The sequence below is a fragment of the Manis pentadactyla genome, chromosome 1 (assembly GCF_030020395.1).
Source record: "Manis pentadactyla isolate mManPen7 chromosome 1, mManPen7.hap1, whole genome shotgun sequence".
Lineage (NCBI taxonomy): Eukaryota > Metazoa > Chordata > Mammalia > Pholidota > Manidae > Manis > Manis pentadactyla.
In genome coordinates this window covers 102,037,343-102,109,431 of record NC_080019.1, presented here as the reverse complement: position 1 = coordinate 102,109,431, position 72,089 = coordinate 102,037,343, and the positions used below count along the sequence as shown (strand labels likewise).

General features: G+C 43.1%; 1 protein-coding gene across 1 annotated transcript; it reads left to right on the top strand.

Annotated features, from left to right (window-relative positions):
• The first annotated feature begins 17,614 nt into the window (after positions 1-17,614).
• On the top strand, positions 17,615-65,684 carry SLC7A14 (solute carrier family 7 member 14). The gene is made up of 7 exons (XM_036930900.2): positions 17,615-18,195; positions 38,528-38,764; positions 40,403-40,620; positions 47,465-47,611; positions 50,059-50,267; positions 52,120-52,997; positions 63,325-65,684. Exons 1-7 carry the CDS (start codon positions 17,892-17,894, stop codon positions 63,645-63,647), a joined length of 2,316 nt encoding a protein of 771 aa, XP_036786795.2. The 5' UTR covers positions 17,615-17,891; the 3' UTR covers positions 63,648-65,684.
• The last annotated feature ends 6,405 nt before the right edge of the window (positions 65,685-72,089 follow it).

Genomic DNA, 72,089 nt, shown 5'->3' with positions numbered 1-72,089 from the left:
AATGTCTTCATTTAAAATCAGGAACAAGACAATGAAGCCCATTCTCCCCACATTAATTCAACATAGTACTGGAACAAATTTAAATCAGGCACAAAAAAGAAAAAAGTACACAAATTTTAAAGAAGTAAAACTGTCACTATTTGCAGATGAAATATTATATATAGAAAACCCTACAGACTCTGCCAAAAATCTATTAAAACTAATAAATGAATTCAATAAAACTGCAGGATGCAAAATTAATATACAAAAATCTGTTGTGTTTCTACACACTAATAACAAACTATCAGAAAATCAAGAAAACAAGCCCATTTGCAATGGCATCAAAAAGAATAAAATATCTAGGAGTGAATTTAACCAAGAAGATGAAAGATCTGTACATTGACTACTACAATATGTGAAAGAAATTGAAGAAGGGACAAATAAATAGAAAGATATTCTGTGCTCATGGATCTGAAGAATTAATATTGTTTAAATATCTATCTAAAGCCACACTACCTGAAGCGATCTCCAAATTCAATGCAATCCCTATCAAAATTCCAATGGCATTTTCACAGAACTAGAATAAACAATTCTAAAATGTTTATGGAATCACAAAGTATCCCAAATAGCCAAAACAGTCAAGGAAGAACAAAGGCAGATGTACAGTTTGCCTGGTTTCAAACTATACTACAAAGCTATAGTAATCAAAATAGTATGGTAATGGCATAAAAACAGACATATTGATCAATAGAACAGAAGAAAGAGCCCAGAAATAAACCCTTGCATGTATGTTCAATGAATTTACAACAAAGGAGGCAAGAATATGCAATGAAGAAAGAATAGTTTCTTCCATAAATAGAGTTACAGAGCTGGACAGCTACATGCAAAAGGGTGAAACTGGACCACTGCCTTACACAATATACAAAATCATCAAAATGGATTAAAGGCTTCAATGTAAGACATGAAACCATAAAATTTCTAGAAGAAAACATAGGCAGTAAGTTCCTTGACATTTATTTTAGCCATGTTTTTATGGATCTGAGACCAAAGGCAAAGGAAACAAAAGCAAAAATAAACAATTGGGTCTACCTTAAACTAAAGTGTTTCTGCACAGTGAAGGAAGCCATCAACAAAATGAAAAGGCAACCTATTGAATGGGAGAAGAAATTTGCAAATGACATATGCTATTAGGATTTAATATTCTAAATTCATAAAGAACTCATTCAACTCAACAAAAAACAAACAATCTAATTTTTAAAATGGGCAGAGGACCTGAATAGACATTTTCCAAAGACATACAGATGCCCAAGAGGCAGATTAAAAATACTCATCATTAATCATCAAGGAAATATAAATCAAACCCACAATGAGATACCACCTCACACCAGTCAAAATGTCTAGTACCAAAAAGACAATAAGTAGCAAGTGTTAGTGAGGGTGTGAAGAAAAGGTCACCGATGGTGGGAATGTAAACTGGTACAGCCACTATAGAAAACAGTATGGAGGTTCTGCAAAACATTTTTTATAAGCAACCATATGATCCAGCCATTCTACTACCAGGTATCTACTCCAAAGAAAAAAAAAATGAAAACATTGATTTAAAAAGATATATGCACTCCTATGTTCATTGTAATATTATTTACAATAGCCAAGATATGGACTCAACCTAAGTGTCTATCAATGGATGAATGGATAAAGAAGATGTGGTGTGTGTTATGTGTATATGTATGTATATATACACACACACAGAAGAATACTAGTCAGCCTTAAAAACCGAATGAAATCTTACCATTTGCAACAGCATGGATGGACCTTGAGGGTATTATGCTGGGTGAAGTAAGTCAGATAAAGACAAATACTGCATTATTTCACTTATATGTGGAATCCATAAAACAAAACAAACAAGTAAAACAAAACCCAAATTCATAAATACAGAGAACAGATTGGTGGGGTTTGCCAGAGGGGAGGGGACTGGATGAAGCAGAATAGGTGAAGGGGGTTAAGAAGTACAAACTTCCAGTTGTAAAATAAGTAAGTCATGGAGATGTAAAGTACAGCATAGGGAATATAGTAACATTGTATTAAGTTTGTAAGATGACAGATGGTAACTAGACTTACTGACCATTTCACAGTATACACAAATGTCAAATCACTATGTTATACACTTGAAAAAATATTATTATATTGTATTATATTGTATGTTAATTATAGCTCAATAAAATAAAATTTTTAAAAATTAAAGAGATTCCAGGGATGCAAGGATGGTACAACATTCGAAAATCTATCATCATCCACCACATCAACAAAAAGGACAAAAACCACATGATCATCTCCATAGATGCTGAAAAAGCATTTGACAAAATTCAACATCCATTCATGATAAAAACTCTCAACAAAATGGCTATAGAGGGCAAGCACCTCAACACAATAGAGGCCACATGTGACAAATCCACAGCCAACATTATACTTAACAGTGAGAAGCTAAAAGCTTTTCCTTTAAGATTGGGAACAAGACAAGGATGCCCACTCTCCCCACTTCTATTTAACATGGTACTGGAGGTCCTAGCCATGGCAATAAGACAATACAAAGAAATAAAAGGCATATGGATTGGCAAGAAAGAAGTTAAACTGTCCTTGTTTGCAGATGACATGATATTGTACATAAAAAACCCTACTAAAGAATCCACTCCAAAACCACTAGAACTAATATCTGAATTCAGCAAGTTGCAGGATACAAAATTAATATGCAGAAATCTGTGGCTTTCCTATACACTAACAATGAGCCAACAGAAAGCAAAATCAGGAAAACAATTCCATTTACAGTCGCATCAAAAAGAATAAAATACCTAGGAATAAATGTAACCAAGGAAGTGAAAGACCTATACTCTGAAAACTATAAGACATTCATGAGAGAAATTAAAGAAGATACCAATAAATGGAGATACATCCATGCTCATGGATAGGAAGAATTAATTTTGTCAAAATGGCCATCCTGCCTAAAGCAATCTACAGATTCAATGCAATTCCTATCAAAATACCAACAGCAGTCTTCAATGAACTAGAGAAAATCATTCTAAAATTCATATGGAACCACAAAAGACCCTGAATAGCAAAACCAATCCTGAGAAGGAACAATCAAGCTGGGGGGATTATGCTCCCCAACTTCAAGCTCTACTACAAAGCCACAGTATTCAAGACAATTTGGTACTGGCACAAGAACAGACCCACAGACCAGTGGAACAGACTAGAGAGCCCTGATATAAACCCAACCATATATGGTCAATTATTATATGATAAAGGAGCCATGGACATACAATGGGGAAATGACAGCCTCTTCAACAGCTGGTTTTGGCAAAACTAGACAGCTACATGCAAGACAATGAAACTGTATTATTGTTTAACCCCATACACAAAAGTAAACTCAAAATGGATCAAAGACCTGAATGTAAGTCATGAAACCATAAAACTCTTAGAAGATAACATAGGCAAAAATGTCCTGAATATAAGCATGAGCAACTTCTTCCTGAACGCATCTCCTCGAGCAAGGGAAAGAAAAGCAAAAATGAACTCATAAGACTACATCAAACTAAAAAGTTTCTGTACAGCAAAGGACACCATAAACTGAACAAAAAGGCATCCTACAGTATGGGAGAATATATTTGTAAGTGACATATCCAACAAGGGGTTAACATCTAAAATATATAAAGAACTTACACACCCCAACCCAAAAAACAAATAACCCAATCAACAAATTGGCAGAGGATATGGAGAGACAGTTCTCCAAAAAAGAAATTCAAATGGCCAACAGACACATGAAAAGACGGTCCACATCACTAATCATCAGGGAAATGCAAATTAAAAACCACAGTGAGATATCGCCTCACACCAGTAAGGATGGCCAGCATCGAAAAGACTAAGAACAACAAATGCTGGTGAGGATGCAGAGAAAGGGGAATCCTCCTACACTGCTGGTGGGAATGTAAACTAATTCAACCATTGTGGAAAGCAGTATGGAGGTTCCTCGAAAAACTAAAAATAGAAATACTATTTGACCCAGGAATCCCACTCCTTGGAATTTACCCAAAGAATACAACTTCTCAGATTCAAAAAGACATATGCACCCCTGTGTTTATTGCAGCACTTTTTGCAGTAGCCTAGATATGGAAGCAACCTAAGTGTCCATCAGTAGATGAATGGATAAAGAAGATGTGGTACATACACACAATGGAATACTATTCAGCCATAAGACAGAAACAAATCCTACCATTTGCAACAACATGGATGGAGCTGGAGGATATTATGCTCAGTGAAATAAGCCAGGCAGAGAAAGACAAGTGCCAAATGATTTCCCTCATTTGTGGAGTATAACAATGAAGCAAAACTGAAGGAACAAAATAGCAGCAGACGCAGAGACTCTAAGAAGGAACTAGTGGTTACCAAAGGGAGCGGTGTGGGAGGGAGGGAGAAGGGGATTGAAGGGTATTATGTTTAGTACACATGGTATGGGGTATCATGGGGAAAACAATGTAGCACAGAAAAGGCAAATAGTGAATCTGTGGCATCTTACTAGAGTGATGCACAATGACTGCAATAGGGTATGGGTAGGGACTTGTGATAATATAGGTAAATGTAGTAACCACATTGTTTTTTCATGTGAAACCTTTTTAAGAGTGTATATTAATAAGACTTAATAAAAATTTTTTTTAAATTAAAAAGGGCATGGTGTTTTGCAGATAGAGTGTTTTTACTTGTTTGTTTTGTAAGACAAACCTGTTGAGAATAATTAGAATTCTTACAACAGCCCCTGAAATTATCAGAATTAGTTGCCTTTCCAGGATGTTCAATATGGAGAGAAAGAAAACCAAACTATGAGAAAGCAAGGTCATGGGACTGAGATATTTGCTTTAGGGACAGATTCTCTCTTCTCAGCAGGGATCTTGGCCTGAATTGCTTGGAGCAACTGGGAGAATCCTGCCTGCAGGTTCCTGGTGATTCGAATCTGCTGTGTGTAAGGCTGGTTCTGTAACCAAGTCCAACCTTCCCCTGGGCCTGAAATTCTATCTCCAAAGTGAAAGAATTATAATGGTAGTGTTGGCTAATCTAATTCCAAGGGGTGGGTGAAGATCCTAAAACAGTTTCCCATAATGGAGATGCATAGATGCATAACTACAAAACTTGAGGATATCTCAAAAATAAAAAATAAAAACAAAACAAAAAACCAAAGATCTCTCTTCATGGCCAGGAACAGGAGCATGATCACTGTTCTGGGACCTTCTGTGTTTTATTTTGGTTTTCAAATAGTTCTTTCATGATTTTAAAGGAATATATACTGACCACAGAAAAGATGAAAATAGAAATCATTCTTAATCCCACCACCCATAGCCCATACTTTTAACATTTTAGCACACTGTTTCAGGAAAAAATGAAATTGAATCCTACTCTATGCAGTTCTATATTCCTTATTATTATGGTTGTTTTAATTTAATGTATCTTGAATAATTTTATATCATTAGCATTATTTTAAAATAATATTTCAATGTTTGCTTAGTATTTTATTCTTAGAATGCCTCATAATTCATTTAATTCTGTCCCTATTTTTTATCCTCTGCAAATAATATTGCATTGGATCCCCTTGAAGAAAAATTGTTTTTTTGCACCTGATTATTTCCATATAATAAATTTACTTTCAAAAAATAATTTATGACAGTTCACACTCGTGCCATTAGTATATGGAAGTACTATTTTTTTTATCGCCTTCCATTAGCAATTAGTGTGTTAAATTTTTTAACATTTGCCATGTTATTAAGTGAAAATGTCCCCTGTTATTTGGCATTTCCGCAAATACCTGTGATAATAGACATATTGTCCCATATTATTGGATATTTATATTTGTAGTAACAGTTGCTCCTTACTGTGCTCTTCAGGGAATATATTCAAATCAATCATGAACTTGTAGTCTGAAAAAATTTTAACTCAACAGTTTGGAAGCAAGCACTTTTCAGTTAAACAGCTTGTAGGTTGAAAATTCATTTAAAAGTCTCCAAATGAAACCTGTCATTCCTCTGTGAATCAGCGTTGTTGGCAGTGAAAGGTGCTCCCCCAGCATTCAGATATCCTAATAAACAGATGTGATGATAGCAAGAAAGGAATCTGCCTCCAAAGAGGAATTCTCTGGGCTGTGGATCCAGAGCATACCCCCAGGGCCCGCAGATGAACCAACGCAGCGAAGGCAAGCCAGCCTCAAAGGAGACCCTGATGCTAGAAATGAGCAGGGCACTAATAGGGCAAAGCAGATCTCTATTTTTCAAAAACATCTTAAATTCCTAGGCTACTAAAAGTCTCAACCATTTTCCTCCCAGATTTTTAATATATATGTGTGTGTGTGTATATGTATATACACACCTTTCTGCTATGGTACAAACTGTGATTAACGTTTTTACTGCTCAGATTTGGGCAAAAGATCGAGGTCTACAAGGAACTACATAGAATGTCTACATCAAAAAGTATAGCCCTAACCTGACCTATATTTTAATATTTAAATATTAAAGATTTTAATATACTATTAGGGATTTTTAATTCAGTCTTCATTTGGCTTAATGAATATAAAAGGACCAAAAACATATACAGGTAATTTATTTATAATTAAATACACTTATTTATGGATACTTTGGTTTCCCAAAGGCATTTGTGAAGACATTCCATGGAAAGTTTTCTCATTTGTAAAATCTGAGAGCTGGACCAGATGATTTATTTCTGAGGTTTGTTTCCTGTGATTTTATGCACAAAAAGCAATTCATAAAGAAAGTTGTTTTATACTGCAATAGATCCCTCAAGAAAGCTGGGATTATTACAAACTGCTATTGCAAATGATGTTTTTGGTAAAGAAATGCTTGGTGCCCAACACTCTTTCAAGCAATGATAAGAAATTTTTATTCCACAAGTATTTGTTGATGACCTATATGTGCCGGAAACTTCTGTGCTCAGTAGGGGTTCAGCAAAGAGGCCCTACGTTCACGGAGTTTACAGTATAGAAGGAGAATACAGACTATGGAAACAAACAAATCAATGTCAAATAAATTACCTAAAATAAGTAAATACATTCCTACCTTCAAGGAGTTTACAGTATAGAAGAAGAATACGGACTATGGAAATATAAATAAATGTCAAGTAGAGATAAATTATGTAAAATAAGTAAATAAAAGGTAGATAGAAAAATGGCTGGATAGGTAGATGATGATAGATAGACGGTGGTAGATAGCTAGATAGATAGACAGACAGACATGAAGGAAAGGGTACAAATGACCAGGGTTACCTTTAACTCAGAAGGTCCACAGGGGCCTCCTTCTCGAGAGGTGATATTTCAGCCGAGAAATCATGAGAAGGAGAGAGCCATGCAAAGACCTGGGGCAAGAGATTTCTAGGTACAGGAAACAAGTGCAAGGTCCTGAAATAACAGAGAGTAGTGTGTTTCAAGAGCAGAAAGGTCAGTGTGGCTGAGCTACGGGGAAACAGGCAAGAGATGAACTCGGAGATAAGGTAGACACCAGACTGAATAGGGCCCTGTTGGCCATTGTAAGGAGTTCAGATTTCATTTTCTTTGCAATAAAAAAACATTTGGAGGGTTTTACAGAGATAGTAGCCCTCCAGTGTGTATTGTTCAAGGCAATTGAAGAATGTGTGTTGCGATGGGGGCTCCAAAGAAAATGAGAGAAAAGGAGGCCCAACTGGTTAACACACATTTAATGACAGATGGGGTATAGGCTGAGTCCCCAAAGAATATGCAAATGTGGATAGCATTGAGGGAAAAGGTAAGAAAAGGAGCAAAAAGAAAGGCTAAGGAATAAAGTCACTGTAGCCGGTGGGGAGACACACTGCATCAGCTGGATGGTCACTGCACTGTCATGCCTGACTTCCCAGCCAGCCCGCCAGCTCCTGAGGGCAGGGCCCATCTTCTTCCTCCTTCTGACTCTGCATCTTGTGCAAAGATTCTGAACTATAAGATAATAAATCTGTGTTGTTTCAAGTCCCTGCATTAGGGATCATTTGTTACAGCAGCCATAGGGAACTAATACAGGAAGCGTTTCTGTGTGGTATGGGATAGCATTTTTCTACTTTGTCAGGAAGGCTTCAGTGAAGTCTACTTGTCCTTCAGCATCTTAGCAGTCTAAGTGGGGTGTCTGCCTTGGGAGTGGGGATGTGCTGAGATGGGCATCCAGCCCACCCGGTGCCAGCTGGCTTCTGAAGGCCCAGCATCATTCAGATTAATTACACGTGGAGTAAAGGTGCTGTGCTGGACAATCTCAAGCAGAAACATCCCATTACTTCAGAATGGTCTCTCAAAGCACACATAAGAATTTTTATGTGAAAAGCCACTTCAGGCATTACCTATGAATATACTTCACATCCTGTAGTGTTGCATTAAAAGTAAATCATTATCATCTTTTCCTAAATGAGAAAATGGAATCCTCCACAAGCCGTGGCTTAATCAGGTGTCACCGCTGGCTTGTGAAAGGGCTGAGGACAACTCCTCCAGTCTCCTGATGCACAGTCATGCTCATTGTATGACAGTGCCCTTTCACCTCTCGGTGTTAACCTCAAACATCTGCATGTGCTTTAGAAATGCCTAATGGGCTGACCATATTTCCCAATAACTCTTGCATGCAGTTGAACTCCAGGTAACTCGAATGCTTGGGAAATATATCCTAGTTAACTTTTTTGGCTAACCAAATGTGAATCTGAAAAAAAATTTTGTTATATCAACCTTCCTGTGAAGAGGTTTTCCAAAACCTCAGTGGTTCACTACCCTACCTTGGGGCAGGTAGTATGGAAAACAGCTTTTGGTATATTTGTGTTTTTTCACCCAGTCTCTAACTGTGTCTCCGCCACTGCATGGGGCATTGGTCACCCTTTCAATGCCTACACTGATGAGCTGCTTGTAGTCTCCAAATTGCACCCATGAGCATCATCTCATAAATCCTGATGACAACACTACAAGGTAATTATTATTACTCCCATCCATCAGAGGAGCAATTCATCTCAGAGACTTTGAGACTCACCCAAGGTCACACAGCAGAATCGGAGTCAGACCTGTGTGCTGACTCCAAATCCAGTGTGTCTGTAGACACAGGCAGTGAGGCTGATTGCCCTGAAGGTCTCCCAGCCCAGGAGAGCCTGTGCATCGCTCAGGGTCCCACAGGAAGAAGACAGCACATTCAAATATGGTAGTTTGAGGAAAGTTTAATGAAAATAACATGTACAGTTAATTATATTACATTTACAAATAACTATATACAAAGATCATAAGGCAAAGTGCATTTCTGGGGGCACCACCTTCTGATAGGAAAGAGGAAGTATCAGGGCTGAGAGCAAGGGCTGTGTGGGGAGGGCCACCAGGAGCCATGGTCTTTAGCGAACAAACACTAGTCCAGGGAGGAGCAGCTGGAGACAACACCTAGCCTCCCTCCCCTCCAGCCTCCTGCTGCCCCTGCTGGTGCCTCCCACTGACCAACCCAACCAGAGCGGAGCCTCTGATGGCTGCCTGCTGGCCAGCAACCCAGGGCACAGTCAGCCTGTGAGTAAGAGAGGGTCTGGGAGGATGAACAGAGGCCACCTGCACCCCCTGAAGCTGCCGTATGTCTAAATTCCTGATATTCTGTGTCTTTTAGTAATTTCTTTTGTGGCCATGACAGTAACCATTAAGCTAAACACAGAGTAAGAACCTATTAAATGATTATTACAATGATTGATTTAATACAGTTTCTTAAATCTTTTACAATGGCATGGAAGGATTAACTAATTTTCTTGTGTGATTTGTTCCTTCTAAAAGCAGGGTTCCCAGTGAAATCTCATTAGTGGACAGTTTTTCATTTCACTGGGCTCCGGCTTTGCTCATATTACTGTATGTACAATGAATAACACATGACGCCATGCACAGACCTGAGGCCCTGGACTTGGGATCAGTGGGAGAAAAGAAAGGAAGGTGATGTCAGGCTGTAATACCCTCCCTGACTGGGGTCTCAGTGTATTTCAGTGCTGGATAACCAGATCTCTAAGCAAGCCTTCCTCACTTCCCCTGCTAAGTAGATGCCAAACATTTTCTTAAGAGTGTTTTCACAATAGTTTCTGCCAACTATATACACAGATAATATTCTCAATCCCTGGAGTATTAACAAATAGGAGGACAGAATGAGAAGCTTTTTTCAAAGCAGGAATATTGTCCCAGACCAGGTAATATTCAATTTTCCTCCTAAGGTTAAAAAAAAGATTTGTTTATTTCTAGCAAATAAAATTAAAATGACATATTGTTTTGTTCTGCTTGGTATGAGAAGCAGATGAATTTTGGATTTATACAGGTCATTAAGGGTAACCAATATTTATACTTTTATAGAATTAATTGTGGAAGTACAGAAATGAACACATCAGAGTCTTTTTAAGTTTATACCTCAGATGTATAGCCTTCTGAGCATTCCAGAAAAAAATCAGCCTCAAAAAAATATGTACAATTGCTTTACCTAGTATAGAGTAGGGGCTTAGTGAGATAAATGAAATTATCATCACAGCAACACACATCCTCCTTTGTAAGAAAAGTATACAACCTCACCCTTTGCCGTGTGACTCACCTGACTTCACAGGGAGGGTCATACATCCCATCCCATTGAGTCTGCACTTGGTCATTTGACTTACCTTAGCCAATGAAAAGTGCTTGGAATGCCAGCTCCAACCAGAAGCAGAGAAGACACTGCACATTTCTCGGCCTGGGCCATGGCAGAACAGCATGTGCCAGGAGAGAATGTGCCTGAATCCCAGAATAAGAAGACCCATGGAGACTCACAGTCCAGACTAAGGAAAAGACATGAAGCTAATCCACAGTCCAGAGTAGAGACCCCGCGAGAGATAAATGTCATCGCTATAACATATTGAAACAGGGTGTTTGTTACTGTAGAAAAAGCAGATTAAGGCACTCTAACTTTTTAGATAAAAAAAAGAAACAGCAAGCTTTGAAAAGGAAGATGAATCGGTACCTCCTCTTTTGCTAACTACTCAGTTGTCATTGAGTCAAACTCCCCTTTAAACACCTTGCAAGCAAAACAAAGCCAGCTGTGCCTAAGATTCCACATACAATATAAATGGGCAAGCACCTTGGAAGTAATGATCAAAAAATACTTGAAGTGTGTTTGATCAATCAAATACTTAGCAGGGACATAACTGGGAAGATTAGCAGTCTGAAATTCAGGAATCCTGAGTTTAAAGTCAATGATGCATCTGGGTAAATTCGTCAGGTTCCAGTATTGTATGATTTAGGCGGCACACACACCACACATTCACTCAGTCACACATACATACACACATACACACACACACATGGCCACAGTGATCAAAAAAAAACATCTCCCTTACTGCTCTGTCCTGGTAAAAAAAATGTCAGCCGTGATGAACTGCAGCCTGCCCAAGAAGCACAAATCAAAATGTGTTTGATCTAGAAGCTGTACCATGTGAGATGCTGCTGATCACTGAAGGAACTGAAGATGTTTAGTCTGGGGAAGATAAGACTCCAAGAAATATGTTAGTTGTCTTCAAAAAAATTGAAGACTTTTCCTTTAAACAGATTAGCCCTGATTTGTATAGACAGACAGCAAAGCTGGGGACAACGAAAAGTTCCCAGGACACAGATCTCCATGCTGTTTGCTACAATGTTCTGTTAGGTGGGGCTGACCCTGAGATTCAAACACATCTGCCCTGTCCCCGGCTGCCCAGTATAGAGGCAGAGTGACTGACAGGCCAGCACACCCACCGTCGGGGTGCAAACAGGAACCATATCTGGCAAGCTTGGAAGAAGCAGAAGGACAACAGAAGCATGGGCCTCAGCAAAGAAGCCGCCATCAAAGACTAGCTAAGTGAGCCAAAGGCAAAAGACCAGCAGTGGGTGTGTTCTCGGGGATAGGAAGTGACTGTTTGTGACCCCACCACGTCCCAGCCGCCTGACAGTGTGTATGCAACTTGGGGGGAAAAGTCGGGAGCACAAAAGAATGAGAGGAGGCATAACACACAACGGCCCAAGCAAATCAGCTGAGAAAACCCCTTAGATAACAAAACTCAGGGAAGAAGAAAGCCATTCTCTACAAGCAGGGGAAAGGTGAGCACAAATCTCTTGGGGTGAAAGTTTCAGGACCTACTGGTCTGCAACCAGAAGAAGCCCAAGGGGGTGTCAGTAGAGAGAAACCCTGGTTAAAGACTGAGCAGCAGGCTGAGGGACCTCTGGGAGCCACCTAGGGAGCTGCAGGCGGTGGGAGGGGGTGTCCACAGTAGGAGACAAAAAACCCTGGTCAGGGCCTAGAGCAGGTAATACTAGCTAACACTCCCATGTCACTCAAGGCTATAGCGGGCATTATGCAAAAAGCTTCACATATTAATTCCTTCGCTCCTCATCACAGCCCTATGACCTAGGCACCATTATCATCCCATTTTATAGATGGTAAAACTGAAGTGTAGGAAGGCTTTGCCCAGGGTCACTTAGCTAGTAAGGGCAGAGCCAGAACTTGAACCCAAGGAATTCTTGACTCTTAATTATGTCCTTAAACAGAAGCCAGAAGCTCAGCCCAAAAGATAGAAGCAGTGGGCTGGTGGGAGGAGGATTAGCCCAGGACCCTAGGATGCAGGAGTGGGGTGGGGCCTGAGAGCCTGCATTCACCAGTGGGCGGCTCATCAAACCAGCCACCTTTCTCTCTCCTGCAGCCTCATTCTGCCAGGGACAGGACTGGAAGAGTTCTGTAGCAATCCTCGCTGTGCAACCCTGTGAAGGGGCTACCTCTATTGGCCAGTGTTCCCCTCTGCTCCAGATGTTCCCACAAAGGCTGCACAACTATTCATTGTGCATACAGGGACTTTATAATCCTCAGTGTATTTGTAAAATCAAGCGAGATAATCATGGGCTGTTTACTGCTTTGTTAGCCTGTGTTTCCTTCCTCTTCTCACCTCCAATGGCAGGCTCCAACTAATTCGATAATCCTACCTGTTCAGTGAACTTCTAAACCATAATTATTTTCGTCCTTACACAAACCTGCTTTTGCCATCATTATACTTGGCGCCCACTGAACCCTCAAGCTTGCCAGCAACACCACAATGATGACTGTCTTCCCCAAGGATCCCTGTAAGCCTTCCTTAGTTAGAGCTGTGAAGTATTTTGAGAAGCCTGAATTAGATGCTAGAGAAAGCACAACACACATTTATTGCTCATCTTGGAAAGACAACAGCAGTGAGCTTCCAAAACTCTCTTTGGTTAACATAATGTAAGGGTAATGAATATGGATATTGTCAATAGTCACTTAGAAGCATGCTTTCTTTGTACATTTTGTTCTCTCCAGTAAATTTCCAACCAAGAAAGGAAATGCCCCAAGTCCCTGTTTGCATCAATAAAGCGAATACTCAGAGGAATCACATGGAAGCAACAGAGTCAGGAAAGAATTCTCACCACCATCAACCTTTGTTCTAGTTGGTTCTCTGTGTTTTCACCACGTTTCTATTATCTACCAAACAGAAGCCATCAGCTCCCTAACAAGCCTGGTTCATTTCCCAGTGTTCTACAGACAATTCCTGATGAAGGACTGGTTAGGACAATACCCCAGCGGGTGTCTCCAGCCAGTGCAGTATCATAGTCATTGCATTCACAAGACAGCTGCCAAGAGACCAGTTACCTGCCCAGAAGGAGAAATAGGAAGCACCTGTCAGACTTGTGGCTCCACGTGGAAAATGAAAATGTAGCAGTCAGGATTCTCCAGAAAAACAGAATCAGTCAGCTATATACAGATATATACGAGGGGATTTATTACAGATGTCGGCTCCCTTGCAGTGGAGGCCGAGAAGTCCCACAATCTGCTTCCTTCTCCCTGGAGAACCAGGAAAGCTGGTGGTGTAATTGAGTGTGAGTCCAAAGGCCCAAACATCAGGCTGGAGGGACCACTTGCGTGAATCCTCTGAAAGCTCAAGAGCCAGTGTCCCAGAACAGAAGACGGGTGTCCGTTCCGAGGCAGGGAATCCACTCTTCTCCACCTTTTTGCCCTATTCGGGCCCTCAACAGACTGGCCAATGCGCACCCATGCTGGGAAGGGCCTTCTTCTTCAGTCAGTCTACCAATTCACATGCTAATCTCGTCTGGAGGTTCCCTCACAGACACACCCAGGAATGGCATCTGGGCATCCCTTAGCCCGGTCAAGGTGACACATAAAATTGACCATCAGAGGCAATACCTGTTTTTTATGCTGGTGGTGACACAGGGCAGTGAACCCAACCTGCCTTGCTAGGATCACCTAGGGATTTAAGGAACCCCCCATCTGGGCCACACTTCAGACCAATTAAAGGGAATTTCTGGGGTGGGAGCCAGGCACCAGTATTTCTAGAAGATCTGGGTAATTCCTATGCCCAGCCAAAATGGAGAATCCCTGAAAAGGAGATCTGGAAAGCAGAAAGAAACCTTGTGACCACCCTTCAGAAGGCTGGCGTCCAGGTCACCTGCATTTACCCCTGCCATGCCCTGCCACGGGGCCTCTCTCCGCTCTCCAATACCCGCGGCGCGGGAGGCGCGGCCTGGCCTTGCGGGCAGCCGGTCCCTCTCGGTGCTGCTGAAACAGCGCTGCGTGTAGCTTTCTGCTTGCTCGGCGGCCTCCCGCAGCAGCAGGTCCGCACCTCACTCACCTATTTTCGCCATCTGGGACTAATTTTTTAGCAGGACATGATTCTTCAGTTAACTGCACGGTGGCTACAATGAGCTTTTAAAAATGAAATCATATCACGTTGCCCACCTGAATAAAGCCCAACAGGGGCTTCTCACTGCAGTTAATAAGCTCAGGCCCCTCATCTTGCTTGCGAGACCCTCAGCAGTGTGGCCCGAGCTCCTCTGCCGGGAGAGCGGAGCGTAAGGACATGAACTTGGAGGGCGGACACCCCAGGGCAAAGGGCTGGCCCGCCCTCACGGGCTCCCTGGGATCCGTGCAGTTACAGGACCTCTTCCGAGCCCCGGCTGTTCCACCTAAAGACGGATCTGCTGTGAGGATTATGTTCGCTGGCCCACGTAAAACCCAGCGCTAGAACCCTCCTCCTCGGCCCGTCCCCCCTCTGGACCCACTCTTCAGGAACACTCCCCTGACACCTCATCACTCAGGAGCCAGGGCCAGGGCCACAGAGACCCCCTCGCACCTCCATCACCCTGTTTCATGTCCTTTACAGCCTGTATCAGTTTGCTACGGCTGCTATACAAAGTACCGTAAACTATGTGGCCTAAACAACGAAAATGCGTTGTCTCACAGTTCTGGGGGCTGGAAGTCTGAGACCAAGGTGGGGAGGTTGGCTCCTGCCTGAGGGAGAATCTGTTCCACAGCTCTCTCCTCACTCCTAGCGGTTTGCTGACAATCCTTGGTGTTCTAGGCTTGTAGATGCATCATCCCGGCCTCTGCCTTCATCTCCATATCTCATTCTCTCTGTACCCAAATTTCCTCTTTTTGTAAGGACTCCAGTCATTTGAGTGGGTGCCCTGTCCTACTCCAGTATGGCCTCATCTTAACTAATTCCATCTGTAACAACTCTATTTCCAAATAAGGTCACACTCTGAGGTCCCAGGGGTTAAACTTTCAATATATGAATTTGGGGTGTGGGAGACACAATTCAACCCATAATATAGCCTTTATCCCTCTCTGGAATTATCTCCTTTTATTTGTCAGTTTATGTATTGTGTTGTCTTGTCTTTCCTCCCTGAACATCATTGCTTATGTTGTTTGGTTTTTCTACAGAAGACACGCTCTGCTTTTATAATTCAAAAAGTAATAAAAGATGAGCTTTTCAGGAAAAAAAATGAGCATTCTCCCTGGGATTGCGATTTGGGTGTTCACCATCTCCCATTCTACCCTGGAAGCTTCAGGGGAGCAGGGAACCCATCTTTGCACCTCTGAGCCTGACACCATGTCTGGTACATAAATGCTCAATATATGCTGGCTGGGTTGAAATTAAATTGATATGTACATTAATTTCCCCACAAGAGCTCAAGTAAATCAGTTGTTCTTGTAGCCTTCCTGGTATACATGTGACACATTTTCCCACAAATCTGGAAATCTTTTTTTTTTTTTTTTAAAGAACACTGACCCTTTAAGCTTTTAAGTGACTCTGGCACACACAGTGGCACCATCCAACTGTACTGATATATAAGGTGTTGCCAAAAATTAAAACACAGCATGAAGCAACACTGTCAAATCTAGGAGGGAGTTAAACCAGTAGGTCCATCATGCAACCCCTGGGAACCTAACTGCCACATTTCACCTGATTCTTCTAATTAGGTCATGCTTGCAAAGCCTTTAAAAGCAGACAAGTGTTACATTAAGTGCTAAGTAGCATTAATTAATAATACTGATAGATTACATGGGCTGGTACTTACTGGAAATAAAAATGCCCTAGGCTTATCAGTACCATACCTGGAATCCATGTAGGCTGTACTCTAAAAATTATTTAAAGAATTTTATAAAGCCTCTGGCTCCAAAGAAAGTAGTTTGATATAAACTTTGCATTTTCTGACTTGAAAAAATTTAGCGATCATCTGATACAATAGTTCTCAACTCTATCAGACCCACCACCTGTTTGTTGTAATAAATGTTTTGTCAGACCCCATTTTAATATCCTGAAGCAAAATTCACAAATAACCCACTTGTATACAACATATTTCATATGTAAACACTCAGGCAAGTACAAACGAAGTTGTCAGATGCTTGCACTCAGTGAAGAATCACTATAAATGTGCTGGTTCCAAACAGCAGGCAGGTGTGCTGCATGGAAGATGGAGGATCATGGGGGTCATTTTAGGGGGTCCCTGATTTTAGAAAGAGTGAAGAACTCCTCTCAGGTTCCAAACCAAAGAACTTAAGATCTTTTTTCAATTTACTCTCTAATTGCATTCCTGGAAAAGACAATGTACTTATATATTAAAACCATCCAAAAAACTCCACACATTTATATGTAAAACAGAGTTAGGATTTAGATTCAGATTATCATAATCAGCATTTCCATCTACAAGAATATCAGGAGAGATACCTGAAAATTGTATGACACCATCCTACACATTTAGCATTTCTGGGACCTATCCATCAAATACCACGAACACTCCTCCTGCCCCAATCTTTGAGAACAAAAAAAAAAATGGTCAAAACATTTTTTATTTCATTTGAAAGCAAAGTTCCATAACAGCCCCATGGGATGGCACTGTCACTCTTGAGAGTCATAGATCTAAGTTTACAGCCTTATGTAAAAAAGTAAGGATATTTTGTCCCCAAAGAACATGCCCAAGAATCATGAAGTCTTGGTAGAACCAGGTAAGAAGCACTTAGAGTTCGAACAGGAAATAATTTTCCATGTGCCAGGCAATGTCTTGAGGTCTTTTCAGATGTACACTGTTTCAATCTTCACATCAACAGTAGGTGGAGGCTGTATGATCCCCATGACACAGCTGAAGCAGAAGCACAGAGAAATGCAGTCACTTACCCAGGGACCCAGAACAGTAAGTGGCAGAGCCCTGACTCAGACCATCTACCTCAGAATAACCCTGTGACACAGTGCAGACTACAGACTGGCATTTGGAACTGGAGGGGACACAAAGGGGAAAATGTAACATCTGTGTTATGAGATAGACTAGTTTTACCAGTTCAGCATTGACCTCCAGCCATGTCTTCAAGTCAGGGATTGTTTCCTGCTTGATCTCATCTTCCCCTTTCCTGTGTTTTACCTGCAGACATTCATGCCAGGAGAAGGCTGCTTTGGGTCCCTCTGGATCTTTTCTAAATAGGAGATCCTGTTTACTAGATGAGTTCCAGAATTATCCACTAAGGCTTCTGTAGCCCTCTTCCATCAGTTGACCTTCACCGGAAACCCTATTGCACAGAATGAGTGGCTTCCTCACCTCCCTGGACCCCCGGCGGGTGCAGTGGGGCACTGCCTGGTATGCCGTGCACTCCAGGATCCTGCGCACCAAACCAGTGGAATCCATGTTGGAGGGGACTGGGGCTACCACAGCACATGGCACCAAGCTAGCCCAGGTGCTTACCACCGTGGACCTCATCTCGCTTGGCGTTGGCAGCTGTGTAGGCACTGGGATGTACGTGGTGTCTGGCCTGGTGGCCAAGGAAATGGCGGGACCTGGTGTCATTGTGTCCTTTATCATTGCAGCCGTTGCATCCATACTCTCAGGTAAGCATCTCAGTGCAGTGGGAGGCCTGGGGGAAGCATGCTTGCCAGCCTGTTACTGCTCACCCACCCTTCTAGAGTATTTACTGCTGAGACATACAAAGGGGCAGAGAAGTGGGCACCATGCTCCTTTTTCACCTTGATTGCCAGGGAGTTCAAGGCTAGATTTTGGCTCAGTTGTAGTAGCTTCCTTTCTCTTTGGTTTGGGGCTGCAAACAATGGTTCTGGTGCCCAGCCATCTTCCAACTTCTCATTCCTTGTCATGTCCTAGTGGCTCTATTTTTAGCATAATGCTCCCTTTCGTTGGAAGATATGGCAATCCCTTTGTGGGGAGGTGGATACAGCTAGGATATCAATAATAAATAAAGGATAGATAGCATAGCAAAATGGTAAGTCAGTAAATCTGATACAACTGGGATTTAATGAGCCAAAAACTGGCACTGTGACTCCCCCAGACCCCAAGCAGGAGGAAACCAAGCTCGGAAATGTAAAGCCATTATGAGCATCACAGAGCACCATCTGCTTTGAGCATTTCAACAGATTAATATTCTGCAGTGGTAACTCAACAAATGCCTTTTTCTCCTTAAGAAAGAATCATAAAACTCATTTGTGTGCTTTTTTAAAATGAGGTAACAGGACTTACATGTTGATAATTTGTGAAATGCCTCCTCTTTCCATTTCCTCTTCCCTCCTCTTCTCTTTGAGTTGTGATCCACAACATCTTCCCAGAATACCAGGAATGGGTCATCAGACAACTTGAAAAAGAGGGGAAAAAATACTTCCTGCTTCCTGATTGCTGGGGTCTGGGGTGGCAGATCATGTGGATCAACAACTCATGTCCTGGCAGTGAATGTCATGCCCTCTTCAAATGTTTCAGAAGAAGTAGGAAAGCTGACTTATATCAGGAGTTCTGTGTGCTAAGGCACACCATCACAAGAAAAGTCCTACATTAATATCTTACACCTAGATTAACTAGACTTCACCCATGTGCAGCCATGTAGGATGCACAGACTAGGAACATGCAACCAGAAAGGACACTGGTTTATATTTGACATCTTTTTAATTTGATGAGAAAAATATTTCCATACTGATTTTATTTACCTCTTGTCATAGTTTACTTCCCCACTGGTTTCACCACTGTCCCCTTTTCCCAATGTCATTCTCTAATATGCATGAATATCCTAATAATTGAGGTTCTTGCAGAATATTTTTCCTGATAGATGAAAATAATCATTCACACAGATGAATTCCATGGGTACTTGAAATTCTATTAACCTGATTGCAATCATTTGTAAACTTCTCCAGCAGAGGAAATATTTTGGGGGGAGGGTGCCAGATTCCACCATCACCACAAATCTGTAGACATAAAAGGGTTAGTGCACAGAACAGAATAGCAATGGTAGAACACAAGGCAGACATAACCAGGTCCTGCTGAGGGCCCAGGGCAGAAAGCTGAGACCTGCCCAGGCTATGCAGACTGCACTCTCTTCGGGAGCCATCCTCCTGTGGCCTGGGCCCCTAAACCATGGTGAGTCCTGCATGTGCATCACCCACATCTTATCCTTCAGGGTGCTACCTTACGTTAGGAAACCAGAACAAGAGCCAGTGCCATTCTGAGAGCCTGCCCCACCCCGCGGTGGCCCTGGGCCATGTAACTTGGGTTGCATGGCTGCTCGGGCCCAAGACTATCCCAGCCACCATTGTGCCGGATCCAGTTCACGCCGCTGTGCACATCTCTCCACAACGTTGCATTCACTGAGGGCAAGTTGTTAACTTGAAATCGGCTGTGGTGGGAGTATTTACATCACAGAAGTTTGGCAAATGCTACAAATCAGAGCTTGTTTTGTTGTTTGTTTTCAGAGTTGGTTGTTAAACCCTCGCCAGCGCAGCACAGGCCTGGCCCCACTGGAGGCCCTGGTACTGCGGTGCTTGGCACCAGCAGAAACCCTGCCTCTCCCCCACTCAGGAACACGCCCTCCACATATGGCAGATCCTTAACACTTCTCTCTACTTTGTGGCTGACTCCACTCCCTGCTGAGGCCAGTCAGAATTTTTCTGGAGCCCTCAGCCAGAGGCAGGACAAAAATTACTTCTGCCCAAGTTAGCACATTTATAACCAATTTCTTCAACAGGTCTCTCACTCTAATATCCTTTGTTGTCCCTCCCCCCTGTCTTCTCTCCACTCCCATGTCACCCTCCCCATAGTGCCTCTCCCTTGACCAAACTTCCCATCACTTCTCCATATCACAATAATCAAATGCCCATCTAGCCCCAGACGTTTTAACTCCTGGTCCTTTTCTCCTTCTGACGTTAACTAAAATCTGGCCCAGCCCTGAGGACACTGTCACCTGCCTGTCTGACCTGGGGAGGCTGCCATTCCCACACGCTCTCCTCGCCCACTCAGAGGTCCGGAGGACCCGCCTCCCACGGCCTCTCTCAGATCCCGGTTCTCCCTCCATCGCCTCAAAGCTCTGCTGCTGCCAAGCTATGCCATCTTCAGGAAGTTATGATCCTCTCAAAAAAAAAAAATAATAAAGTTTTGTTTTCCACACCCGCCAATTGGAGATAATATTAGTACTTAACTGATGATGTTGCTCTGAAGAGTAAATGTGACAACAAATGCAAAGCTCATGGCACAATGCTTGTCAGACTCAAGAACCTACAATCACTCACCTTCCTGAGGCTCATGCCCCTGGCCCTCAGTGCTCACTTATTCTGAACTCCTCACCTCCCAAAACTCCATCTCCGCCTTCCTCTCTGGCCTGCTTTCTGCCATAATCCCAGGCAGTTTGAACGAGGGTTAAGAGCTGCTCTGCTATAAGACTCAGAAGCGACATTCTGCCGCAGCAGTGACCTACAAGAAGAGGAAACATATGGCAAGATAGAAACTATTGGCGGGCAGACTCTTAAGACATTTTCTTGGTCCTGTGGCATCCTCCTCCACACCACACAAACCAGCTTATAAACAGAAAATGACATGAGTGTGACCAAGAGATCCACTTTCTCTGACAAGACCCAAAGCTACAGTGACTCCCTGGACTCACCTAGCACCGTAACTGCCCGTGGCCCTGTCACAGGTGGAGAGGGACTCACCAGGGGCAGCAGCTTGTGCTGTAGCATCTGCCCTCTGTCCAAAAGGTCTTACCTATGCTTTAATAGCTCGGCAGCCCACAACCAGATCCCATGCCCAGTACAAAAATCGAAAACTAGATTAAATAAACCACACTGGTAAAAGAGTTTCTTTTCCTTGTTCCCACTACAACCTTGTTGAAAGACTGAGGGATAGAAGCCGGAAAGTTTATAGAGGTTCTCATGCTTTTGGCTGGGGACAAAATGCAAAGCAAAGCCACCATGCCAGGGACATCTGGCTGCTTAAAGCCCCAGGAGGCTCTTAGGAACTTGAGTGAGGCAAGGATGGCCAGTTTGCCTTTGTGTCTAGTTTTATTTCTGTTCTATTTTAATATTATTAAAATTGAACCCTACACAGAATATAGGTCTGAATGACTCCTAAGCTCACATACTTTCTGTAGTTACCCTTCAAGCCCATATCTCAAATGCTTTTGATAAGGATTAAATGAGAGTGTGCATACCCAGCAGCCATCCCCTGTCTGGTGCATGATACCAATACATTTTTATCATGTACTCATAAGAAATTATTGTCAAAAGTCTAATAAGATATGGTTTAATAAAGATGTATTGGGTGGCTACCATATACCAGTCCTGGGGTTTTACCAAAAATACATAACAAATTGTCTCTGCCCTAAAGGATCCATACCTTATTGATAGAGAGGTAAGTCCCCACAGATAGTAGCAGTAATAATACTAACAGCAGCAACACCATCTATTGAGCACTTGCTGTGTACCAAAAGAGTACTAAGAGCTTAACACATTATTTTACTTAATCCTTACAATAACCCTATTTGATAAGTGCTGTTGTTATCCTCATATTAGGTGAGAAAATAGAGGAAGTGAAAAGTTTGGTAACTTGCATAAGGTGCTTGCTTAAGAGGTAACAAAGCAAGGAACTGAGTGAAAAAAGCAGTGTTCCTCCAGACCCACATCTTAATCACTTTGCTATTCTGCTCCTCTATTAGCAGATTAGGATTCAGTTCAATTGCCTACAACAGAAACCTAAGTAGGAGAGATAATTTCACTTCTTCCTTGTGTAAAATAAATCTGGAGGGAGGCTGCTGTTGTGCCTCTGCAGTCACAGGGATTCAGGCCACTTGATTTTTTTTTTTATTGAATAATAGTTGATATTCAGTATTGTATTGGTTTCAAGCACACAACACAGTGGTTCAACAGAAACCCACATTATTAAATCCTCACCTTAACTAATGTGGTTACTATCTGTCAACATAGAAAGATGTTACAGAACCATTGACTATATTCTGCATGCTGCACTTCCATTCCCATGACCAACTTATATTATGCCTGAGATTTTTGTGCCTCTTCATCCCCCTCACCCTGCCCACCCACCCCAACTCCTCCGCCATGGTGACCACCACTCCCTTCTCAGTGTCAGGCCCCTTGATCATTCTGCTCTACTATCTGGATCCTTGGTTTCCATCCTTAAGGTGACTTCAAGATCCAAGAGAGCTGCTGGAGCCCAGCCAATACATCTGAGTCCCAGAAAGCAGGAAAGAGAAGAGAAAATTGAGGCAGGTTATTTCCTGTATTTCTTTCCCTTTTGTAAGAAGCTTTTTCATTACCTTTTCCATAAGTCCTCCCCTATAATTTACATTGGCTAAAACTTGGTCCCTGAGCCACAGCAAGCATGGCTGAGAAATGTAGTCTTCAGAGTGGGTATATTGCCAATCCCAGTATTATAGGGGTTTATTAATGGGAAAGAAAAGGAAAAATGGCTGTTGTTGCCAATCTGTAATGAATTCATAATCCCTAAATCCTCCAGTTTGCTGAGGTCAAGTTGTTCTGAAATATTTAAGTAAAATTGGTTCTGATTTCAGTACTGTACAGTTGGAAAATCTAGAGTGTCCCCCTCAATAAACCTAGGAAATTGTGAAAGTTAACTTTCTCCTAATTCTTCCAACTCTGAATCTCTGCTTCCATGGAGTCCCTGCTTCCGCTTTACATTTCATTTGCTTCTACCCCTTTTCTTTGCCTTATTATGCGACTAGATGCCACCTCAATCTACCCTCTCCCCCAAGTATCAGCAAAGCAAGGTTGTATGCACAGTGGAATTTATAGAAAGTTTGAGCCAGAGAAAGGACAGATTATGCAGTCCATCCCAGCAGATTGCAAGCTTACACGGAACACAGGACACACTCCAGTTCTCCCTGCCTTTAGGGAATGTGCCCCAACCTTCTCTTCTTGGCTTCAGCCTCTAGCCCCATTGATAAGCAGCCTTTCTACTTCAACTCACCTTCCACACTGTAGCCTGCCCACTGTCAAGCCTAAAACTCTTGTCCATATCTTATCCAGACCAGTTTACTTACCTCTCTAACTCCCTATAAGTTCATCCTGACCATTCTCTAAAGACTATTGTTCCCTAACCAAGATGGACCATCAAGGTAATTCACCAAACAACGTGGACTCTTAGAGGAGGGACTTGGGATCCAAGCCAGGAAGGCTAGACGTCTATTCTGTGTCATTGAGAAGTTCAACCACACGAATGGATCTGTGTCTTAGTGACACAGTGGGGAGAGACTAGAGGTGGAGAAACGAGTTACACACACTTTGTACAGAACAGACAGGAGATTATGATGCCCTAGGTCCTGGCAGCAGAGGTGAGAGGGAAGTTTAGGATGGAAAGGATTTGGGCCTGGGTGGATGAGGGGATGAGGGAGAAAGATAAGCTCTTTCTAGCCGAGATAAGATACATAATAAACGAGAATGTTTTTGAACTCATGTCAGGAGAATAACAGATTTGCAACACAGTTCTGGTAACAGAAAGTAAAAGCAGAAGCAGAAAATTCGAGTAAAGGGCACCTCCCCTGAACACTAGAGGAGTGGGAAGCTCGTTGTGTGTGCAGAAGTGCCCACCAGGTTTCCACGGAAGGCTCCTGGCCACCCTCCCCCACCCCATCAGTGAGGGAATATTTTAGTGCTGCCCCTGGAAAAGGAGCCAGAGGGTCAAAGATTAAGGCAACTTCCTGAGAGGCGCAGATGTTTAGTGGCAGAGCCAGGACTCAAATCTAAGACTGCAGGCCTCCAAAACTCACGTTCTTCCATTTCAGCACACTGCCTCAGTACCTTTGAAACTAGTCTTTCTCATTAGATGTGGATTAATAAATCACAATCCCTGAGAGGGCTCAAAAGGCAAGAAAGGACCATCATGTTAAGGAACATTTTTATTGTCAGTTTATGGTTGAGCACTAGAATTTGTCATTTGCATTTCCTGCTATCCTCATTGTTCTTTAGTACCTTCTGATGGGTCACCGGGAGAGTCCCCGAGAGTCCCCAGTAACTGTCTCCCAGGGAGGGAGTGCGTGGCGGGAGCAGAGCTCTGTGGAGCGTGCCTTCCCACTGGCCAGGCTCCCCACCTGCTCCCTGGGCTGGTTCTGGGGACTCTCACAAGCTTAAGCAGAGTCTCCCACTGTAGTATTCATTGCATGTTGAATTTTTATGACTGATGATTTCTAAAGATGTAGAGTCTACTTAGATACTCTAATGAGTTCCCTTGTTCCATGTGTCAGAACAAACCAGTTTTTCTTCCTCAAACTGAAGCCAGACTTGAGAGGTGGACACCAGGAGGGGCGGTCCTTTCGCATCACTGATCACTCTCTGTGATCTAGGTGCTCTCATTCACTCCACAAACTTGCATTTGTTCCCCCAAACATATCTGAAAACTGCTTTTAACCACACTAAGGGTGGCAGGGGCAGAAACCTTAAAAGAGTGGAGAGGAAATTCAAAGATGAACAAAAGCATACCAGTCTTCAAGCCTCCAGAAGATTAGCTCTCCAAAATATTGTCCAAATAAATACCTAGCTGAATGTTGAAAGCTTAATAATGATAGTATTTACCACTGATGTCTTTAAAATCTCTAAGACATAACTTAGTAAGCACTTAATAAATGCTAGCCATTACTATTCTTACTATTTTTATTATTACGAGGCAAATACTGTGCCCCAGGCACTCTGCACTTAGTACCTCATTTAGTCCTCTCAACCTCCCTGCTGGGTAAGTATTAGTATCCCCATTTTATGGCTTATCATGATAGCCTGGCACTAACTGAACACCAGTTGCATAATTCTCCCAATAAATTCTACAAAATAATTTCCATTATGATACTCATTTCACAGATGACAAAACTGAGAATCAGCGAGGCAAGGTGACCTGTCCTGGGCCATAAGTCAGGACAAAGACTGAGTCTAAATTTGATTCTGCCTGGTTCCAGAAACTATTTACCCCCAACCCACTTCAGGCAGATACATCCCCCTAAATATAAAATCTCCCCAAAGAGAATCAAGTGCAGAAAGAAAACACTTATTTAAAAAAGTCTGCAGCTCGCCCCATTCTATTGATTAGCAATGCATTTTTCTAGGTCAGAATTTCTGTAACCCAGGTCATGAAAATGACTTCTAAGCTCAGTACCTTTCTGTCACCTGTCAGCAGTGAGAAGGGGGCTGCAAAGTGCACATAGCTCTCCTATTTAGGGCTGGATTGACAGCCCTGTAGGAAGGATGTCAGTTTCCAGTTCAGAGGAGGTAAGCACATTTTAGTAGAAATTCATGTTTCTCAAATTGCTGATTCTGAAACTGAGTTTCCTCCAACAAACCCAGGAATCTGGGCTTCTTTTCCATCTACTACAGCACCTGGTAGAGTGGACACTCCTTATCAAGAGCACCTAGTGAGGCTGTGGGAGGGACTGTCCACCTGCTCTGGGCTCAGACTGGCTGAGGTGCTGCAGAACATGGGAAGGAATTCTAGGACCGAGGGCTTGACATTGATGCAAAGAAACAAGACAGGCACATGTGAAATAACTGTGAGCACTGCAGGAGACAGCAGGACCTGGGTCAGAAGTTGGGATGCCTGAGCTCTGTTCCAGCTCTGTCCCTCAACAGCTCGGCAAGTCATCCACTTCTCTCGACCTCAGTTTTCTCCTCTGCAAAATGAAGAGCTTGGATAGATTGCCTGCATGAGTTAGGGTAAAAATGAACCCAGGAAAGGGAAAGGTTTGTAAAGAAAGCTCCCATGTCTCAACTCCCCCCACACACATCCCAAACCCGCAAGGCCGCTGGGCACCCGATGCAATTAGTCCCTGGAGCTGATCCACCTTCACTTCAAGCCCTGCTCTCTGTTTACTACTTGTGTGACTTGGGAAATGTGTTTAACCTAGAGCTTTCCAAACATGTTGCCAGAAATTGCAGGAGAGCCAAGATATTGATCCCTCAGTCATCAAGGCAGCTGGGAGGGGACAGAGGCTCCAGGCTAGTCACCTCCTTCTCAAACCCATGCAAGGGTTACCATTTCCTAGGTGTGTTCTGTCAAGTGGGAAAGACTGGGAAGTCCTGATTACCTGTCTAGATTCTGGATTCATTATCTGTAAGTGGAAATAATAATAGTCTCTGCATCATAACCATCCTGTGAAGATTAAGACCACGTATGTGAAGTGCTAGTGTAGCCAGGGCACATGTAAATGCTCAGTAGTGTTTGCTCTTCTTATCATCGTGATTATCCACACTATTAGGCAGGTCTCCAGCCTCCCAAGGCTAGGTTTGTTCCTGAATGGAAATGGGCAGCCCATGTGTCAGACTCCAAAACCCCTCAGTGCATATCTAGCAAAAGACCCAACAAGCCTGCCTCCTACTCACCCTTTCTCCAGATGAACCTTGTGCGAAGAGCATGCTTTTGGATCTGAAGATGTTTGTCCAAGAGTTCCCATCTCTACCGGGATAGCCCCCTTCAAGAAGATTGTGCTTCAAACCATACAAATAAGCTGCGCCTCAGAAAGCAAGTAAATAAATACATATAATAGTTTTCAAATTGCAAAATGAGAAAGTTAAACAAGGTACCGTGACAAATCACTCTCTCTGAACCTGAGCTCTGTGCACTGAATCAGGTGCTAGAGATGAATAAGGCACGAGGACAGTGGGACAACTACCTGAGATGGGCAAGTGCTGATGGAAGCCCATGAGAGGAGCTCTGCCCAGGAGCAGCCTCACCCAGGGGGCCCTGGCACAGGCAGCCTGCGTGCATAGCCTGACTGGCTGACCACAGCAGCCCAGGAGCTTTGCGCGTGCCAGGCCACCCGCTCTGAACACTTGGTGCCCCTCCTCACATTGCTGGGTCACAGAGGCTGGTGCTAAGGGACCACGGCTGCCTGAGGGAATCCAAGAGCCCCTGGCAAATTCCACCAGCCCTGGTGAAGGGACAGGATCACCAAACAAAGGGTGAAGGAGCGGAGAGAGCTAAGGGCAGAACTTCATTAAGCAGCTACAAACAGAGATGAAGAAGTAAGAAGCAACAGTGGAGAAAGAAAAAAGGTGGGCAGAGAGTGGGAGTAAAACTGAGGGGAGAAGAGATTCTTACACAAGGAAACACGGGAGGAAAAGCTGCAGAAACACTGCTAAAAGGCCATGCCAGTTGACAGCCTGTGGATGGGAGACGGCAATTTCTGGGGTACAGTGTGGGCAAACATCACAATATGAAGGGTAGAGCTGGCGTGGAGAAGAGGTAACAGCAAGCAACAGAGTCAATCTGTGATCAAACAACCTGGGGTATGCATTCATCCTGGACACACTTGGCCCCTGTGGTTTACTGAGTGCCCATGGGTAGCTGTATGTGTATGAAAAGCAATGATTTGCTAACATACATCACAAAAATCTCATACCACTTATCACCACTGGCCATTTTCATGGATCTGGCCACCAAAAGACCCTTGCAAAGTATTTGAAAACATACATATGTATATGTATATATATGCATACATAAATATGTCTGAATATCCTACCAACTCTTCAGGAATTTCCAGTTTTGAAATATGTTCATTAACAGCCCTTGCCTACATTTATTTATCTTAAGATCTTATTTATAAACACCCTATCTTATAATTTATTTAACTTTTTAAAGAAATAACCAACACAATGAATTTCGTCTTGTATGTGAAACATAGAATCACATGCCTGCTGCTTTGCAAACACTTCTAAGAACGTTCTAATTAGGAGAGTACTCAATACTATAAATCTGGTCAAGAGCCTTTGATGTTTTCTTTGACAAGAATGCCTCTTTCAAGAAGCCACCAACATATCCAAGGGATTCACTGTTCCATTCCCAGAAGTTGTCTGGTAGGAAAAAAAGGTAGCTAAAACCCCACCATTGCTATTGCACTGAGTAGGGGCTGCGCAGCTGGAAACAATCCATCAAGACCATCTAGGTGAGAACCTTAGAAAGAGCAGTCATCCCCACATCCTCGTCAGCTACTCACAGAAGGCACTGAGCGCAGTACCATTTCCCAAGCACACGCCATCCTTCACTCTTCACACACCAATAGGTGGCAGCACTCACTCCTGAAAATATACAGTTCATACTTAAGCCCTAGAGAAGGCCAAGTTCTTCCCAAGTTTGAGGGCTGGGGTGTAGAAAGGAGGAAAGAAGGTGAAGGGGATAGGTGTTTGTACCACAGGAGGGAGGAGAACTAAAGAGAAGGAGGCACTGTAAACAAATCTCGGTAGCCAAAAGGTTCCCCCAACGGTCTCCTACACCCTGAGCTCCAGCCCTGCTCTGCCCTCCTTGCACACTGGCCCAGTTTGGAGAGAAGTCGAGATGTCTGCGGAAGGCCTCACCTGAAAGCAGAGCCAGGCCCTTGAAAGATGTGCTGTGTCTCACCGTCCAGGGCTGAGATGTGGCCCACCCCAGTGGAGCCTGGGCTCACCTGCTCGTCACTCAGCCTGGGGGACCACACACGGGCTCTCCGCACTCACCTTTAACCCTGGCTACTAAATTCTCAGGGCAGTGGGGGGTGGCCTGCCCTCACAGAGGTTTTACAGGTCTGTCGTCTCTCTTATTGCCACTTTGCCTTAGAAATGGGGCACCGCCTACTCCCAGAGAGTGATGCACTGAAAGTATTTGGGTGAAAGAGTATGGTTGGCTGTGACCTCACTTCGTACTCTCCTTTCCCCTCCACACCGAATTTCAGAGTCGCCTGGACAAGGGATTACAGGCCTCAAGAAAATGAGAAATTTCTCTTCACCTTCACCATTTTTAACTGGACTTGTGAAATAGAACACATGTCTCTAGATGAAAGATTAAAAATCTAGGAAGAAACGTTTCCAAGTTCTGAGCACAGGCAGGGCTTGCTCTACACTCCAGATGATTTCTGATACTGCTGCCGAGGCTGAGTCTCTCAAACCACCAGCCAACAATCCTTGCTTCCCACCTCTTACCCCACCTCCAGGGCAAGGGCTCCCATGTAAGAAGTCCGGAGGCTACTGCCAAGTAAAGCCCCGAGACTGCTTTTCCTCATCTGTACCAATCGCCACCGCCCCCACTGCTGGGGCACCCACTGAAAGCCAGGGACCGTGCAGGCATTCCTCTGGAGACCACCACGCCTGCGCCGGTTTCCGCACAGGGAAAATCAAGGCTCAGTGAATAGGGTGACTTGCTCAAGGCCACAGTTAGTAGTAATTTTAGTTGCCATTTTTTAAGTACTTACTGTGATTAATTGCTTTGCCAGGCACTGGGCAAAGTGATCTGTGTGCATTACTCATTTAATTGTCATAACCACCCTGTGAATCTCTGTTCAGAGGTGGCTGTCGCTCCTGTGACACCTCACTGCTTCTTCTACAGCAAAGAGAGGCAGCTCACCCGAGCATCAGAGGAGGAACCAAGTACAATGCATCTAGCACAGGGAGATGCCAAAAACATGACCACTTCCCTTTTGCAAGCTCTTTTCCCCTCCAAGGTTGAGGTCACCTACATAAAAATTTTAGGAGCAGAGGAAGGGCAATTCCACTCCACCTGCCACCTCAGAAATGAAGAGAGACCAATCCGGGCCAGAAGATGGGCTCAGGCAAACAGCTAGTCCTGGGGATTCTTTAGCTGAAAGTGACCACATGAGCAATACTATTAGAATCTTCATCATCACCTGATACAGCAGTAAGATTAACCTATGCACACCAATGGTAATTACCAACAGCAGGACCCGACAATGTCACACATGAATTCATCACGTTATGGAAACTGTACCTCCAACAACCTCTAAAATATTTTCATAAAGGGAGATCTAGAGAAGAGAGCAAATAGTCTGGGCACATTTAATCAGTAAGTCATTAAACTTCCTTGACCTGTTTCAAGGGCCACTTCTCTGACAATAAGGACAGCTTCTTTCCTTCCTGCTTATATGTCGATATATGGGTGCTGTGGTTTAAGGAACTTGTGAGTTCTCTGTTCCCTACCCAACTTTAACTGGAGCCCTGTCAGGCTTAGTAACTAAGAGTGCTGCACACCCCCTGACTGAAGATGCTACCCATCTGCTACATACAGGCTCTTACTGCCCACATGGCACCTGCTTTGACAGAAAAATTATAAGTGTGTTCTTAGATGCAAAGAAACAGGCATTCCCAGACAAATTGCTTTTCTTCCAGATGCATTTGTAAAAACTGCCTGGGCCTCACTGGCAGGTGATGGAGTGACCCAGATGACTCAGGCAGAGGAGAAGGCAGCAGGATGTGGAGGGGAGAGAGAGCCTGGTGGGTTACTCCCTGAAGAAGAAGCTCACTTTTCTTGGCTAATCAAGAGCATTGGGAAGGGGGCATTGGTGCAGTATCACTGGTCCTGCCACACAGGACAGGGCGCTGAATAGATGTTTCACAGAATCCAGCAACCTGCTTCTCAAGGGGGACAGCAAATACGGCGATGCTTCATTACCCATCGTCTGGAATTCAGGGTCATACGGAAAACAAACATTTCCAAGAGAATTTGCACAATTTCTCTCTGAGGCCCTGTGATTTCTCCTTAGACCCTCTCCCAATCTGCATTTAAGCAGTACTAGCAACTATAGCAACATAGACATGTCTCAGCTGTGAATCTATAAATGGAACAGATGTTTTAAGAAACTAAGAAAATGAAAAGGAAATGGGTAACATCCATCTCAGCAAAGTGCTATATTTGGTGAGGAGTTTCTGAAGACATGTTTGGACCTCAGTGGTGAGCTGCCCTGGTGTAGTCCAATGGCTGAGTCCATCTGTGCTGGGAGGTGGCACATAACCGGCACTTGGGAGGAGCTGGCTCCATGGATGAGGACCACTGACAGATACAGTACGTTCAAAACAGCTAATCAAGCCTGAGATGTGCAACCTGTGGCTGGTCACCCAAGGCAGTCTGTTTGGCCTCTGAGTAACCCGCAAGACGTTAGTAAGCCCAGAGGCCACAATGAAACTGAGGAGTTGCCAGGCTGTTTTCTTGGCATCCTCTCTACTCCTTCCCATAACTCCTGATAGATAACCTTTCCCTATGGACAGTCCTACTGGCTGTCCAAAGACCTACTTCAGAATTCAACTTTACAGTTCTTTAAGGCAGCTCATGCATTTTCCTCCACGCACTGCAACTAATATCTCCTTCCCTGTTTTATTATAATCATTGGTTTTCTTGTCTGTCCTCTCCATTAGAACATAAGACTCATAAAAAAAGAACTGCATTTTTCTCATTCACCTTTTTTGTTTACTTTTATTTTATATTGAAGTACATACAATAAAATGCACACATCTTAGTGTGCAGCTTGATGAATTTTGACATGTTTATACACTCATGTAACCATCACCCAGATCAAGATATCAATCATTTTTTACTAATTCTTTCCCCCTTCACCTATTTCACCCAGGCCCCTACTCCCCTCCCTATGGCAACCACCAGTCTGTTTTCTGTGTTTATGAGTCTATTTCAGTTTTGTCTGTTTCTTCATTGGTTTGTATTTTAGAATGTACATGTAAGTGTAATCATATGATGTTTGGCTTTCTCTGACTTACTTCGCTTAGCATAACACCCTCTAGGTCCATCCATATTGTCGAATGGCAAAACTTCATTCTTTTTTACAGCTAACATTCCATTGAAAACATGTACCACATCTTTTTTTCCATTCACCTATAAATGGTTATGTAGGTCGTTTTCATATTTTGGCTATTGTAAATAATGCTGTGATAAACACATGAATATATTTATCCTTTTGGATTAAGCATTTTGTTTTCTTTAGGTAAATTCCCGATAGTGGCTTTCATAGTGGCTGCCCCCAGTTCACAGTACCACCAGCAATGTTCATGGGTTCCTTTTTCTCCATATCCTTGCCAGCACTTGTTATTTCTTGTCTTTTGGATAGTGCCCATTCTGAGTGGTGTGAGGTGATATCTCATGGTGGTTTTGATTTGCATTTCCCTGATGATTAGTGATTTGAACACCTGTTCAACTTTAAATTCCTAAAATCGGACATATATGCATAGAGATGATACCATCTAAATGTTTTGAATATATTAATGAATGTAATGGATGAATTGGAAAGCACCTAGAACTGGATATCAAGAGACTTCACTTCCAGCCCCAGCTCTGTCATTAATTGAAAATATAGCTTCAGGTCTGGGATGCAGCTACATCATCTATCAAATAAGAGAACAACCCCAATGAGCAGTTGATACCCCTCTCCACACCATACTCAGTATAGCCTGTGGGGCCGCAGAGGAGGGTCAGGGGCTTTGGGCGGGTATGGGATGAGGAAAATCCTGGACGGACCCACCTGAGGTCTTCCAGTCCCTCTGCCAAGCAGAACCCTCCTGCTTTTATTTATTTATGACTTAGACTCTCAAATAAGACTCTGTGTGCAGAGTTTTGTAACCAAGACAAAGCTTTAAAACTATAGAAGTAGATGAACTGTACAGTCCTTTCTAGCTAGATTCCACCTATCTGTTAATGAAGGTCTCATGCTGCAGTGGCACCTCAATCACTTGGCTCTAGTCCACCTCTACAGACTCATCCTCCTCATCTGCAAAGTAGCCCACTGGTGTCATCTCAGCTGTGCCCTCTCATCTGCCTGAAACACCCTTTCCCATTTTTTGCTGGGTGCAGCTCAACAGTCTCTACCCTGTGACAGAGCTTCCCCAGCAGCCAAAGAACGCTGCTCCCTAAGAACCACACTCACACCACTGGGCTCCCAGAGCCGCTCATAGATGCTCTAGACTATTAAATACTGGCTGTGTGCAATCATCTGTTTATTAAACTCTTTCCTGATTGGAGTACAGATGCTGCAAGGTCAGGAGATCTGCCTTCCTTACCGTTTATGTCTCTGGTGTTCATTACAATGCCTGATTTAGTTGGCTCTTAACAATGTGTGTCACCTAAAGAAAGGAAATTAGGATGTCAGAAGTTACTGAAGGAATTACTAAGTTAGTTGCTAAGTAGGTTAGAAAATTAGGCAATAAGTTAAACTGCATGTTAATGGAAAAACCCCTCTGAGTAATTGACATTTCAGTGTGGATAACCATGATTTAATCTTTGCAGATGAAAATACCTTTTAAAAGTATTTATTTATCTAATGGCTTTCTTTGGTGGAATGTGGAAGGAATATATTTCTTGAGTGAAGAAACATTTCTCTACCTTATGCCTCCTCCCAGTCGAATATTTCTCCTATATACCCTCTTAGGATGGAGAATCATGCCTCCTGGTTCTGAGAGGGTAAGAGAGAGCCAGGGCAGGCTGTGAGTGGTGGAGTGACATTAGGGGGAGAGGAACAAGTAATCTTCATTATCGGCAGCACTGTATTAGGCACAGTTTGGAAAGTTCGACAGTGAATGCAGGCTCTCTGGAAGTATTTAACCTAAGGCTAGCCTATTATACCTACATTTGATAGAACCCTAGTCTCTCTGAATTGGAAAGAAATTCACATCAAAAGGCACCAAATTTCTCTGAACCCCAAATCACATCATTTGGTGTACAGAAGAGGGGACTGATAGAGAATATTTCAAATGTGGAATTTTCCTGGGATCTTGCCCCAACCTTCTTTTCAAAGTGTAAGTCCTAAGTGTGTAAAACAATAAAATAGTTCTGGGCATAGGAATAAAGCAAAACACTAGGGATATGACACAATGAAACAGGAGTACAATTATCATGTACTTGAAGACTGGATAGTAGAAAAGAATACTTGAGTTGCAGGCTATGAGAAATCATTCCTATTCCCTCCAGTCCTGCTGAAATGAATCCATGACATTTCTTAAGGACTTAGACTTGCCATCTCTGAACAACTCTAATGGAAAACTTCCATCTGTGGTCTGCAGCATGTAGTCACTCATTGATGCCCATCTGCACCCCAGCATTGTTGTCCATATTGATTTTCTCCAACTATACAGTTATACTTTGGGAATCAATATGCCTCTCTCTCTCCAGTCCCTTAGTGGGTGGCCAAGATATGCAAAATCACTTTAACAACAGCATAAGGCAAATATGATTAGGAAGGTAACTCCAGAGCAAGAAATTTTTTAAACACAGTACTAAATTGAGAAGAGATTACTTATCAATTTAGCTCTCATTTAGAATAGTGACTCTCCACACTAGAACACCAAATCAACTTCAAGTAATAAATATTTTACAATTTTTCCTGTACCATTCTGAACTGCAAACTACAGATAATGTTACTTTCTTACACACTTAACTTTTTAAAAATTCAGTCTTCCCTGAGTGTGGAGAAGAAATGAAAGAAAAGGCATTTCTAATACAAGTAATATTTAAATGTGTGAATACTGGGACATTATGAGACATACAGAAGTTGTCAAAAACTCCTACTATCACCTGTACACCTGCTATGACACAGTTGCTACAAATGCACTCACACAGATGTCCTGTTTGAAGTTCCAAGACCATGTGTTATGCTGCTGTTGATGATATGGTTTTTCAAAATAATGACTAACTCAGTAAACTCCCAAAAAAACAAACTACAACTGTCCCTCAGTTTATGCAGTTGGTACAGTCCTGGACAAGTCAATGTATATAAAATCATGCAAAAAAAAAAGAACAACTTTGTGTTAATATGTAAAATGGAGATAGATTCAGGATCAAAAATTAAAAACACGGTTTTATTTACGTGAATTTCCACTGGGGCCTTCAGAAGTCATGGAAGGCATAGAACAGTGCCTCATTCTGTGGGACGGTTCCACACAATGCAGGTTATCTGACAGTGCAGGTGCCTGCCTGCCTAATGCCTCAAGGGCCCACATCATCATGAGAACCATAAATATGTCCACAGATTTCCAAAATTCCCTCTAGGAGACAGTACCATCTTTGTTGAGAACTACGGGTTTGCAGTATTTTCTATAGGGCTTCTTCCATTGACTCAAATGATTTAAGAACTGATTCCAGCTGTGAAACCAAACAATGACAGCATTAGAAGGGTCCCTGAAGCTTAGCTAACTGGCCCATCATTTTACCCACGTGAGGTAAGTAACTTGCTTTTGCACACTCAGTTACTATATAATTGAGGATAAAAACCAAGGTTTCCCTTTCTGTGGTTTTATTTCTTATTGAAATTAGAAACCCTTGAATGTGTCTCTCTCGCACACCAGATTTTTGGGAGAAAAAATTGAATGATGACATTTTCTAGTTTTTTCCAGGATATTTGACATTGAAATCACTCACTCCTCACTACTGGGCTTCAGTGATAGGCTGGAAACTAATGCTCAGTAAAAGCCTGGATTCCTACATACAAATAAATCAGAGGGATTAAAAAATAAAACCCCTTACAGTGTGTCCAAAAGAATGATTCTGGAAGCAGAAATTATCTCACATGACTAGAGGCTAGTTTATTTTCCCACTCTTCTCCCCAAACTCCAGTCATCGGGACCCAAGCAGGACCTTGGGAAACGGATGACTAGGATTCCATATGCTCCGGCACCATACACAGCACAGGGCCTCTTTCTCTGACTCAGGTCAGCAATACCTGGTCCCTCACAAGGCCTAAGGAAGACTTAACTATTTGCTAATGAGCTTTGGCAAGTGGGTTCTGATGGTAAATTGGGTATTTCTTAACTTAATTTGGCAGATCAAATATTAGGGACAGAACCTTTGATTGCCCAAACTTCACAATAGTAGCTCTCCAAATTAAATTTGCAAATTGATGCCAGTTCAAAAGCATTTTTTGAAAAAATTCTATTTATAAGCGTTGTACACTCTCAGTGGGTAAAGAAGGGTGGAGAGAAGCTCATAGTCTATAAGAATCATTGGGTGAAGCTGTAGACCTACACTGAAGAGCAGAAGCTAATTGCTTCCTAACTCCTTCCACACTGCACTGAAAGAACGACCTACTGTGCATGTGCAAACTCAACTATCTTCAGAAGAGAGCACAAAAGCCCTCCAAGCACCCAAGAAAACACCATTGGGTCCTCATTCCCACTGCTTATCCCTTATACTTTCCTCACAGATGAGTTCTTCAGACCTTCCTCCAGAGACCACTTCCTTCCTACTTTTAGACTCACACTGATGGTTTAAATGTCAGGTGTTGGAAGCAGCAATTTAGAAAAGGAAGTGGTCTGACTACTCAAGGCAAGTCCTATGACAGCAACGAGAAGACATAGTTTACAGTCTGACCTCCAAGAAGGAGACTGGAAACTTTTTAAAAATGGAGGGAGGGAGGCTGACATTCAATGCAGAGACAAATGGCTGTTCTGGCCCCAAGAGCGCCTCTTTAATGCAACAGAGTGAAGGATGTAAAAGAAAAGTATATTATGCTCAATATATTTTGCAGCAAAATCAGTAAAACTCAATATGACAGGTAGAATCCTAGAGTATAAAAATGGCAGACCCTTAAGAGAGCATCCCAGTCCAATTCCTTTATTTTACAAAGACGGAAACTGAATGGAAGGCAGTAAGCAGGCTCAATGTAGAATGGAGACAAGGGAGTGCAGCCCAGCTGCCCGGTGCCCCTTCCGTATGGATGCCCTGACAGCTGACACTGCTGAGGGGACTGAAAAGAGATGTTGCATCACACTCACTCGTTCATTGTGTCATTGCTTTTGACATCTCTATTTTTGCTTCCTTGCACTGATTTCAACCCCTTCAAAGGAGAGGAAACCTATCCTATTTATCCACAAAAGATTGAATTATTGTTCTCTGATCTGTGATGAGAGAACCTCAGGTTTGGCCTTCACAAAATCGGGACTGAAGGCAAAGTTTACATATTTAGGTGGTAGTCCCCACCTACATCCTCCTTCACCCTTTTCCTGGTGTGTCTCCTCCAAGCTGTCCTCTGTCTGTCCTCTGACTTGGTGCCCCACCCGCTGGCTCCACACCCAGACTTCCTAGCACAATGCAGGAAACTCTCCCAACTCCCAGAACTTTAGTATATTCACAGTCACTTTCTAACCTGACCTAAAATTCCATCAAACAAAGAATGAGACAATATACTCGTGTTTTTCAAATATAAGTGGGAGCTTGTTAAAATGCACATTTCTGATCACCATCTCCTAAAATTATGATTCAATAGATTTTCTAGTGAAAGTGGGCCCTGACATGCTTTGCAAAGCACATGGCTTCTGCTTGCTTCTGCAGCCTCGTCTCTCCTAGTGCCCCTATGCACACTGCCCTCCACCCAAACACTTCAGTCTCTCTGACATGTCTGTATCATGTTCCACCTTCTACGTCCAATTAATTCCTCCATAACCCTCAACACCAGCTGATGTAGCTCTCTCTCGTTCTTGCTCTGTGTTCCTGTACACCTCTGCATTACCAAGCTCACAGAGCCTTTGATGTGTGGTGATTTTCTGATATATCTCCCCTGGAGGAGCAGGGCCATGTCTCATTTGCCTTATTTATTCCCAGCACTTAGCACTCTGCCAAGCACATAGTAGGCACTCTAAAAGTGTTCATTAAATTATCTTTTGCATGTGCTAAATTTCCTTGTTAACTAATCATTTATTTATATGGGCATTTTTTTATCAACCCCCTCTAGATATAGTACAGGATTTTCACAGATCCCTTGAAGTATCACCTTCAAATGAGGAGCACCTCCTATCAAATGGGAAAATGAAAGAGAAGAATGTTACACACACTATAATCCTGATGCCTTCAAATGTGGGTTCACAGTGAATCAGGCCTACATTCACTCAGGATATCTGACATCTGAGGAGCAATGACAGAGACACATAGAACAAATGGGAATATTTCTAAATAAAGGTCAGCTTCTAATAGTTCCTTAGAATTGGTTCTGCTTGCCTTCCCAAGCATTCAGGTTAAAAAGTTTTTCAGAACTGGGGTTGAAAGACAAACAACTTGGCTTTGAGTAAATTCATATACATAAAACTGTGTATTTGTTCTAAGATCCCAAAGAGTCGCAGTATTTTCCACCCAAGAAGGTACCAGGAGGCCCCCAGAAGCCCACCACCCACATGTGCCTGTCCCATGCAGGTGTCTGCTATGCAGAGTTCGGAGTCCGCGTCCCCAAGACCACGGGGTCCGCCTACACCTACAGCTATGTCACTGTGGGGGAGTTTGTGGCATTTTTCATCGGCTGGAACCTGATCTTGGAGTACCTGATTGGGACTGCAGCTGGTGCCAGTGCCCTGAGCAGCATGTTTGACTCACTGGCAAACCACACCATCAGCCGCTGGATGGGGGACAGCGTGGGAATCCTCAACGGCCTGGGTGAGCCTGTCACATCCTCTTATCCCCACATGTAAACTTACTGAACCAAAAGAGCAAGTTCCCCTTTCAGGATACAGTTGGGCAAAATGTATCAAGAGCTTTAAATATGTGTGTATATATATATTGGCTAAGTAATTCTTCCCCTGTGAATCTATTCTAAAGAAATCATTCTGATTTCCATAAAAACTTTACAAGAAGAGATGTTCATCACAGCCTTATTTATAACAACCAAAAATTAGAAACAACTTTAATTTTCAACAATGGAGCAAATGATTAAGTAAATTGCAGAAGCATATTATGTAGCTAGCAATCAAAAGGATGATTAGGAAGAATGTTGTAATAATATGAAATATGTTTTTGATGCAATGTCACAGGACAAAGGATGTAAATTATGCATACATCATGTTAATAACTGTATAAAATTAAAACTAATGCAGAAAAAAGAACTGTAAGGAACTTCTCCAATGGTTTCATCATATTGTTTAATTTTCATAAATAAGAATGTGTTGATTTTTAGATGAGAAAAATCTATCTTTAAAGGAACAAAATGGATTCCAGTCTAGCAGAGGTCAAGGAGGGGTAATGTAACTGAGTGAATACTAAACAATCAGAAGCTCACATAACAAATGCCACGAGACTTCAGGCTCCATCCATCATTTGTCACCCACTTTCCACCCTGATGTCTGACTTTGTCCTTTTACAATCATGAGAAGCCAAACAAAAGTTGAGGAAGCATTGGGGCGTTGCCTCAGAATTTCAAGGACTAATTCTGTGGCTGTGTGCAAGTCATTTGACTTCAATGTCCCTATGTCAGAGGAATTGCCAAAAATGCTGAGCATCCAGACACCATGAGATTAAAAAGTATGAAGACCACATCTCCTCAGTGTGCTGATTTCACAGGAGTTTAGGTCTGAAAGAGCCCTCCAGAATCAAGCAATCTAAACCCTCCGCTCTACAGATGAGGTCCTAAGAAATGAGGCAGGTGCCCAGAGCCCACAGCTGGTGACAGGCAAACGTACAGCTGAAATCAGGAGCCCGGCGACTTGGGCAATGCCTTCTGCGCTCCACAGAGGGCAGGAGTCCACTGCCCATGAACTAGACCGAGCTGGTGGGGCTTATTCACCAGTCATTCTCTCTGCAACCACATAACAAAAGAAAGAAAAAAAACACCCTCTTCCCAATAGTTTACAAAAACACATCTTTTTAAATTTTCTAATAATAAAAAGATTGCTGGAATGAAATGGAAAATGTATGGACTATAAAGTGATGAACGGTGAAGGTAAAACCATTTTCAAATAACATGTTAGAAGCAGACACACGCCCTGAATGCCCCAGGGAGGTCCCGACTTCAGGTGTTCTGTACCACGGTTCCATAGACACTGTTGCAGTTGTCATATCATGGATCCAGTTTTGGGGGTCAGGATACCAGGTCACCTCAGCCTCCCATTTGCAGACAGACACCTGTGGCCCAGCGTGCAGGCCTGCGCGTGCACACACACACACGAACGGCTCCTGCTTCTCCTTGGCAAACTGACCACCCCTCCCGGAACTGAGCACAGATGCCCTGCAGGGGCGGGGGGGCTGTGCGTGCCCTTTTTTCCCTCTGGACGATGTTAACTCCCATCTTTCACCTCCTAGGGAAAGGGCAAGAATCATACCCCGATCTTCTGGCCCTGGTGATAGCGGTCATTGTCACCGTCATCATCGCGCTGGGGGTGAAGAACTCCGTGGGCTTCAACAACATCCTCAACGTGCTGAACCTGGCGGTGTGGGTGTTCATCATGATTGCAGGCTGCTTCTTCATCAATGGGAAATACTGGGCTGAGGGCCAGTTCCTGCCCCATGGCTGGTCAGGGGTAAGTTTGCACCTAAAGCCCAGGAGAGCTAGCGCAGGCTCTGCCTTCCACCCGGTGACGGTCTGAGACATGTTTTCAAGAAAATGTTGCTCTGTCCCATCATCTTCATGGCTCCCTATTCATCACCTTTTATCTGAATTTAATTGGAATGGTCTGAAGAAGTGGTTCTTATATAATTTTTTTATTTGTTTGTTTCACAAACATTTATTGAGATCCCACACTACACAGGTAACAATAATATATTTGGTGTGTTGGCCACTTACAATATGCCTAATACTATGTTAAGTGCTTTGCATGCAATATCTCATTTAATCTTCCTAATAACCTTGCAAGGAAGATACTTACAGATGAAAAAAATCAACAAGATGTCAAATGACACATTATTAAGCACACATTGTAAGTGACAGAGTCAGGGCCCAAAACCAGGACTGTCTGACTCCAAAACTTGTATATGAATAGCTTGGTTCTATAGAATCTCTCTATAGTCTATGCAGAGAGACAGACAGTCCATAAATAAACAGTGAAGTAAATTAAAGGAAGTCAGGAGGGTGAGTGGATCAGGAAGGGATGAGTGTGCCTACCCAGAGAACCAGGGAAATAACAGTTTTTGTATCTAATCCCAATGCTGGACTTGAGGTAGAGAGTCCCGCTGAGGTCCCAGGACAGCTGAGTGGCCGAGCGGGCGCTGGTGTAGACCCCATTCCAGTGGCACTGCTCACAGCACAGGAGTCCACCTGGTGTGCTCTAGGGGCTGGCAAGAGAGTGGGCTGGACTGAAAGGACATTTTCAGATCTCATCCCCATGATCTACATGGTGGGAAAAATGGGACATTCAGAGCGGTGAATCCTTTTATATGGACAGGTAGTTCTAAGTCAGGCCTAGATGCTTTCTCTAGTATGCCTGGATTTATCAGTATAAATGACTGGCCCATTTTTTTACCCAGTAGAAAATACATCAGACAGTTTTGAGCTGGAAGGCATCTTAGTGGTCACTTGGTCCTACCCCCTCATTTAAAAGGTAAAAAACCTGCGACCAGGGGAGGCACACCTGTCTAGCACTGGTGGCAGAGGTCAAGTTCAGGATTCCACCAGGATTGCTTTTGTAGCTTTTGCTTAGACTAGTTTTCCTCCAAGATGTCCAGGGATCAGAAATTTCTTTTGGACGACATTCATGTTTATTCTGAACCATGCCACACTGTCCGATGCAGAGAATAAGCAGGGAAGTAGTTTAAGCCAAGATTTCTAGTCTTCTGCTTATCTGTAAGAATTCCACAGCACCACAAAGTGCAGCCCTCCTCCTCGAAATGAATAAATCCTGAAACCGGTTAAAGCCAGAAGAGACAAAGAAACACTGTTGACCCCATACTGGATCCCCAAGTCTATATTTTCTTACAATACAAATCATTCCTTTCCTATCAAATAAAAGAAACAACAAATGTTAAGAGTGACAAAGAAAGAATGTTTTCCCAGAACTCAACAACTGCATTTTCCTCTTAACACATGAAAATATTCTCACCATTTCTTAACAATATAAGAAATTATTGGGTCATGGACTTACTGCAAAGCTTTGACTAACTTTTTCTGAGCTTTTAGGGTTTTTCATCCAGCAGGTGGAAAAACTAATTGCACCCAATGTTTGCAAAAAATAATAAAATCTTGGATGTTTTTATGTGTACATTGTGTGGCTAGCAATAGTTATAATTATAGGAAGAAGCAGCTAGAATTCATAGACTGTTAGGTGCCCAGCACTGAGCTCTATGACTATTATCTCACTCTGACAACAAACTTTAAAGCAGGTGCTGCTGTCCCCACCTTATAGATGGAGAATCCAGGCTCAGAGAGGCAGGGCAACTTATCTGAAGTCCCTTAGCTAGTCAGTGCCAGGATGGAAATTCCTGTCCAGGTCTGTGTGACTCCAAAACTCTTTCCATTATGAGCACCTTGTGGATGGTGACCCCCTCCCTCTTGAGCCTTCTTTAAAAAGGAGAGGGGATAAGGTAATTAATCTTACATATTACATTTTCATTTCCCTTAAGCTTTCACAAAGTCATAGAGTCTTGGAGCTGAGAGGAACGTTAAGATGTGGTCTGCTCTGTTTTCTGATCTTCAGTTGGGAATATAGTTAAACCAGCCCAGGCCAAGTGTGCATTGTTCGCTAAGACAAAACAATCTGAAAACTTCTCTTAATTACTCAGTTCATGTTTAATTTTCAAAATCTCCTAATAGCTCACCTAAATGGCACATACCATAGTGTAGGCCCCATGTAAAGACTGGAAGGAGCTCATCCTCTGTGTAAATACCCTTTGCCCATGCTGGAGAAAATGAATGAGTCTTTTAGTGCCCTGGTGCTTTCTTCTGGGGTCTTTGTTCTCCTTGGGGGGGATTTCTTCTTCCCTCTCAGGGTCTCCACATCCTTCCTCAGTCCCAAGCCCACCTCATCAAGGAAGAAGCTAATCAAGCCAGCCTTAGGAGCTCTCATTTAGAAATCCTGATTTCTCAGTAGCTTTGTAGTAAGAAGAGAGGATCAGAAATCAGGGATAAACAAGAAAGGAAGGATGCCATGCCTAACACATTTTCTTAATGACATACTCTTTCATACATACTTCTCATGTAATCCGCACTTTTACATCAAAATAAGTTTAGAAAAGTTAAGGTCACAGTTCTAGATCATAAATCATGGATGAGACAAAGGCCATATTCACTCTACTAACCCTGGGTTTGGACACCTGGAACCGATTGCCTTCTTTTGTACCTTTAGCCTCACTGACCTCACTCTAACCCAAATCAACTGTCCTTAGTAGGCTTGTCATGGGCCACCAAACCTTGGCTAGGATTTTGGATTTTTCACTGCAAATCAGTTATCCCACAGGAAATTCAAATGTGTGTCCTGGTCACTGTGACTAAAAGTATTATCTGAGCACAAAGGACAGCCCAGTGTGCAGATGTTCTGACTCATCCTTTTTGCTGTCTGCCTGGCCGTGGATTTCTGCACAGTGCATTTCCTTCCTAGCAAATGGACCTGGACTGTTCTTTCTCCCCTCCAATTTCAGGTCACTTCTAGTCTAGCAAGGCCACTTTGAATATAGATCTTATTTTTTAAGGTCTGGCACCTTCTCACAATCACATTACCACCAAGTTAACTAACACACTCCCTGTTCGGTTACTGAACAAATGTCAACAAAAACATGTTGCCTAATTGACAGCTGCATGAACTTCTTTATTCCTCAGGAAAAACCTGACTCCTAACCATGTCTAGGAGATTAATTCAGAGTTCTAATCCATTTCACTCTCCAATCATTTTAGGTAGGATGAGATGGAGAAAGCTATTGTGTGGTGGATGGTTTATAAGGATACCATTGCATGCCTTGAAACACAATTCTCAAATAATTTGAAAGGGTTAATGAACAATCTGTCCTCTGGCCGTGGACCCCCCTCATAAGCCTACTTGCCCTGCTTCAACCACTTCGTTCCAAAAAAAATAACTTAAGGAATGGTTTACTCACTTACAGGTTCTGGGTCAAACGCTTCTTTGGTCGTGAAGAGCTTAAAAACAACAAACATTTCTCCCTATATCAAGTAACTGCTGGCCCTCAGCTGAACCCCTGCTTCCATCTGCAATTCCTCAGCCCCTGAAAATTATTGGATGTGTATTCCCTGTATGTTATTTGTTCTTGATGCTATCTTATGGTTTTTCTTTAAACAAACAAGACACTCTACCAGCACAAACAAATCCCAGGAAAATGGTCCATAGCAATCATTTGTAGGGAATGCTGACAGCTTCCAAGCAAAGAAAAAGTTGTTTTTCATGTTCTCCATATTTGAATCCATTTGTTGGAACCTATTAGCACATTCCACTATCACTGTGGACAGGCCGCTAATAGATCTGGAGAGTGAGGGTGGTATAAAAGGCTATTGAATTTGGAGTTTCATCTTATTATCTTGGGAGTGAATTATCTGAAGGTGCTTAATTATGTCCTGGGCCTCTGGCAGACTGGCCAAAGCAAAATATGGAGGGTTGCCTCATCCTAATGCCTCTCAGATATCAGCAGGGCACTGGGGGCCACCTTTTAGGGAGCCCACACATGGTAGCAGGCCGCTAATGACATTGCTTTAAACAACTTCTTAAACCACAGCCGTCCAGCCCCCGAGGCATGTGCTGCTGCCCTGTCCACTCTGTGGAGGGACAGATAATCTGGATCACCTGGCTGAGCAGCTACATCAGGTTTACTTTGGAAAACAATTTCCGCTTAATCAAATTTCAAAGTCAATACTATTTTTTACCTATATAAAATATCAAAGGGATGTTAGGATAAAGTACCAATGAACCCAGAAATACACGTACTCACATGGATACACACACACACACATGCACACACACACACACACTTCACCCACCAATTTTGTCTACAGATGCTCACCCCGGACGCCACACATATTCGTTCATGCGTGGGAGGGTGCCCACATCATGAACAGTAGTGGCTGCATATGAGACCTTTATAGAGTGAAATGGGTAGCAGTTCTTAGTTGCCTGTTTGGGTAGGGACACCATACAGAGTTTCATTTCATGGCTCTTTTGCATTTACCCATCAGGGATCATTTACTTGCAAGGAAGAATAATTCAAACTAATTCAAGTGGAAAGGTGACCTTTATTTGCTAATTATATTTTCTTCTCTTGGTTAATCTATTTACTTAATCTATGTCTTGTTAGTCCAAGTTCTGTTTGATCTGGGCAGGTGGGCTGGTTTTCTCCATCTGCCTCTGTTCCCCAGATCCATTTTCCAGCCTTCAGGTTCTGCTCTGCACTCCAGGACACCCCTGCTGGTTGCTTCCAGTTCAGTGCAGCCACTAGAAGATATCATTAGGAGCTGAGAACGTAAGAAGGGAGCAAGGCCAGGGCGCTTCCCCCTCCTTCTCTCCCAGACTTTTCCTGGACCTAAAAGTAGTCCCATCATTGAAATCATCTTACTTGAACCATCTAAGTTAAATTCTGTTTTCTGCCTAATGCAGTAGAACCTCCAAATGTCCTACCTTTAACCTGTTCAGTCTTACGTCAAAGATTGCTTTCTAGCTCTACATAGGCAAATTCTGGCTAACATTCTGTTTGAAAACTTAATTCTCCCTCCCAACTTGATCGTAGTTAATTTTCTGTTATCTAATCATTATCAATAATTGCCATCCATTCTTTCATTCACTTGGAAAAGAGTAGCATCTGGTAATTTCGTCTAGACTTTTTGCTTATGATGGTGTCCACATCATCAAGCACATGGGAGTAGTTAATAAATATATGTTGAGTTTTTAAAAGAACAAAGAGGAGGAGGAGGAGTAGAAGGAGGGAGAAGAATGTTTTTGTTTCCCTGGTTTTCATCTGTTCTCGAAAAACTTACGATAGTAGAAGTACTGGTAGTAGGAGCTAATATTTTTTGAGCACCTACTGGACACCAGGACTGCAGTTTACTATAGTATCTCATTTAGTCCTTATAGTAACCGAATGAGCTAAGTACTATTTTTAATCTCCATTTAAGTGATAAAGAAAATGAGGCTCTAAGAAGTAAGGAACTTGTTTTAGGTCACCCAGCTAGCATGTGGTAGAGCCAGCCTAGGTGTGCCAGACTGCAGAACCTGCACTGAGCCCAATCTGCCCCCGCCCAGACCAACGGCTCTGAGAGCCCCTCTGGAGCCTGGGGCGTGCTTGTCTTCCAACTTCCTCTTTGAAATCAGAAGGTGTCCCCTGTGACTTCCACTGAGCCTTTTTTCCTTCAGGTTAGACAACCCCAGGTCCCTGATTGTTCCTGCATAGCCTGGTTTACAGACCTCTCCCCTTCTTCCCCAGTAGGCTTACCCTGCAATTCTTCTTTAAGATCCACCCTGTTCTCCTCAGCAGTGAGCTTTTCCTGGACCTAAAGGTCATCTTCAAGCATTCAGAGAGGCCTATTTTTTACTTTCAGCTGATAATAAGAATGCTAAGGTGGAAACTTCATTTAAACTTCAGTAGATTCTGTGAAAGAAAGTAACTCATTCCTCAAAGGAAGATTTTCACTACCATTCAGACTCATCAAGACCCAGCCTCCCTAGAGCCATGGGGACGGCTCCTGTCGGCAGACACCCAGTCCGGGCCGCCGTCACGGCCTCCCCAGCTTTGTGCTACCTCATGCCTTGTACCTTCTCCTGCCTGTGGTCCAGCGGGGCCGCTCAAGCCCCCAAAAGGAATGGAAAAATCAAACTATTTCTTCCTGTCTTTCCATGGAAGACAATAGAATATCTGGAGATCTGAAAATATTTTACATCATTTCAGATATGGAAGTTCCCAGAAGTGATCAGGGGCACCGGTGGCAATTTGGGCAGAACAATTCCTCCATGCAGAAGCATCAGAGCCCCCTGCACTACACGCCTGAAACACTTGCCCCGTGTCTCTGGGGCAGTCAGAAGTTCTCCCCCCATTTCCAAACATCCCCTAGGGGTGTTCATACAGCTCCTGGTTGTGTGAGAACCATTGAATGAAAATTAAGAATGAGGAGGTCAATGTGTTCCCCAAAACATAGGAACAGCCAACTTATTACTTTATTTATAACCCCACTTATTTCCAAAAATGATTTGCATGTGTTGAATGACCCATTTTCTTTGGCCATAATTCTTCTAATCTCCATGTTCCACATGAGGCAGTTGCCCAGGATCACACAGCTAGAGAGCAGAGAAGATCAGAACTTGAGTGTCTACATAAATTTCCCTACATTATCCTCTCTGCCACTCAGCCATGTCTGCCGGGAATTGGGCAACTGTGGGTGCCGCATGGAGGGCCCTGGTGCTGCCATGACACTGAAGCTGAGTAATGCCACTGTCCACACAGGTGCTCCAAGGAGCAGCCACATGCTTCTATGCTTTCATTGGCTTTGACATCATTGCCACCACCGGAGAGGAAGCCAAGAACCCCAACACATCCATCCCTTATGCTATCACTGCCTCCCTGATCATCTGCCTGACAGCATATGTATCTGTAAGTATGAGTGTCTTTGGGACCCTCCTCGTGGCCTTTTCATATTTGACCTTAAAATCTAGCTCTGGGACTGAGCTTCCTCCTGTCAGGAAGTAATCCTTTCCATGTGCCTTCTTGGTGTGTGTATACTTGTGTACATGCCCCCTGTATCCCCACTCGTCAATGACAAGGAAAATATCAGGACTCCAAACGAGATGGGAGGAGCCCCAGACCCGCACTTCAGCCATGGCCTCCAAGTCTCCATCCCCTCCCTGACCCAGAGGCAAGCTCTTGGTATTTGCTGCTGCTCAGGGGATGGTGTGCAGGGAGTAGGCAGCCATCCAAAGAGCTCAGATCAGAGGCTGGCAGTAACAGGTGGGTGTGCGAGTGAGGCATTGTGGGCCTCTGTGCACCCTCTTCAATGCTCTTCTGTCTTCTGGGAGCTTCCCGGCAGCAGAGAGGCAAGGCTCCCCCAGAGAGACTAAGTGCATCATCCTCCAGAGGCACTCTTCCCATCAAACCTCAGGGGAAATGCGATTTCTTTCTGCTATAGCTCCCCCTTTTTACGCTGGTTCAAGCTCACTCTCTCGGGTTTCCTGCTAAGGGGAGCCCTCACAATAAACCTTTTGATCTTGTCTCCTCGCACTTTTGATGTGTCGTCTCTCAGCTCCCATCTCAGAATTTCTTTCATAGAAACAGTTCAGCCACTTCCAACATCTTCTCAGCCCCTGGCAGTGGACAGAACCCACTGACAAGCCAACAGGTGTGTGATCACACAGCGACTCCCTGTCCTAAAGGTCCGCTCACTTGGGTCACCACAGTTAGGAAAGAGCCAGCAGCTGGGGTGCGCCCTATCCGCCCTGATGTTCCTGTTGCCAAAGCATTCAAAAAGAACCTCCTTTCCAACCCCCACCCAAAAAATTCCAAAACCGTCTTTAGCAACTACCTAAAGAAACCAGCCAATTGATCATCAAGGCAAGCTGCAAAACATGATTGTCCTGAAAGCCAAAGGAAAACATGAGAGAAGCCTTGGATGCGGTTCCTAGAAATTCAATTGCCCACCCAAAAATTTATGGGTGAGTCGATTAGCACCTCCTCCATGCACACCATGCAAGTGGCTTCATCTTATCTCTACCCTCACATCCCCGCAGACAGATCTGTCTGGGATGGCTGGTGGTGTGGGGGGAGCAGCAGAGACACTCTGCTCTGCATTCCCCCTCTTAGTCTTCCCTCATACTTCCTCCTCCTCTGGGCTTCCTCCCTTAGAACAGCACTACACACGACGCTGTCGCTGTATCTCTGGGCATCTACCAACATTTTGTACCTCCTGATCTAGCAGGAGACTTGGTGTGAATTGCTGTAAAAATCAATCCCACTCTCCTCCAGCCCACCCATCACACCCACAAAGGGTGATATTGCTGGGAAACCTTCTCTTCCAGAACACATGGGCCTTATCATGCTTTGGGGATGTTTCATCAGCAGGCTTCCATTCCCCCACCAGAAGAGCCAAATTTCTGGGCAGTGGTGGTCCATCCTGTGGAGGCCCATGGCTTACTGGAGGATTTGGGCTCCTAAGGAATAGGCAAAGAAGTGGTCTGGGAATGCATCAGCCACTCCCTTTCAGGCTCCAAACTTCCTTTTTGATGCCAGTATTGACCTGGTATAGTGGTCCTTGGGTCACAGGCCAGGGTAGCCCCATATCTGGCCATATGACTGGTAGCTTCATTGCCTGGGGCCAGTTCTGAAAGGAGAGGTGCTATGGCAGATCTATGACATGAAGAGAGATAGGTCCAGAAAGCCCCAGGCGATTCCTGGTTAAGCAAAGCCACAGTGGTTATACAGCCTCAGAGAAGGACTGGATTCCATCCTGATTCCATAATTTGCTTGTTGGCCTGCCTGGCTCCTGGGAATGAGCTATAGAGGAAATAGAAAGATGAGTCCTCATCTAGATCCCTTCAGCTAACTGGCCGTGGATCTCCTACACACATCTTTGCCATTTCAGTATCTGGTCTTCAGGGTAAGAGGTAGTACAGCTAAGAGTCTATAGGATCCTGAAAGTATAAAAGAAATGTGTTTTGTCACTCTGGGCAGGGTGCTCATGGTCACTGCCAGGCCCAGGTTCCAGTGCTTTAGGCTATAATTCCTTCTCCCTGGTAGTGTCAGAGTGGCTCTGCTTTCGTGCTATAATACCTGCAGACTTACTCTTCAGATATTAAAGGGCCACAGATAGATAGTAGAGATTATCTGGTCCAGTCCACTGAATTCACATGGGAGAAGAAAATACTGAGATAAGAGCACTAGAGGCCACATGACTCATCTAAAATAAAGGTATGTGCCAACAGATAGCAGATCAAATGGCTGGGCAGGCCTCTGGCTCCAGGTCTAGGGCTCCTTCCTCTCCTGATGGGATGTCCATTCATGCTGTCAGTCCCTCCTACCTCCAATCATGTTTTCTCTTGTTTTCACAGGTAAGCATGATCCTAACTTTGATGGTGCCATATTATGCCATTGACACAGAGTCCCCGCTCATGGAGATGTTTGTGGCTCGTGGGTTCTATGCTGCAAAATTCATAGTGGCCCTTGGGTCAGTTGCAGGACTAACAGTCAGCTTGCTGGGCTCCCTCTTCCCAATGCCAAGGGTCATTTATGCCATGGCTGGTGACGGGCTCCTTTTCAGGTATGGGTTATGCTCTGTGGAATTTATTCTGTACGCCACACCTGTGCAGGGAGAATGTCAGCCACTGTTAGCCTGACTATAATTTTGATGTAAGTGACTGTCACATAGACTGGGGCATGCATCATATATCCTGGCAAAATGTCTGAGTGACAAGAGCTTAGACCCTAAAACAGTTCGACTCTAGGTCCCTCAATCTCGTACAAACTAATATGCCCCTAACTGCTCCCACCTCCTGTCTGACACTGTGTACTCCTTTGGAAAGATGGCAGATGCCAAACTGTTACACTGGGTGGCCTCCAGAAAGAAGATCCCACCCCAGGGATATTTCAGGCCTGCCCTCACATTGAGGCAATGGTAACTACCCCCCTCTCCACGGCCCCTTGAAGTTGAGAAAGTTCAAAGTTACAATCAAAGGGAGGATAAGAAGCTCTGAACAGAACCTATTGGTAGTAGTAAAAATAGTTAACCACTTATTGAACATCTGTGTATCTCAGGTGCTTTGTATACAGTATCCCATTTAGTTGTCACAATAGCTCTGTTTTGCAAATGAGTATACTAGGTGAGTACATTCAGAGAGAGAGAGAAACATGTTCCAAAGCTCCCAGATGCTAGGGGGGTGGGGTGGCTAGGGCAGGGGGGAGGGGAGCCAGGATTTGAACCCAGGACTCCCTGACTCCAAAGGCCAGACTTTTGGCCATGCCAGCATAATGACACTTCCACCCCCCCTGCACCGGGCATGAAGCAGCCTATCTGCCCATGGTACAAAGTGCAGGTGGCCACATCTCAGTTCCCAGTGCCCACAGGAAAGGATTCTTCCAGTACGCAAAGCAAGGAGCAAACCGTGTAGGCCCAGGAGCTCTCAGGGGCACAGAGGGACCCAGCTCAGGACTGCATCTCCGCTGTCGGCTTTCATCTTCTGCTCTGGTCCCTCTGTATACCCTCTGAAGTCATCACCAGGTCAAAACTGCTCCATTTGGTCGCCGAACAGACCAAGAAGAGGCTGACTGTGGTGGAGACGTGATGACTTCACACACCTGGAAGGGTTTTCCGCCACCAAAGAAAACTAAGAGGAAAGACACTGGGGCTCTAAGTACAGCTGATAGTCTTGTGTGAATCAGGGGAATGAGGAATGGAAGCAGAGGGAGGAGTGGGGATCCAGAGGAAAGAGAGGAGAACAGGAACCTACTCAAAGCTCACAGGAACTGCTGGAAACCTGTCTGCCATTCAATTGCTCTTGTTGGTCTCCTTCAGTCAGTAGCTATCTATCAACACATTTTTAATTATTGTGCTATTCTGCCCACTAACTCCCTGTGCTTTTGCTATAGCACAGTGTTTCTCAAGGTTTTGCAGAATCCTCTGGAGGTTTTTGAAAGCCTGTTTTTTGGGCCCCACTCCCACAGATTCTGACATAGTAGTAGTAGGTCTCAAATGAAATCTGAAAAATACGTATTTCTAACAAGCTCCAAGGTGACGATGATGCTGCTGGTCCATGGACCGCACTTTGGGTAACACGTCAGAGGATCCCCAAGCAGGTGTATGGCTTCTCCAACTCAGTTCTTCACAGCAAAGTCTGGGCTTCAATTTAGGTTTCTGAAACATCTTGTAGATTCAATCAACCCTTCATACCACATAATGAAGTAGGAACTTTGGTAAAGAAGTCTGCCTCAAAACCAAGGAACTAAAGTATGAAATTATATTCCAGGAACCAAATCATGGGCTAAGAATACCAGCTGTATTTAAAGCAGTGAATCCAGAAGTAAATTGGAGGGGCAGGACTGCACAGTGACAAGCCATGTTAGAATCAGCCACCACCTGTAGCCCGCCACTAACCCTCTGCTCCGTCTCCCTGCAGGTTCCTGGCTCACGTGAGCTCCTACACAGAGACGCCAGTGGTGGCCTGCATTGTGTCAGGGTTCCTGGCAGCTCTGCTCTCGCTGTTAGTCAGCCTGAGAGACCTGATAGAGATGATGTCCATCGGCACACTCCTCGCCTACACCTTGGTCTCTGTCTGTGTTTTACTCCTACGATACCAACCAGAGAGTGACATTGATGGGTTTGTCAAGTTCTTATCTGAGGAGCACACAAAGAAAAAGGAGGGCATTCTGGCTGACTGTGAGAAGGAGGTTTGTTCTCCTGTGAGTGAAGGAGAAGAGTTTTCTGGCCCAGCCACCAACACATGTGGAGCCAAGAACTTACCTTCCTTGGGGGACAATGAGATGCTCATTGGGAAATCAGATAAGTCAACCTACAATGTTAACCACCCCAACTATGGCACTGTGGACATGACCACAGGCATAGAAGCTGACGAGTCGGAAAACATTTATCTCATCAAGTTAAAGAAGCTGATTGGGCCCCATTACTATACCATGAGGATCCGGCTGGGCCTACCAGGCAAAATGGACCGTCCCACGGCAGCTACAGGGCACACGGTGACCATCTGCGTGCTCCTGCTCTTCATCCTCATGTTCATCTTCTGTTCCTTTGTCATCTTTGGTTCTGACTACATCTCCGAGCAGAGCTGGTGGGCCATTCTTCTGGTTGCTCTGATGGTGCTGCTCATCAGTGCCCTGGTGTTTGTGATCCTGCAGCAGCCAGAGAACCCCAAGAAGCTACCCTATATGGCCCCTTGCCTCCCCTTTGTGCCTGCCTTTGCCATGCTGGTGAACATCTATCTTATGCTAAAGCTCTCCACCATCACATGGATCCGGTTTGCAGTCTGGTGTTTTGTGGGTAAGCAACTTCCTTTGGAGTCCTTGAACAGGCCTATCCCAAAATTACCTTCTAGCTGGATGAGGCATCTGCATTCCATGGGAAATCTAGCTTGTTCTATGGACACTTGCTTTCTGCGTTACAGTCAATAAAGCCAGTTGTGCCCTTTCTGCCTGTTAAGGTCTTGATCGTTTGTTCTGAAGAATGATGCCAATCAATCCATTACTTCATTGGAAACTATTATTGGACATTCTCCTTATGGATAATTAATACCATAAAAAGGCCACTTAAAATGAATCCACATGAACAAGGGACAAAAATAGCACAGTAAAAGAGAGGTGTGAAAGTTGATTGGCATTTTATCTCATAAACTAAAAATTATGCAACTGAAAGTTATGCAAAAGTTCTCTTACACTTGACAAAATTAAAATAAAATAGTGATCAAGTCCTAATTTTTTTAAATGAGCAAAGTATGAATTAAGTATGGATTTTTTGGCATAATTTTCTGGACAAAAATTGCACTATTTAACATCTCATTTGCATTGACTTTTATGAAATATTCAAGAGTTTTTCATTTTTTCCCAAGGTCCTTTCTTCATCCCTTGATATTCCAGTCATCCTCTTGGGAAGTGCCCATTAGGCCATTATCCTTGCTAATTTTCTCTTCCTCTGTCTATGATTGATATGACTCCATTAGGTACTCAATTGTCCACAGCTCTGAGTGTGCATTAGAGTTGGTCTCTAAGCTCACTTTCATCACCATCAAGTCCTGTTACTTTCTTAAGATTTCTAATCTTCCTTGACTTACATTCACATTACATGTTTATCATATCTGAGAATCACTGATGTTTATGAGATGATTGGGGACTGGTGCTCATGATAACTTGAGAGGGGTGTTTAAGTGAAGAGTAACTTTAAAGTTCCTTGGTCACTATTTTTATGTTGCCTACACAACTTGGCAAGCTGAGGTCTCTGGTAACAAATACTTAGCTAAGGAGGATCCTTTGGTGCTTTGAGGAATAAGAAGTAATAGAATGAGTAGCCCCTGCCTTAAGCAGAGGCAAGATGAATACATGTAAATCAATTCGCCTGGCCGAGGCAACATAAGGACACTTATCGATCAGTAGCTCATCCACTCCTTGAGGTCAGGGACAGGCATGCTCAACATTGTGTCCTCTGTGCCTGGGACATAGTAAGTGCTTAACAACTGCTTTTCTATGATTATAAAGCACTCTTCAGATGAGAAAAAATAACTTCCAATCAGAAGAAAGGATTTTGAGGTGGTAGAATTTGAACAGGGCCTATGAGATCAGATTTAGATAAAGGGAAATGGGGGAAACATAGTATTGAAAGGGAAGGGCATGTGCCTTCCAGCAGACTCCTGCCTCTGAAGGTCATCCTGTGCCCTCCTGTCAATATTTTGTCCCAATTTTTCACTGTTCTAGGTCTCATTCCTTGTTAAACTTGAGAGGGTTTTCCCAAGAGGACCCCCTTCACTCACCATTTGTATGATGTATTCATAGTCTCTCTTCTCTGCTTAAACATTTTTCCACTGGAACCTGAGGCTAACCAATGGAAGGATTCAACTATGGGTAGAAGTGAGTGAAGTGGATAGAAATATTTCAGTCACATATCTGTCAGATAAATGAAGGGATAAACACAAAGTCACCTGGATTTATTCATTCATTCCTGGACTATCAGAGCTGGAAGGGGCCTTCAATATCTAGTACAATGTTACCCACAATGCGGTGACCATTCCATTGGTAATATCTGGGCTGATTTTATAGAGTATACAAATGAACTTTTTAAAATATTACATAGTTATTAAACATTTCCACATATACTAGAAAAAATATACATACATGAATCTGCTGATTATTTTTAAATTTAAGAAGTGATTCAAATTAAAGAAAAAACATCAGTATTAGTACAGGTGCCATATAGTTTGTAGTAAAATAATTAACATTTGTATAGTACTTATCACATGTCAGCCATTATTCTGAGCACCTTACTTTTACTAATTTATTTAATCCTCACAACAGTCCCCATTTGACACATGAGAAAACTGAGGTATTTGACTGAGGTCATATAGCATAGCCAAGTTAGAATTCAGAGAATGTAGGTCCAGAGTCCATAACCATAACATCTACATCAAAAACGTGGCATATAAATAACTAAAGTTTGAGAAATGCTAACATAGTCCACCACCTCCCCACTGCTCTCTCCCTCAGTAATTTTACAGATGAGTAAACCAAACCTCTGAGAGGTTAGATAACATACTCAAGGTCAACAGGAGCAACAGGAATTTATTCACACAGCTGGGACTATAATCCAGTATCTCCACAGTCAGATCTGGGGCTCCTACTTCCTTGCAGGGAGCCTCTGAGAACACATTCTTATTTGATCAGAATGTTTGATACACAGTTTAGAAGGATGAACACATAACATCAGGCTTCATGGGCATATGACCTGTGCACACAGGCCCTGCACTTGGTTTAAAGATCTGCTGCTGCCTTTTAGAATTTTTAACTTTTTTTTTTAACAAGAAGTTCCATGGTTTCATGTTGCACTGGGACCCACAAATTATGTAGTTGATCCTGCATAAAATCTATGGTTACTGGAGCACCAGAAGCATTTTCCAGAAGTGGTGAGTCCCTTGCCTTTGGAGTTAAACAGCCCCAGATTCAAATCATAGCTCTGTCACCTTTGCATCTTGTAAACTTGGGTAGTTCACTCAACTCCTTTGGGCCTCAGTTTACTCATCTGTTAAACTGCAGATAATTCTACCAGTCAATCTTGTTGCTGTTTGAGGCTTAAATAGGAAAATATTGGGGAAAGCAGTAAAAATTGTTTCTTTTCCTCTTTTCTTTTAAAAATCTAAAATGATTCATTATCTCCTAGACTAGCTATCACCTGCCAGAGTACAGTGAACTTGTTCTGATTCAATGCTACCCTCCCAGTTACCAGGCAGAAGAAAACTCCCTGAAGGCCTTCTGTAATCTTGCTGATAACACAAACTTCAAACTGGTTCCAGAAACTGAATCTCCCTGCCACGGAAAGGTGCCACCATGCAGCCAGGGGCTGGCCAAACAGAGGGCACAGGGGCCTGCAGCTCAACACCCAGCTGCTAACTACTACCTGCTGTGGCATCAGGGTCTTTGAAGGTTGCTACATCACCTAGAACAAAGATTTTCAACCCTAACTCCACAGCAGAATCACTTGAGTTGCTTCTGAAACATTCTATGTCCAGGATTTCCCCACAAAGTTTTTCTGATTCAATCGTTTTGTTATGGCCAAGCCACATGTGGGTGTTTCTTAAAGCTTCTTCAGGTAATTTTAATGTGCAGCCAGGTTAACAATGATCTACAATAGTGGTTTTCAAAGTGTGGTCCCAGACCAGCATCATCAACGACATGGAACCAGTTAGAAATATGATTTTGGATCCCATCCCAGACCTACAGAATCAGAATCTCTAAGGACAGTTTAGGTTTTCACGAGCCTGATAGATGATTCTGATGTATGCTCAAATTTGAGGGCCACTGATCTAGAGAGAAAAATAAAAAGATATTAGCAAGGAAGACAGATAATTTAATTCTAAAAACTCCCTGTTTTTCAACCACAGAATTTTGCATATATGAAATGTATCTATCCCAGAACCCCAAATTGACTTATAAAATCTTTAATAATCTTATAGAATAAATGTCCCACCTCTAAACTTCTGAGCCTCCAAAATGTCAGCTTTTTCTTCTTAATATCTCTATTCATAGTACAACTTTCCTGGTGAGAACAATAGAAATATTTTTTAAAGGAGCCTCTTATGAAACATTAGCTACATTTTTAAAAGATTTACATGGTTAAGCTGAGTCATAACTTGATAATCTTCTCAGACACATTTTTCTACCCAACGTTCTCTAAATGAATCTTAATTTCAGCATTTTTGTAACAATGTGTCGAGATGCTTTTGACCTTCAGAAGAGCATGGCTCAAAGAGTAAAATGAGGCACAATTCCCAGCAAGATTTCCCTGCATGTTTTGCCTTCAGAAAGAGAAATAACATGAACAGCCAATGTTGAAACCCAACCAAATGAGCAGCCTTCATTTTACTTTTCTCTTAGCTGATGAAGTTTCATAAAGAACACCTCAAGGGGCTTGGCAGAGTCTCAGAGAATATGAAACTAGCAGGGGCCAGTGGGAACACTGTGCAATGGTATTTTCCAGGGCATCTTTCAGGTCTACTGTTCCTTGTGGGACCTTATTATAAGTTTAATCATCTGTTAAACCAGCTCACAGTCCCCCTGGAGGGTGCCAAGTTTTCATCTGGAATTTTTTTCAGCCCATCTGAGAAAACAGATTCTTGTCTATAGGGTTCAGAGAAAAGACACTGATTTGGCAATGAACCTCCTAAATCCTGTCTGTATCAGAACATAAATGTTCAAAAGGCATCGCTAGGGTCTTTACCTGAGCAACCACCTGAAACCCTGTGGGAAATCACCCCAAAGTAGCTACGGTGACAAAGGGAAGACAGGGAAAGAAGGGGACCGTGAGCTGGGACCTGAGAGGTCCCCAGGCTAAACAAACTCCTGATGATACAGCCCACAAATTCTCCTTGTAGGCAGAGGAGAAAAGAAATGGCACCTTCAACATCAAAATAATGCTCAGAGAGCAAGAAAAATCATGGAGGCCAGACTGGGGAGGCAACAGGGCCAGTGTGGTTCCAAGGAGGAAGTGTGGAGGCAGATCCTGCCACAGTGGAGGCTGCGTGCCGGCAGGGAGGCTCCAGGGGCAGGAAGGGGCCTGGCGATACCACGGTTCTGCACCCAGAGACAGCTGAAATGTTGGCCTTCCTTTGAGACCAAAGAATGACAGGAGAGAGGACCCTGGCAGAGATGAAAAGCCCTGGGGCAGGCTTGTGCAGTGTGCCTGCAAAAACTGAGCGCAGTGAAATAGTGAGCGCCAGGCTTCTTCCCCGCAGCATGCCGTTTGTGAGATTCATCCACATTGTTGCATGTAGTTTTAGCTTGTTCACTCTCCTCACTGGCTATCCTTCCAGGGTGGCCACGTACCACAATGTGCCTATCCATTCTGGCGTCTGCAAACATTTAGCTTGTTCTCATTGGGGCAGTTACAAATAGGGCTGCTATGAACATTCTTGTACACATTTTTGGTGGACACAGGGACACATTTCCCTTGCCTTTCTGTTGAATTAGAAGGGGAGTTGCTGCCTTGGATGATTAGATTTTTAAATGTTCTTTAACAAGATTGCATTCTGTCTCCTGGCCATTAGACCCATCAAATAAAACAAAGGGTCCCCAGCAGATGGGAAACTGAGGCGTAAAGTAATGCTACTTACATTAGACCAGTTGCAGGGCCAGGGAGAGACTATCCCCAAATTCCATCTGAGCCTGTTCTTCCTGGCCACACCATATTAAACAAACCTTATTGTTATTACAATCAACAGGGCTGGTGGTGGTATTTACAAAAATAATCAGCAAAGTGGGAGTCGGTGGAGATACTGTGGGTGGAGAGGACACCTTCTCATTACTATCCAGACTTCATTTCTGCATTGGTAAATGTCTGTTTTGGAAAGTTGATCGCACAGTAAAAATAAAAAAGCCCCCGGGCATAACAAAGTGCATTAGTTATCTGCAGCGGGCAGAGCTTCCTGCTGGAAAGTGCACCCCAGGAAGAGGCAGCTCCACCCAGCCTGAGGGCAGGTGGCCCAGCTCCCCTCAGCCCTGAGCATATTGCTGCCTGCAGAGGACAGGAAGCTCCCAGGGGACTCAAGAGCTCAGGGACCTGCTCCTCAGCCCCAGTTTGTGCTGAGGGTTGGAAATCTGCTGTTATCGTCTATCCCCAGGTCACCCAGTCTCTTTTCAGAGTTGAGTTTTTATTCTAGGCTTTTGCCCATACTAACCAGAGTTCTCTTTCTCCTACCCCCTCTTACTTGTGGGTTTGGGGTCATTTGCTTTATTTGCACAGGATAGATGAGCACAGGTGTAGTAAGCAGGTGTTCCACCAGCTCCAGCTAATGCTGAGGTGCCCCGGCATCTGAAAGCAGGTTTGGCACTCCTAACCTTTCCTGGAGACACCCTGGTGGGATGGGAACAGCCATCAGTTAAGATTCCAAGCTGTGATCTCCAGTGCCATTCAGTCACCCATTTATTGTGTAGTTCTTACCTTCTCTGAGATGGTGGACAGGGAAATGCCTTTTTATAAAGGGCTTTATGATCACAAAATGCTCTATTACATAAAGAAAGCCTATTCAATTGCTGAAGGCATGGTTCTTCCTCTTGTCTAGCCCAAAGCTTTCATGGGCACATTCTCACCAGCTTTTATCTGGAGGAGAAGCCAAAGCCTGCAAACAGCCTTTCACAGGACTCATTGTCATCACCTTTGACCAGGGCTGGCATTCAGCCAGGTGCCTGGCACAGCCATGGCTGCTGCCAAAATGCTGAAACACTTCTGTGCCTACTGCTAACTAGTTGCTGCCCTGAGTGGCCCCCACCATGATCCATCAATGAAAAAAACTCCTCCAGGCCAGCAGGGGTCCTCCAGCATCTGGCTGTAACACAAACTGGATTCCCTTCTGATTTTTAGCATCACACCTGCCTTTCATTTATTACAGATATAAGATGTATAACTACAAAGCAATGGAGCTAAATTTTTAAGGAATAGCAGAATTAAATATGCAAATAGAAAAATATTGTTATTATCAATTAGCCATTTTACTCTTGAGGCTTGATTCCACTGTGTATATGTTTAGAATAATGCAAAATAAAAAGTTAAGCAAAATTGTTTTCAATCAGTCCATACCTGGTAGCCCCTCTGGGTAGGTGAGAGAAATAAAAATGGAAGCACCATGGATTAGGAGAGGTCCTGAAGGATTCAGTCTGACCACTAACTGTGTTGCTATGGAAAAATCCCTTATTTTGTCCTATGCCCCAATTTCCTGTCTGTGCAATGCACATAACCATTACACATGTACACGCTCATGCACATGCACACGCACATTCCCAGAAAGGCTAGGAGGAGTCTAAACATAATAACATGTATGACATTTGGAGTTCCTTGGGAGAAAGGTGCAACATAAATTATGCATCTATAGGACCTCAGCACTAAGAGGTGTTTGGGTTGTTCTGTGAGGTTTAATTTAGATGATTTAGGACTTCCAGAATTCCCACAGATTTTTCAGCAACTACCTCATGCTTAGTTCTCTAAGCCAACTGAAAAAAGGAACAGAAACAAAACACCCTGCTTCTACACAGGAGGCCTTAACAGCTCTGTTTACTCCTCCAACACAAAGCCCTTGTTTATGTGTGACAGATGGCAGTGCATGCTTCTCTCCTCCTTCTCCCTCTCACATCTCTCTCTCTGTCTCCTTCTCTCCCTGGCCCTCTCTCCCTCTTGCCTTCCCTCTCTCCTTCCCTCACTTCAGCTGCTCCCCTCTGTTTCTTTGCCCCCTCTGCTCTTCCTTTTCCCCAGTCCTTCCACGTGTCCTGAATTAAACCATAGGGCCAGCAGGGATAAGAACAGACAGAACCCCAAGACCTGGGAGAATGCCTTTGCCCAGCCAACCATTTATGCTGCAGGCTGCAGGCACACACATCACTGGTTGGTTTGCAGCTCTCATATGGAAATAGATTTTTGAAGACAGAGAGACACACCTTTGAAACGGTAGGGGGCTCTAAGCAAACATTAAAAGGTCCATAAATATTTATGTGGCAGGTTTCCATGGGTTGCTTTCCCAAAGTAATCATACTTGATACATTCACACACAGACACACACACACACACACACACACACACACACACACTTGTTTTCCTTCCAGGCAGAGCCACTCCCAAAAGTAGACCTAACCTCATAGTGCATATTTACTGAGCTAAGCATAGTCTGTAAACCAGCTGCGGTGGGAAGCAGCATGTGAAGGATTGGATGTGCAAGAGCCTTCGCTCCATCCTTGTGGAATGCTGATTCTGCCCCTCTCAGACCCAGACGAGTGACTCAGTCTTTCCCAGCTTCTGTTTCTTCTGTGAAATGAAGGTATTCCAGTAGATGGATGATCTATAGATTCTTTCCCAGCTTTTAGTATCTAAGATTCTATGAGCAATCACACCAAGTCTCTTAGAGAATTCTCATAAATCAGTCTCCCTGACACCTCAAAACCTGGTGGGGGAAAGGGGAGGCAAAGGAAAGTCTGTCATAATAGATGCTAAATCAGTGCTTGAGTGATGGCCTGTGCAGTAGCAGAGAAGAGAAGTTAGCAGCCAGGTATGAAAACATGATATGAGGGTCAGTAGGGAAATTACTCACTTATAAATAGAGTCTGAGAGGGGAACAGAGAGGAAAGAATCGATATAATAGATACCAAGCAGGAGTAGGAGGCAAGATCTGGCACCTGCCGGGATGTCTAGAAGAAAAGATGGCAAAAAAGCAAAATGAGGCAAAAGGAGGTGTATGCCTGCTACTGATCCACTTGGTCTTGTGAAATTTACTCTCAGGTCTCAAACATGCTTCCAACAGAGGCCTTCTGCAAGAAGCAGCCTACTGGCCCTTTTGGAAGAAGCCTTACTGTGATGCCATTCTACACAAGGATAATCACTATCCCCCTGGCCAACCCCCACCCACAGACAAGAAAGAGTAGAGATCCATGCCCAAAGCAAAGAGGCTGTTTGAGAAGTAATAGCTACATCTGCAAATGATTAACTCTAGGATTTATTACCAATTAGGAAAATAAATCTCTGCTTACTTTGGCTCCTGGAAAGATGATTTCACTGGGGGATGGGGAGAGGGAAGGGGAGAAATCTGAGCTGAAAAAGACACACTTCAAACTTGAAAGAGAGCAGGATTTCTCTAGCACCAGAGGGGAAAGCAGGCTTGATCTTGTGGTTCTGGGCAAACAGCCCAGCAGATGCCTACAAACTCAGCAAAGTCAAAGAGACCAGTGCCACTCAGAAGAGTTTGCATGACTGATGACCCCCAGTGGCCAGGCCTTAATAGGCCAGAGTTGGCAGTGAAGTATATGTAACAGAAGCTTTATCTTCTTGATCTCAAGAGTTCTCAGCCTTGGCCAACCTTTGGAATCACCTGTGAAGCTTTAAAAAGCAAACCTATGCTTGGATCGCACTTCAGATCAATTAAATCAGATCTCCAGGCTTGGAGCTTAGTTATTAGGGAGGTTCAAAAATTCCTCAGGAGACCCTCTAGGTACAGCCAGTTTTAAGAACCACTGCTTATCCTCACAGCAAGCCCAGATTATAAGTACAGTAACTCTCACAGTTTTACTGATGAGAAAACTGAGGCATAAAGAGGCTAAGTAACTGCCCCATGGTTACACAGCTAATAGGGACAAAGGCAGGATTTGAACCCAGAGCTTACACTCCTATCATGCCCTATGACCTCTCAAGCTATGGTTCCCAGCTTTCCAGGCTCTGAGCCTTCATGAACTTTTCAAGGTAGAAAATGGGAGCTCTCAAACTATTTTTTATATATCATTTCAAAACACTTCTGACAGGAATGAAACAGCCCATTTAATGCTACATATCAACAAGCTTCTTACTTTTGCTTGAAATTGTATCAAAACAAAGAAGTTTGCACTGGAAAGTCCATGCTTACCAGGAGTGCTCATTCATTCATTCAACTAACATTAAGGGACAGTTTTCTGCAGAGTCTACCAATTAGAACCACCTCATTCAAATAATCACACAATAGATGTTCTAAAGGTGGTAACAGAGGCATGCAATAGACACTCTGAGGGCCCACAGAAGAAAGTGGACAGCTCTGAGTGGCAGTAACGTATTATGTGTCTGGCGAGTGAAAAATGGCAAGGTAAATCATAGGGTAATTATGCAGGTTGCTAACTGGTGAAATAAAAGATGGAGTCTCTAAGTGGAGGTATGGGATAATAAAATGCTATGAGAAGATTGGAAATACACTGTTGGTGGTCCATAAATATATAAACAGGCCAGAAAATGCAATTCCTGGCTGGCATCTGAGTTGTCATGGGCTGGATGTCAACAGGAAAAATGGGGACTGAGGTGACCTAGGGAGACTATATACTGTCTGAAGAGGCAGCTGGCTCTCACCGTCAACCAAGCTAAATAGGAATGTGGGTACAGAGTTCTCAGAACTTTTTATTTTTTAGGGGAAGTTATACATATGGTTTGCTTAATGCAAGATACCCAATTTTTAGATGACATCTAATTCAAGTATTTTCCAAACACTGTGTAGACCAAAGAAAGCCCACTCACCACCAGTTCTGCCTTCACCGTTGAGAGTGGTCTCCCCCCTAGTCCCGTGGGTGCCAAAGCAACCGAGTACTCACCTGTGCCTCCCCTCCACCCCCCACAGGTATGCTCATTTATTTTGGGTATGGCATCTGGAACAGCACCCTGGAAATCAGCGCCCGAGAAGAAGCCTTGCACCAAAGCACGTACCAGCGCTACGACGTGGACGACCCTTTCTCGGTGGAAGAGGGTTTCTCCTATGCCACAGAAGGCGAGAGCCAGGAGAACTGGGGTGGGCCTGCTGAAGACAAAGGCTTCTATTATCAGCAGATGTCAGATGCGAAAGCAAACACCCGGACAAGTAGCAAAGCAAAGAGCAAAAGCAAACACAAGCAAAACTCAGAGGCCCTGATTGCAAATGATGAGTTGGATTATTCTCCAGAGTAGGAGCAGGCACACAAGAAATATGCAGAAATCACGGTGATTTATTTTCAGTAACCTAATCTGTGGGCTGGAAGGTGCAAACTTGTTTGGCTCTCATTTCAAAAATCCAACCTTCCCCAAAGTCAGTCCCCACGCATAGCCTGTCATCTGCTTTTGCTTTTCAGAATAGTTCTGTCGAAGGGATTCACCTGGGCCCCTAACTGGCCCCCTTGTAAAAAATAAACAAGAAGCTACAAGACATTCTGTCTTAGATGCAACCATCAGAGCTGATGGCAACAAATGTTCCCTAGGCCTGTGCTTTGCTGGTTGAATCTTTTCGCTTCTTGCTGAAATCTCAAGAAGCCAGGAGAAAACTCCTTGGGCCAAGCTCGCAATGCGGCTCCTCCTGCAGATGTGCCAAGGCAGGTGGGTTTGGGCACATGGCAGCATTTCAACCACCTGAGCTCTTCTCCACCTGCTGGGCTGAGAGCTGCTCCCTGAGGCCAGGGTGGGCAGGGGTGCACTGACGCCTCCTTAGCAAGTGGCCCTTCGTCCTGAAATCTCACAAAAACAAGGTCATGGAAAGACACATGCTTCTTTCACTCACTAAGGTTCTCACAGTCCCCAAACTATAACTTTAGGATCCAGCAAAGGTCAAGGACTCTGAGATCATTTCCCCAGAAGTTTCAGGTTCACCAGAAAGCAGTTGTGCAAACCCGATGACATGGTAAGAAGCACCATCAAAGCTCACCTTAAACACCCAGAAAAAGTAAATAACCATCTCTTGCAGTGAAGGCCAGAAGGGCATGGGCAGAAATTAATTCTCTGTCATGCCTTCTCATATACCAGACTCCTGCTGATAGGATGCAAGAGGGCAAAGTTTGGAAAATGATTTCATGGCACTAATATGCCTTGAAGATGTAGGCTGTTTTATAATCAGATAAAAATCTTTACAAGGAGAAGTGAGCGAGCCACTGAGGTCACATTGCAAATTCTATTTCAGGTTTTTGAAATTATAAATTCTGGAGTTAAATACACAACCACTTGATTGGTGGGTGCTACTCTGAAAACAAAGATGTTGAAGCTCAGCTACTTAGGTAATTGCATTCCATGAGATCACATTTCACTTCTGAACCTCATTCCTCCAGAGTAGCTCACTTTGGGACAAGTGTTTTTGCTGTCCATTCCCAGATCAGTTCCCTGAAGCCCAGAGAAATATCTACCTGGGAAGGTCTAAATCTAGGCCTTAAGGGAGACTCTAAAAGGACTCTTCTCAGAAAAGCTAGATGAGAGAATTTGCAACAGGAAAATAACACGTGGTCTATAAATTCTACTCTTGGGTTACAGAGATGCGCAGGGCTGCACTGATGTGTACATGTTTCTACAAGGGCACAGTCTGCATAGAGATAAGACTTTTGTGAGAATTTCCTGAAAGGGGGGCAAAATAGAAAATTTCTTGCCCTGTCTCTCCTGAATCTGACGTTATGCCAAAAGTTTTCTAGAATACATCAACTAAGGTTTAAGTCTATTCTTTCTTAAAGGTTGAGGTTTATGCCATCTTGGCTTCTTTAGGATTATGCACACGGGACAAAAGTGTATTGTTTCACCCAGTTACCACTGACTGAGAATGTTCCCCGTGCTAAGTGATGGGAGTGAAGTCATATAACATCTGCCCTGGGGGCTCACGGCCCAGGGAAGGAGAGTGCTGGAGTCTGAAGCATGTCGATAAAACAACCCGGCCTCACAGGTCTTCCCATTGGTGCACTGGGTTTTAATATATTGTAAAAAGAAAGCTCAACTAAAACGAGTATTTTTAAATAAATTGCATATCACACCCATAGCCAATGAATGCCATTAAATTCAAGTAACTTCTATTTTCTAGATATGCTTTTTATTCCTCTATATTAATGGTTTTAAATTCTGGTTTTCTGAGGTCATTTTGTTATTTTAATGTAGGGCATGGCAGTGCCATGTTTTCTCTTCCCTAACCTTAACCGTAAAGACACAACGTCTGGTCTGTAAAATATATCCTTGGGGGATTAATTGTAAATTAATCATCAGCAATTTGAACTGGGTTTAGGCCTCAAAAAATCTGCCTAGTTTAAATGTAATCCGTTGAGATACCCAGATAGATAGGATAGGTCTATGTCCACTAAAAATGTTCAAAGAGAAATATGAACACAAATAACAAAATGGTAATGTGGGTGAAAGAGCTTCCTTTCACTAGTGAAGTTTAGGAGTTCAGGTCACAGTAGCCTGTGAGCAGATGTATGGAATTTCTCTAGCCTGAGAAGAGAGAACCACACTTTGGGGAACACCACTGGCACTGCTCTTGGGAAGATGCTGCGAACCATCCTCATTCCAGGAGCCATTTCTCCCAACAGTATATCTATTATTTTTAAGCTTTGCTCTTTTTATTTCTCTAAAGTCCATTAGTCATCTTCCTAGCAACCTTGGTTTATTTTAAAAATTAGTCAAGATGATAAAAAACAGTTTTTAGGTAAATAGATATGTTTTTCCCCATGATTACTAGCCTCTGTGAAACAGCCCCAGATTTCACAATGCAGTGTTCAAATACCATCAATCACTAGAATTATTCTATTAGTGTTTCCTAATAATTCTCTTAAGACTGCATTTGGGGGGCTACACTAGAAGATCACTTTATCATTACCATAGAAACTTAGCCCCCTTGAATGGAGTCCAAAGAAGACCTACATTTTATTGAGTACTTCTCTGTAGCAAGAGCTCTTCCAGTGAGGTTTCGTTATGTGGAGATGTGGTTTGGAGCCAAGCACTTGATTTTTTTTTTAATTGTATTCTATTTATTGCCACTTTGCTTCATTTCAGAAGGATTTGAGGTGGCTATTAAAATACATATAATACAAAAAAATTAAATGAGGGTCTTGGGGAAAATAAAAATGGAAATAGAAAGGATGAAACAAAGCTTGAAGTATGTTTAGTGTGCAAATGAAGAACCTTGATATGCATTGCTAAATTTGCCAATGAGGGGGTAACTTGAAAAATACTGGAATTGTTGGTAATGACAAGAATAAGTACTCCTTCATGATAAGAACCAGTCTTTCCCTATGAGGACAGAAAATTTCAATAGCAAAGATTATTGAAACCCACAGATACATTTCAGGCCTAGATTTTACCAGACATTTGTGCCTGGCATACAGTGGATATTCAGTAAATGTCTGTTAATTGGATGGATAGATGGATGGATGGATGGATGGATGGACGAAAAAGAAATATCATTTATTCAATATTTTGTGGAGTGCTTATTATTTGTTAAGGCATAAGAAATAGGGGAAATAGGATATATAGGACATATAACTAAAGAACAATGGTGAAGGTAACAGGTGAGATGAGGGAGTTATAATGTGTGGTGGAGGTTCGAACATGGAAAAGACCTCTTTCCACTGGAAAAATGATTAAGAATGCAGCCCTTGTGTTGAGCCTTGTGGAACAGGCAGAAATTTGTCAGGTAGAAATGGGGGAAAGGCTTGCCAAGCGGAGCATCAGCACGAGTAAGGTATAGACTGTGGCCAAAAGCTGTCTCCCGACTAATAATTTGTACTGTGCCTCCTTCAAGGGAAAGCAAGAAACTAGGAAACTAGTCTGACAGGAAATTATGATTTATGCATGATTTATTTATAGAACAATAGGAAATAATGCTGAGAAGGCAGGTTAGGGCTCACTCACAGACAGAGCTGAATGTCATCTGAGCTGGCTGGCTCTTCTTGGGTGGGAGGCCCTGGGGAAGTGACAAGAGCATGAATCAGGGAAGACTGGGCTTTAAAAAGCCAGGGCAGTGGCTTCCAGGGCCCGTGCAAGGAGCTGGCAAATCACATAGACACTCCAAGTTGATTTAACATACTAAGAGGGAAAATATCCATACCCTGTATGACTCTTTCCCCAAGTCCCATTTCATCATCAACCTAGAAGAAATATAGTCATTGAACACGTGGACAGAAAACACAAAGTTGTTGTAGCTACTTTAAAATTTCCAACCGTTAGTTTAAATAACACAAACCTAACTTTTTATGCCTAACTAATCTCACCTCAAGGCTTTACTCAGCTTGAGCCCAGGGCCACTCTGAACTTGTAAAAGAAATTGAATGAAAGAATTAGATTAAGAATCCAGTTCTACTTTTTAGTAACAAACTAAGAGCTAATCAAATGTCTGCATAATGGTCATGTCCAGCCTGTTTAAGTAAACAGGACAGAAGTTGTTGAATTTAATGACCCATCCTTCTCTAGAACATGTGGTCTATCAGGATATAAACCTAGCAGTTACTGGGGGAAAAAACACAAACTCCTCCAAAGAACTGTCTTTTCCCTATTCTCCTGGAAAAAAGTTGATAAACTTGAACTCCCTTACCTCACACTTGTTGGAAGTCTACCTTACAAGGGACCACCTTAAAAATAAAAGCTACAGGAGTTTGGGAATCTGCTTTAAAAACTAGAGGAAACTGCTGTCCCCTCTCCCACCAGGTTTTACCAGGGGCCCAAGACACCAGTGGAAGCCCACTGAGTGTCAGCCACAGATTTACCTGATTTTTTATTGCATATTAGAAAATCTTATTAGGTGGAGAATTCAGAAATCAGGAAGTGTCTCTATAGCTAGAACTGGGGTCAGCTCACCAAGTACAGGTGGCAGTTAATGGTCCACTCTTGGATTTGAGCTTTCAGTCCAGAGATGACCTTAATTTCTTATGCTGGTGGAGAGAAGGCAAGCAAAGGAAACACAAGACTACAAAGTGTGCCACTAGGGCTGCAACAGAGCATTTCATTTCCAGGACATTTAGAATGAGACTAGTCAAGGAAGATGTTTCTATCCGAAATTTTCAGGAAGCCCTGGTTTCCCCTGCATCCCTGATGCTGAGCACCCATCTGTCCACAGGGTCCCTTTGGAATCTCTAAGAGAGGAGCCAGCTGGTAACCAGTAATGGCCTGGCCATGCATGAGCCAATATTTGTAATTAAGCAATGAGCAAGTGCAGAAACAGCACCACAAAATGCAGGCCCCACTCACTATAAGCAGGAACTAGGATGCCACTTCACCACGGAGTTTACTTCATGTGTCTTAATTGGAATGATGATGGGCAGTGAAACGGCCCTTCCATGTACATAACTGTCAGTCCTGTGTCAATTTGCATTTTCTCTAAGGCTTCAGAAGAGAGGCTGATGTAATTTCTTTTCCTCCTTGGGAGCCACTTCCTAAAATAAAATACTTTCCTCTTCTTGCTCAGCTTGAGTAACACATGCTTCATTCTGAAATTCCTAGGCAGTTGCCTTTTGCCAAAATGACTTCTCAAGAAAATGTTCCCTTTTTTTTAAGGACTTAAAGCCCAAGAGGGATTAATGGACATTTTGAAGCCCATCAAAAATAAACATATAACCTGCAATACCAACTAAAGTAGTATTAGAAATCCTTAAACAGTATTCTACATGCATGGAATCACCAAATTCTTATAGGACTTTCACAAAGACAGCTTTGGGCTTGAAGTCTTCTGGAAGCAGGTAGCTGTAATATCTTACTTTAAGAGACCAGCTAGTACATGTTGTTGCAATAAGGCAAGAAAATAGCTTTGTATTTGAACTAGGAAACAGGGGCAGCTTGGGGGTTTTCATTAGGGAGTCCCTCTGTGTTTGTTTGGTTTGGTTCTGTCCTATTATGCTTTCCTGACATTGACATTGTAGACATTGGCTGACAGGAATTGTGGCTCATGTGAATGTCCCAGGAAGTGCTGACTTTGAAGACTTTGTTTATTCTGATATTGGGATGAGGAGACTGTTCCTTCCACATCTCCAAGAGATTGCCGCTATACACTGGTCTCACCCACTCACGCTGTCAAAGGGGAGACCCTCCTGGAAATCACAAATCCCCACTTCCCCAAGCTAACACACTGTTAATGCTGTGATGGCGCTTAAATACCTCAACTGTCTGGGCTGCTGGAAGGGGCTGCAGGTTTTTAAGAGAGCAGCTATTGTCCTCCTCCCGTGTAGTTAACACCACCTTGATGACAGGACTCGACATTCTAGCTTTTTCTCACTGTGGAAAAGAAACATTGCCGTTTAATTCATATCCAAAGTTATAAATACAGCTTGTAAATTTTAACTAACTTACTTCATTTTGTTTGGTCCTTGAGAAACACAACTTGCTTTTTTGCAAATGGTAATTTCTGCTGTTATTCTCTGCTACCTTTTTTTGTACAAAATGGCTGTATTCGTTAAAGTTTGTTCGTTTTGTGGTTTTTAATTCCCATTGGTGCACTGTACAATGGGTGCTGTAGTGTATTCATGAAGAAAGAAATGATATGCAGATATGTTATGGAGTGTGTTTTATTTTCAAATGACTGTGGTGTTGACATTATATTGATTTATTAAGATACTACAGGAAAATTCTTAATTTACCAAAATGTGTATATTTTAATAAATGCATAAAGCTTTATTGTGTGCCTTTAAATTTAAAGGTGTGTTTATAAAAAATATCAGAAATAGAAGTGTCATACTATAAAATATCCATAGTAATGTAAAGCTTTTACACAGGAGACTACCAAAAGAAAAAAGACAAGAGAAAGGAACTTTCCCATATTTTGTTAACCTTTACCAGTCCCTGAAGTCTCGTACTTTCTTTCCATTCTAAAATGGGAATGATAAGTTAATCTTGCCTTAAATGTTTCAATTGTCCTTTGTAGAAAAGCTAAGTAAATGAACTCATTTTTCTGGAACTAACTGCGTTATTGTGGAAAATTCATTTTCAGAATAAAAATATTTTTTAAATTACAGCTAATCGACTACTAAAATTTAAATTTGAAGAAAATCAGTACCATCCTTTTTTAATTCCCTGTTTTTCCATGAGGAGAACCAAAAGTTCCACTTTAGTGGACACTGAGGAGAACATCAAGTGATTCAGTCTCCCTCTCACCATTTTCTTCTACAAGGAACAGGGCTCGATCTGGCACCCTGCTCACTGCACTGCCTCCTGAATTACCCCAGTGCCAGCTCCTAGTCACAGCCACACCCTCCACCACCCTCAGCACTACCGAGCTTTCAATTCATTGTCCCAATTCATTTTAAGGGCAAACCGAAGGAACATTACCTGTCTATAGTCCAAAACACGATTACAATAGCACAAGTGGTAGTTTAATTTATTTTACTTTTTGATGGTACAGGTAGTAACACCACGAAAAGCGTACTTTGCTGTAGTACGGCAGGGTCACATACTTTACACGCCACTGAGGTAGAGCACAGACATGGGACAAGCATCATGATTAGTTCTTCCTGCCTATGATGAAAAATGCCAAGATATAAATAGTATAGTAAGAACAGGAGGGACTCCATCTTAAGGATGAGATTTCATTTTAAAAACCAGGAAGTTAGGAAGTGAGATTCCTAACATATTTTATGGTAATCAGCCAGTAACCTACCCTATATTAAGGTAGAGCAAGCAGTCCTAAATGATACGCCCCCCACTGCTTGAAGATAACGACTATTTTGTAGAAAAACAGGATCAAGAAATTCCTTATGTTAAGTTTATCTTACAGAATACCCAGAGGACAGACTATGGATGGTGACATAATGTCTCTCACTGGAGAGACACATCATGAGGCCATATGTCAAACCTATGCCCTCCCCCCATTCTTGAAAGCCTTAAAAGACAGAATCCTAAAACTCTAAGCACACCTCATCTCTGAGGTTGCTCATGCTCCCCTTTTTTTTGAGTGTGTACTTTGCCTTAAATAAAGACTTCTCACTGCTCAACTTACTGCATTTTGTCTCTGCACTCGTCCAGTGGTAAGTGTCTTTGTCCCTCTACCATTTCATTCTGTCTTCTATACTGAACCACAAGTCTTCACGCTCTCTGTCCTGCTTCAGACAAGTAGAGACAAGCTGCCGAGAGCTCTGATTTGGGCTTGCAAGTTCACATCGCCCAGGTGACCCAGATGAGACTGAAGGTATGAGATCGTGCTCTTTAGTAGCCTGCCAGAAAATCCCTTTTCTTTGACTTTGGGAAGTTCTCAGAACATGATCTCACTCCATGCAATGCCCTGCAGCTCCCCCAAAGCCTGGGGCAGAGGCTGAGCTGGACGCAGAGATGGAGGCAGCTGGGATTCTAGCCCTTGACCTACCGCCATGAGAATATAAGCCCCTTTTTACCTGCAACATTCCATTGTCATTTTTCAGTGTCACCGAATCAGAATAAACTTGCATGGAGCTGAAACCTCCTTCAGCCTGGAGCTACAGATGGTAAATTTTATGTTACATATATTTTACTATAATTTTAAAAATTGAAAAAAAACTTAAAAGGATATTCAGAGTATCAAAGTTGCTTTAGAGACATCTGCTCCTTCACCAAAACTCAAAACCATTTTAAAAATGAAATACCTCATTAGAAAGTTAAGGGATTCCCTGTATCCCAGACATCAGATTGATAGCTTGCCCATGCTTTATTTCCAGC

Bases quoted from the DNA above. Each gene is read 5' to 3' on its own strand.
- SLC7A14 (XM_036930900.2), top strand. From the start codon at position 17,892: ATGAGTGGCTTCCTCACCTCCCTGGACCCCCGGCGGGTGCAGTGGGGC. The intron at 18,196-38,527 runs GTAAGCATCTCA...TGTCCCATGCAG, and splicing joins CGTTGCATCCATACTCTCAG to GTGTCTGCTATGCAGAGTTC. The intron at 38,765-40,402 runs GTGAGCCTGTCA...TTCACCTCCTAG, and splicing joins GGGAATCCTCAACGGCCTGG to GGAAAGGGCAAGAATCATAC.